Consider the following 60948-nt stretch of genomic DNA (forward strand, 5'->3'; position numbering starts at 1 on the left):
CATTAAGCTTAAGCAGTTGTTACTCCTCAAGTGGTAGATAATTGTTTTCAATAAGTCTGCTGTCATAAGCGATCAATGATAATCATCTCACATGTACTTCCTTCTCTTATATGGCCATTGCTCTTAAGGTGTTCATATCTGGATGAGCATGGTATGCAACAAACCATATTCTTCTACTTTCTCTTTCTCTCTCTCCTGTTTCTTATTTACGTATGGCTTTTGGTGATTTTAGAAAATGAATTATCCTTCTTTCCTAATAATTGAATTTGATTTATTGGGCTTTCACAAGTCCGCATACGAATTGATACAATTTACCTAGGTAAACTACTTTATCGAAATTTCTGAAATGATGAAGAACAAGAGAAAATTAATTACTCAGCATGTAACCCCCAATGTAGATGCCATCATTTTGTCCTTCATATGGAAAGAAGACGAAGAACACAACAATAACTACAATGGTCAACCATTGAGGAACCTTGCTCATCGTAGAAGGTGTTATTTTCAGAGAAAATAATCAGGAGACCATGTACCTTCTTTTGTGACCTGGTCTGAGCCCTGATGATAAATCAAGCATCAAATCTCTGGCTTCCTCTTTTGCATATTAAAGAATGTCTTCATATGTTTTCTCCGTAATTCGAGTTGAATATCAAGTTTTGCTGTTCAACTACAGTTTTTATTCTGTACGTGGGTAGTTTTGCTTTCCTATATGTTCAAAACCGAACTCCTTACAGCCTTTTAGCATTTCAGACTTAATAACCTTATAGTAATAGAGCTTTTTAGTTCTATTTGGTTAAGCATGTGCAAATAGTGTTTCTGAATATTGCTGCTAAGTGGTTGAAAGATAGTGTTTGCCCTGGCTAATTATATTAACATGAAATTAAAAGGGCCTTATCAATGGTTGTTTGACTCCCAGAAACTCAAATGCATGTATGCAAGTCAATCTCACCCTCATCCCTTTTTGCACACTACTGTACAAACCAAGTTGGTATAGACTTATAGGATAAAATCATTTGCTTTGATCATTAATGCAGTAATCATTAAGTTGTAGCTAGATGTTGTATCTTGCTTATTTCGTCCAGTTGCTAGCTCACGTTCCCTTAAGAGAGTGGATATGGATTGGCAGGTTCTTTCCTTTTTTGTCCTCGGTATGCCGAATTGATGGCTCTCTTTGGCAGGCTGAGTTTCCGCTGCCAATTTTATGTGCATGTGAACTATAGTTTGTTCAATCTGTTGGGCAAGGTTGTATTGGTGGTAGTGTCAATGAATGGTCATCTGTGGAGTTTATATTACCAGTGGATTCTGGTGTCTCTAATTCGTCTGCAACAGACAAACTGCTTTTGAACTTCTTTAGTTACTATCTATGTAATTTTCTGTATACTTATGTGGATTTAGGTGGACCGTGATTGTCTTTTTTGTCATAGGTTTGTCCATACTAAAGCATACTACTACCAGTCAATTTAAATATTTTTCTTAATCTGTGGTTGTTTCAGCAAGCTGCACTTGTCCTAAATGCTTCACGGCGATTTCGTTATACATTGGACTTGAAGAAAGAAGAAGAGAGGAGGCAGTTAATTGCTAAGATTAGAACACATGCTCAAGTCATTAGGGTAAATTATCTTTCTTATTTTATTCGGTAACTAATGATCACTCATTTGATTGTTAATCAATTATCTACTTGACCAGGCCGCTGTCTTGTTCCAAGAGGCTGGCAAAGGACTACCTGGTAATTATTTTTCTGCTCTGTTATACAAAATAAATTCCTTACTGATTAAACTTCTGTGGGAACTGTAGTATATCATTTTAGTGTCGGTTCAAATTCTTATTCTATTATCTTGGTTGCAATACGATCTTTTACCTATGAACCTTGTACTAGTTGTTGACTTGTTGTGTTGTTAATCTGGGAAAATACAAGTTCTCACGATCATACTACTCTCATCATTTTCTTGACATTGGCTTATCAGTGACATTTAAATTGTTTGATTATCTGTTTTGAATTATTTGCCTGTTGACAGTTATCATAGTGACATAATCTTATATTTGGCCGTGTCTAGTTTACACTCCTCTCTACTTCTGTTCTGCAGCAGCAGCATAGACTTCAGTTCATCTTTCAGAGCCTGATTATCATTGCTGTTTTGTCCGACATTTTTTAGGTGCACTACCTTCAACTATACCTTTGAGTCCTACTCGAAGTGTTGATTTTGGCATCAGCTCAGAAGAACTAGTTGCAATATCCAAGGAGCATGATCTTTCTCTTTTGCAGCAAAATGGGGGGGCAAGTTCATTTCAATCTTTCTAAATTCATATATTGCTTGATCATCATCATCATCATCATATATATATATATATATATATATTACTTTTTCCAATGTCATCCTTATTTGCTCTTTGCGTGGCCAGGTTAAAGGATTGGCTGAAAAATTAAAATCCAATCAGGAGAATGGTGTATCTGGGGATGAGACTGACATCATAAACAGGAAGAAAGCTTTTGGCTCGAACACATATCCTCGAAAGAAAGGGAGGAGTTTTTGGGTGGGTGATTAGTTTCATTTTTTAGAATAATCGTACCTTTTCTGTTAAAGAAGTGTTGGAATTTTTTTTTATTTGTTTATTATTTTTTCCTGTAGAGGTTTGTGTGGGATGCTTGTCGAGATACTACTCTAGTAATTTTGATGATTGCTGCAACTGCTTCCTTAGTATTGGGTATAAAGACAGAGGTAAGATTCAGTGCACCTTTCTGTGTAAGTTCTAAGGCATGATTACGAGATAATTAAAGATCGTGTATCCTGTCTTGGCTGCCCATTTCTTGATTGTGACTTTTCTGTCCTTATGTTGAGTGTCGATTTGTTGTCTTGCTCTATTTGCTAGAGCAACGTACATTATTTTTTCTTTCATGTGGATCGAGTTATTCCTCGAGATCATGTCTTTGTTGGTATTGAGTTTTCTGGCAAGTAAATTAAGGGACACATTTATGTTCACCAGCTCTTATTAGTGATTGCTTTGTCAAAATTTATTGTCTTGTCTTTCTTAATTGGGAAAAATTGTAAAATTTATAAGTTTTCTTCAGTAATATATATTATAGTCATTTGTTTTGTTTGCTCTTTGAATCGATTAAGTTGTTTAAGCAATTGGGCTGGAACTCAAAATTATATTTGTAACCACTTGCTCTCATGCCTATGGTTCTTCATTGAAAAATTTGGTCACTCTCGTGAGGAATATAGAGAATAATGTATCAGTGCTTGTATAATGGTGTCCGTTCAGTTTTATTGATCCCTGTAAAAGTTTATTTTCATTTTAGGGTATAAAAGAAGGTTGGTATGATGGAGGAAGCATTGCCTTGGCGGTTTTTATAGTCATTGTTTTCACAGGTAATACGAGTATGTGATTTTAGTGGTTTGTTATACTGGTTTTTGTTGCAGTTGCAGACCTCTTCGCAGCTTTCTTGATTTGCATGATTGATGGTTTTAGTTGCAGTTGCATTTGCATATGCTCCTGGTTGGCATTTGGTGATAATGTCTTGTTTGGTGATAAATTTGTTTAAAAGTGGACACTATGGATATGGTTTAGAAGAGAACCAGGCTTTTAGTGAGAAAGAAAAGATATTTTTTTTATCCCTGGGGTTTTTCTTTGGGGGTCGGTGCGAGGATTAGGGTAGTTGGAATACCACTGAAATTTAAATCTTGATGTAAGTGTAAATAATAAAATATTCCAAAATTCATACATAAAATCAGAAGAACTAGAAGAAGTTATGTGCAAGTATTTTCAGAAAAAAAGCAATTAGGTGTGGCAACCAGGTTTTTGCTTTGGGTTGAGACTAGGTATACAATATACATGTTCTTATATGAACCTCAACACGACCTGTTTACTACTTGGGATAACCTTACACAAGTAAATGTTCATATGATTTAGGGCGTACACAAATAAACATGACTTGACCAAATGGGAATATCTATCTGAAATGGAAGGACATATTTGGAAATGAGATATGGGTTAAGTTGATGATTGATGAGTATGTTTGTGTTCTTCACAAAATACTTGAAATTACTAAATGCATCTATACCCTATTTGCTACACATTTTATTCACTTCGTGTCTGAATTTTCACCCTTAGCAGTTCCATAAAATGATGAAAGAATAAAATTTGCCCTTAGTAAGAATGTAGTGACTTGTTGATGCTTGTCAAATGAAGGCCACATTTTGAATATGCATTATATTACTTCCTGTTTTGTGATATGATTTGTATGAAATATGGTCCTATAGGGACACATTGTGGAAAAGAATAAATATGGTTTCCTTAAAGAGAGGGCAACAAGTATGGTTTTTGTTATTCATTCTTATTTTGTTAGTGTGACAGAAGCATAAATGTCTTCCGTAATGAATTCTCTTGTGTTCACGTCAGCTGGTAGTAAGAAATGAATATTTTTAAAATTTTCAGCTGTAAGTGATTACAAACAATCCCTTCAATTCCAGAACTTGAATGAAGAGAAGGAAAATATACAAATGGAGGTAGAGTAATGTCAATACAAATTTTCTGCATGTACTGCCTCCCGTACTTTATTTCTTATTCTTATGTTTTCTTGAAATATTCTCCAGGTGATAAGGGGTGGGCGCAGGACTAAGATTTCAATATTTGAAATAGTTGTTGGTGATGTCCTGCCTCTTAAAATTGGTGATCAGGTTAGCTGCTGCGGATAGTGACATTCAACATGTTCTTTTTGAGAGCTAGAATTCTATTATTTTTGGGGGGTGGTGGTGTGGGAGTTGATGTTTGTATTTGATTGAGTTATTCCCTACATATGCATATAGGTGCCAGCAGATGGACTTGTAATCTCTGGCCAGTCCCTTTCAGTTGATGAATCAAGCATGACCGGAGAAAGTAAAATTGTATGCCTAAAGAAACCTTTTTCTCTATGTTGTGTTGGTCGCAGTATTATTTACTCTTCAATATTGTCTGTGTTAGGTTCACAAAGATCCTGTACGATCACCCTTTCTTATGTCTGGATGCAAGATTGCTGATGGCTATGGGACCATGCTGGTAATTTCTCACTATTCTTTGAGCTCTTAAACAACTTTTGGAATTTCCATATCTTCAGGAAATAGAGAGAACAATGGCTTTGCTTGCTCAAGAATGTACAAATTAATCTAGTTAGTGAATGTGCTCTGTGGATATTGATAAAGCACAAAAGGATAGGAATAGGTTTACTTGTATATGCATGAACTGAAATGCTTTGTTGCTTAGTAGTAGGTAATACTAATGGTGTAGTTGGTAGTTTACATTAGGTTTTATACTGTACATATTCTATATGCTAGTTAACATCAAGTGAGTTTTACATGGATATCATGGGACTGCAATTAGAAAAGGTCAAATGAAACTTTTTTAGCTAATGAAACATGTTTGCTTGAAGTTCAAGAAAAGATGAAGTTATTTTTTTTTAACTTCTTATCTGACAACATTTCTCAACCTTGATTCTTTGCTTAGAAATTCAACTTTGTTTAGATAGAACTGTAGGAACCCATTTATGAAAGTGGTATGCGTTCTTCTATCACATCCTCCCTGAGGATGTACTATGAAGCATGAACTGCCATCTGAATTTTCATTGGGCTTTCACAGGTAACTAGTGTGGGAATAAATACTGAATGGGGATTACTTATGGCAAGCATATCAGAAGATAATGGCGAGGAAACACCTTTACAGGTTTCTTCTAAGTGGAGGCTTTGTAACGTTTTTCTGATTCTTAAGTGTCCATCTAATTCTGACATTTTAACATGGCGATGAGTTTAGGTACGATTAAATGGGGTTGCTACTTTTATTGGCATGGTTGGTCTTGGAGTAGCACTAGCTGTTCTTATCGTCCTTGTGGCCAGGTAACTTGCTTACAGTCTACAGATACAGTATCTGATGTTTCACTCTTATAATTTATTTTGGGAAGTTTAATCAATATATATTACTTTGTGATTGAGCAGATTTTTTACTGGGCATACGAAAGATCCTGATGGCACAGTCCAATTCACACCTGGGGTGACTAAAGTTGGTGATGCGATAGACGGATTCGTAAAGATATTCACTGTTGCAGTATGTATTGTTTTTGACAATATTTGATAGTATACTACTGGTTGTACATCTTGTATTGCTGACTAATCAAGTTAAAACTCTAGGTGACTATTGTAGTTGTTGCGGTACCAGAAGGTCTTCCATTAGCTGTCACTCTCACGTAAGCTTATTTGTAAAATATTATTCTTCATTAGCACCTGTGCTTGTCATTATAGAAATAGTAGTTTTGATCTCTGCCTCTGCCCATTAGGTGCTTGCTGGAATGTAAAACCGTGTTGAGATAATAAGGAATGAAGAATCCTTCACATTTCTTTTTATTGCTGAATCCCATATCTTTAATGAAAAAGGATGATTTTTCTATATCAGATAACGTCCCTTGTTATATATTTTTGACCTGCTTGATTCTACACTCTGTACATCATTTATGAACCTTCCATTTCAGTTGATGGAATTCAAACTCTAAACCACTGGTTTGGTTATGTGTCTTATGCACTTACTGCTACTGTTTACATCGCAACTGGTGTATAACCACATACTTTTTTCTTTAAATAACCTTCTTTAAAATGTAACTGCATTTCAGGCTTGCATATTCAATGAGGAAAATGATGGCTGATAAAGCATTGGTATGCATTCGTGCTAGCAACATTCCCATCTCTAAGTTATTTTCTCAATATCTTCTGTGAGTTTATTAACATTTAAACTGCAGGTGAGGAGGCTTTCAGCCTGTGAAACGATGGGTTCTGCAACTACCATTTGCAGTGATAAAACTGGAACCCTAACTCTGAATGAGGTGCTTATCAGTTTTCTTCTTTTGCTTCTAGTTTTCTGCTCTTTCTGCATTTGGTGGCTTGCTTTGGCAGTTGGATAATGATGAAATCAAGGGTATTTAATTTCAGTTTGCAAGCAGTAATCTTTTATTATCCTTGTACAGATGACTGTGGTGGAGGTATCTGCGTGTGGAAAGAAAATTGACCCACCTGACAATAAGTCGCTTCTTCCTTCTAAAGTTATCTCTCTACTGATTGAAGGCATTGCGCAAAACACAACTGGAAGCGTATTTGTGCCTGAAGTATGTTTTAGGGGGTGTTCTTCTGATTACTTATATTTATTTACATTTAATTTCTGAATATGAATAAATGAAGTTGCTTGGATGGAATGTTACTCATAGGTTTGAATGTTAGATCCTGATATCGTAGAAATCTGTTGTCTTCTACTTGTCAAGTTTTGCTTCCCGACTCTTGAGTTCGAGTGGTCTGTAAAGTGTAAACTATTATTAGTATTATTATTATCATCAAATTAGGTTTCTGTCATGATGCATGTAAAATCTCAACATATGAAAATACTGTGTTTTATGCTATATTTCATTTCTGCTACTTCCACTTGGATTTTGGAGGAGACAATCTATGATCAGTCTTTTGATTGTTGAAATATTCCAGAAAACTTGAAGCTGGAGTTCAAACTAAAGAAGTTATCTGATCAAGTTGCTTACATCATCTTCTTAGTTATAGGCTCTTATAAGTTATAAGTTGTGATAGTTCTAGGTTTTATCGTTCTTTTCTTGTTGATATATTAAGAATGGCACTTATTTAGCTGGTTTTATTAGGGTGGTGGACCTCCGGAGCTTTCAGGATCACCAACTGAAAAGGCAATTCTGCAGTGGGGAGTAAATGTAGTGCAACAAAACCTTTTTTGGCTTTATAACAGTGTCTTGTTCTATGCAGCAACTTAATTTCCCTTGGTTGTCTTCCTGTAGCTTGGAATGGATTTTCTTTCTGTTCGATCAGATTCAGTTATTATTCATGCATTTCCATTTAACTCGGAGAAGAAGCGAGGTGGTGTTGCACTAAAAACGGTAATTCCAAAAATTTGATTTGGTGATATATTTTAGGTTGTGTTTGCCTCTTGTCTTCTCGCAATGAATTCTAGATGAACTTTCTTCAGTTGCATGGTTTTTCAGTTTTCTTTTTTCTGAATTTATATGGTGCTTTGGCAGTCGGATTCTGAAGTTCATGTGCACTGGAAAGGGGCTGCAGAAATAGTACTTGCTTGCTGCACAAGTTACTTAGATGCAGATGACCAAGTGGTACCGCTGGATGAAGATAAGGTCTGTGAAGAAAATATATTTTCTAGCTTTCTCTTTCTGGTCCCACTAAATAATTCTATTGACAGTAGCTGTTCATTTCTATGGTATTCATGAAGACTGTGACTTTTATAAGAATATAAATGTCAATACTAGGCATTTTTTAAGTATTAGGATAGTTCTAAGTTTGGTTATGGCGGTAAAGTGAGTTTTTGGTTTTTTATACAGCTGTCATCTTATAAGAAAGCAATTGAAGATATGGCTGCAAGGAGCTTGCGTTGTGTGGCCATTGCCTATAGGCCATATGACGTAAAGAGTGTTCCATCTACTGCTGAAGAACTCGAAAATTGGGAATTACCTGAGTCAGACCTAATTTTGCTGGGCATAGTTGGTATCAAGGTGCTTGTTACTAGTTCTGTCTTAAATGCTGCCTGTTAATTTTCGTGAGATTCTCTGTAATTTATAATCTATCTTTTTATGATATTAATTCACCTTACACTTTTTTGTATTTTTGGAAAATTATATGCACATTTGCATCATGAATGAAAAGCTTTCAACCAGTCAGAAACATTGTATCCAATTTTTGCAATTAGCATTCTAGAAAAATGTGCTATTTCTACTTTTTAAATACATGGTTCTTTAGATCATCTCCTGCTATTGCATTTTCAATTCTTTTGGTAGACATCAATTTTGAGGGTCCTTACAATAATGATTTCTTCGACATTTTATTGGGATTGCATATGCCAAATTTCTCATTTCGCACATCTTTTTAGTCCACATCACTTAAAAATATTTTTTGATATAGGATCCGTGCCGACCAGGTGTAAGAGATGCTGTCCAATTGTGCACTAATGCTGGTGTTAAGGTATGTACATTTATTGCCTCACTTACCTCTGGCACACTAGGAAATATGGGTGTAGACCAGCTGAAGCAGAATGGATTTCTCATCAGTAAATCAGTATAGCTAGCTTCCAAGATCACATTGGTGCATATTAGTATTTTGTCTCCTACTTGGCCGGCCATTATCTTTACGGTGTCTGTTATTTATTCTCTATCAGTTCATCCATGTTCCCATATAATTAAGGCAGACAGTTGCAAAAAGGATGATCTGAATGTTTCAAAATAGTATATCAACTCATTCTGGAACTTGTGCAGAAAATACAGGTTTCTAAATTACATTTGACATTCTTTTGATAGTGCTTGTCAGATGAGAAACTCCTAGATATTAAATTTCTTACTCTTTCGACAGATCCCCATACCTCTTCAAGGTTGGTAATGGGAGGCGTAGAATCAGTAATGGGAAACTCTTTGGACAGAAAATAGTATATATCAACTCCTAGATATTAGATTTCTGTACTCTTTCAGATCCCCACACCTCAGTAAGGTTGGTAATGGGAGGGGTAGAATCCGTAATTTCGCTAGCCTACAATCAGTGTGCATTAAGGCTCTGGGAAACCCAGTTATTTAGAGACTTTTAATAGAACAATTTGTTGTAGCCCATTAGAGTCTAGAATCCAGATACAGATCTATGGATAGACATGGCATATGAAATCATCTTGATGCAGACATGTCTGACTTGAATATGCCTTTTATCAGTCCCATGAAAAAGATGGTCACAGTATCAGTAATAAGAGGTTTTCAAATGGATGTCTAGACCGGGATTTAGTTTGTCTTCAATTATCTTGATCTAGACACTGAAATAATACTCAACCCCTGCTATGTTGAATATTTGGGTTGGTTTAGTTTTAGAATAAATCAGGATATCTTTCTAGGAATGAAAAGTCTTTTTTTGAGAAGGATGTCCGATTGGACTTCAGCCCTGTATACTTTCCTTCCTTTCTTAGTCCAAGTACACTGACAATTGTCCCTTTGTTGTATCTAACTCTCTTTTCTGTTGCAGGTGGCCTGTTATGCTCATGAAAGAAATGCTTTCCTTCTTTGTCGAATATTTGATTCGTACTTGCTGTTTTCTTGTTTGTTTTTTATTTGTTCTTTTGTTTGACCATGGAACTTCTTAGCTATGCAGTCATTTTTATTTTTCTTGGATCATCGATTTTCTAGGTGCGCATGGTCACTGGTGACAATCTTCAAACAGCTAAAGCAATTGCCTTAGAGTGTGGTATATTAGCCTCTAGTGCAGATGCAACTGAGCCTAATATTATTGAAGGAAAGGCATTCCGTATCCTTACGGAAACACAGAGATTAGAAATAGCTGATAAGATTTCGGTATGATATGATGATTGACTTGGACTCTACTAGTTCTCTTAGTGTGTTACTCTGCTAGTTGTTGATGAGTTATGATGATTTTGTGTTACCTTTTTGCACATAGGTGATGGGAAGGTCATCACCAAATGACAAACTCCTGCTTGTTCAAGCATTAAGAAAGAGGGGACATGTAGTTGCTGTTACGGGAGATGGTACCAATGATGCTCCTGCGCTACATGAGGTCTGGTGTTTTACTTGTTTGGAGTATGTGGCTTTGTCGTGTAAAGTTGACGGGGAGGGCAATGACTTATGCCTGCACGTTTCTATCCATTTTCACCCTGATACCAGAATCTCTTATTATTCAATAATGATGTTATTCTATCTTTAGTAGGACTTTGTTACTTGTGAATTAGTTGGTGCAATATGTTTTGAAGATTGTGGAAAAGAGTAGTACTATCTGAGCTCGACTTGCATTAATACTTTCCTAAAAGAAAACATTTGGGGATGTAGTGGGTTCATGGTTAGGTGTCAATTTGTTCTGCTTAAAAGGGTTGTGTTGGAGATTTCAGGTAGCTGTTTATGAAGGATGTGTCTGTGTGTTATTCTCTTGTATTGAGCTTCTCCAGCTAGTATGATTAAATTTTCAATTTGATAATGATATAGGCTGATATTGGTCTTGCAATGGGTATCCAAGGCACAGAAGTTGCAAAAGAGAGTTCAGATATCATTATATTGGATGACAATTTTGCTTCTGTTGTGAAGGTTAGTTAATTTTATTTATTTATTTGTTTAATTTTTTTACCCTTGCTGGTCTCTCTCCTGTACTGATAATCTATGAAGAGGTGTGTGAATTTTGTACTTACATTTTAATGAACGTGGTTATGGTCTTTGTCCACCTGTTTTTCAGTTTATCTTGAAAATTTTGGTGTAATTTTGAATTTCATATTTCTTTTAGTGGTGCCAGTGTCGAAAACAAGTTTTGGTAAATTCAATGGAAAAATTTATGTTCCAATTAGTCTGCTGAATATAATTTCAGATCAGCATTATCTAGAAACTTTTCTTAATATAATGCGAACGTGAATTGTAAAAATGGAATGAGCCTCTCGTAGATTTCTTCTGAGAGTTTAAGTATCTATGAGTGATGAAATCCTGGGCCTCCCCGTATTTAATAATCACCAGGTTACATGGCTTCTGGTCCAAAGGGAAGCTATTCAACTCTTTCGTCCCTGTAGCTAAGGTGTTAAAATCTATGAAAACTGCAGGTTGTCCGATGGGGAAGATCTGTTTACGCCAACATTCAGAAATTCATACAGTTTCAACTTACGGTTAATGTTGCTGCTTTGATTATCAATGTTGTGGCTGCGGTTTCTGCTGGCAATGTCCCACTGAATGCTGTGCAGGTGTGTATTTACTCTTTCAAGTCATGTATTTGCTTCAGTTGCTACAATTCTTATATAAAAATTGATTCTTTTTTTTTGGGTAACCAGCTTCTCTGGGTGAACCTTATCATGGACACGTTAGGAGCACTTGCACTAGCCACAGAGCCTCCCACTGATCATCTCATGCGTAGAGCACCTGTTGGAAGAAGGTCAGAGTTGTGCAAGTCATTAACAGTTTTGATGCTCTCATTTTCATAATTGCTACTTTTCTTCTCCTCTTGTTAAATGATTTGGCTCATTTTCTCCTCTTATATCCATCCCTTGCTCTTTCTAGTACGGATGTAATACCACATAATTGGGAGTCTAAAGAGTATATGGATTGTGAATCCTGTGTATAAGATGCTAAGCCTAGGAGCAAGGATTTAATAATGTTGTTTGGCTTCCTTTTCTTTCCTGTAGTAGTTCTTCAACCCTATATGAGTAAAACTTGTCAAAACAATTCTTTTGTATCATCAAATGTTTGTCAGTTCTATTTTTTCTGTTAAGCACTGGTTGTCCTGCTTCTATGCACTCCTTTAGGTAAGTATTCATAATGAATTTGATTCGGATTAGAAGATAGGTTTCTCTAACTTACCTGAACCATGCTTTGTATTGCTGCATTGACATATATTCTTGAAATATAGGGTTAGTATGTCCTTGGTTTTACATTCTATGTGTTTGTAATACTTTTGTGTTGTCTATTGCATATGATAATTGATTAATTGGCTGCTTTGTTATCTAGAGCAAGTGCTTGCGACTTAAATTTTTCCTTGCTCATGATACTATGTACTATTTATTTGTTAAATTATCCTATAACACAACACGAATGGTGTAGGGCTTGTGATAATTCATCTTATTTATTTATTTATTTAAAAACATTACCTGCCGTCCTAGTGGATTAATTTTCCATGAATTGTGTAACTGATTGATTATATTTTGACAAATAAATTATTGGTATTTTAGGGAACCTCTTATAACGAATATCATGTGGAGGAACTTGTTAATACAGGTATGGGGTGTTCTATGATAACCTTGTAAAATTGCATTGAACAGCTGAGATAGAATGGGCTCAATTTTTTTATTTTTTTTTTGTCACTAATTGTAGGCTTTATATCAAGTCACTGTGCTCTTAATCCTCAATTTTCGGGGAAGGGATATCCTTAATCTGCAAAATGATGACGAAGATCATGCTTTTCGAGTGAATAATACATTGATATTCAACGCATTCGTCTTCTGTCAGGTAAGAGCAATATTAAAGATAGTATTTCTCTAAATTTTGCTGCATGAGATGTGAGGTTGTATAGCTGTGCAGTGTTTGTTGGTAATATTCCTACATCTTTCTTAATGTCTGTAATTATAGGTATTCAATGAATTTAATGCTCGAAAGCCAGATGAGGTCAACGTTTTTAAAGGTGTCACTAAGAACCGTCTGTTCATGGGAATAGTTGGCCTTGAAGTGGTGCTTCAGGTATTTACAATGTGATGACTGGTGTGTTTTGTCTAGTTTCATCATCTTCAATTTCTTATATGTCTTCATTTGCTGTCTAGTTTATCATAATCTTTTTCCTGGGAAAGTTCGCCACTACTGTAAGGCTGAGCTGGAAATTGTGGCTTGTTTCCATTGCTATCGGTGTTATCAGGTTCGTAGTCTGGTTCTATGCATTTTATTAAACGCGCTTTGAATTCCAACCTTGAAATAGATTCTCTGTTGTATGGTTAGAATTGGTCATATTTATTTAAACAGCTGATAGTAATATTGCTTTGTGGTTATCACCAGCTGGCCACTTGCTGCTATTGGAAAACTAATTCCTGTCCCCGAGAAGCCCATAGGTGAATCCTTCTCAAAGAAAATCCAGAGACAAAGAAACTCTGATGATGGTAATTTTACTTACAGACCTTGCTTGCATGTTGAGATGATATTGTTGGTTAATCGTCTTCGTTTGTTGTTTTTCAGGTTAAGAGACGATGAGATAAGATTTGGTTCTGCAGTATAGTCTAACATTTGCATAGAAATGAAAAACACTAACAACAATATAGAGGCAAGGTAGAGGAGGTTGATTTCCTGTTATGATTTCTGTTTCCACATCCTAACTGGATTATTCTTTTAATGCCCGGACGCTTTCTAAAATCTTATTTGCTGACATTATTGTAAAATTAACCCCTTTGGTTTCTAGATCACGTTGTGTTTTGGCGAGAGATTTGTATATTGGATTTTATTATTTAAAAAAATATGTGCATCACCTTTCAATTTTGCACATATTGTTGATTAAAAATGAGCCTTTTCACCAATTAATGAAACAGTTAGTATATATGAATCTAAACAAACAAAGTTAAGCCGCTAGCAGTGTCCCAATTTGATTTGATATTTTTACCACAATGTACGGTATTTCACACTTTGATTGTGATAATCTTGTACTTGTATCAATCAATCATTTGTTGGTTTTGAACTATCTTCAAAAACGTAGCAACAGATGTACATTACTGAGAGAGGAAAGTTTTCAGCAGAAGCATGAATATGCAAAATGGCTCCTCTTTGCTATATAGGGAGACACATAATGCGTTGCTGTAGCTGAAGTGTTTTTGGCTGGAACAAGGATCTGTGATCTGCCTTTAGCAATTCTCTTCCCCACCACAATGCTGTAGAATCTGCCTGGGAACGATGGCACGAAGATGTCGCTCTCTGTACATATGTAAAAGTCGATGATCTTCTCGTAGTCCATGAACCTAGCCTTCTGATCAACGGCCATTATTGCATCCTGGTTGTAGCACAACATTTGATTATCTCTAGAAATGAGAACCACCTCAGAATTTACATGTTTGTTACCTTAGTGAATGTGTTGGGGAAGACATCCCTGAACTCACCAAGACCGCTGCTCCATCCAGTCTGACTCAAGTATATACTCGTCTCTCTCTCAACACCGATTTTCCTAAGAAATTCTCCGATCTCTTGAACGTTGTAGCAATGTTTGCTCGCCTGGCACAATGAATCATCAACCCTCAAGTCCACTGCAATGTAGTGGCCGCGTTTGTGGCTGAAGCTTCGCAGTGTTGCGACCATGGAGTCCACTAGTTGCTGCAAATCTGGGTGCAGTTTGAGGCTCTCAAACATTGCTATGCATTGATATGCAGCTGATGACTCGTCTAGTTTCCCCTTTGATGAGTTGAAGTGAGTAACTATCTTCAGTTTTCGTTTGCTGCGAAAAATGGGGCTGATTTTTGAAGCTATGAAATCCTCTGAAACTCCATCAGGAACGCTCACGATATGGAGCTTCATGTTTGATAATTGTGCAGCCGGATTCTTGTCGACTTGGACTACTCCTTTCAGGCTTCTCACAAACGTCTCCACATCATAAATTTCGCCAAACTGCCTGAAAATTATTATTCAAGATGTTATTCTTTTTTATTTTTTTAAATACGCAAATTAATTAAAGTTTGATATATAGATAAACAATCACAGTTTGTGTCGAGAATTGGATCCTCGGATGTCTGGAATTGCAAGTTGTGCACCTAGTTGAGTGGCCACCGCCACAGCATTTGCTACCTGAGATGTCAATGTGGTAAGATAGCTAGACGGGTCAAAATAACATTTATAATTGACCTATAGATATCAGACACTTCTTTTAATGTTGAGTTGAGATTAAATAATAACCTGTGTGGCATGATATTCTGGTGCACGACTCAATGTGAAAAAGATGTAACCATTATTGGGTTGTTTTCTCTCTTCTGCAAACAAGGGAATAAATTAAATGCATGTGACATGAGAGAGAGAGAGAGAGTTAGAAGGACTGACTGAATAGAAATGAGGGTCTGTTCCAGCATGGTTGCATGGCTTCATTGTTTGGACTCCAAAGGGCATCACTGATTCCAGTTAGTTTAGACACTTTGAGAGAGTTGTATTGCACAATTGTTCGTTCCGGATAAGGTTCCTTGAAAAACAAAATATATAATTGTCCAATTTAGTTATATACCAAAACTTGGACATTAGTAACAGTAATTAGCATCTTCTTCTAAATAATAAAACTATGGTGGAATGTTTTTTGAAGGTGGAATGTTATATGAAAAGTAATTTGATATCTTGTCATAAAATTTAGTTTATAAGATCTAGTGTCGCTTCCGAAACAATTAGAACTTGAAATTTCGGCCTACGATTTTAACCATCAACTATGTGCGTGCTGTGCTGCACAGTGTACAAATTAAATTACCCCTTCTCTTTCTCTACTTTTAGTCTACAGTGGACATACACTATGTACTACTTTTGGTTTCGTTGTTAAATAATTTACTAACTACCAAAAACCATATCTAGATTATTGTTTGTTAATTTGAAAAATGAAATTGTTGGATATTACAGAAAAAGGTTTATGGATTAATTTGAAGGAGTAGATGTTTAGTTATATCTGTAATTATTTAAAAATGCAGAAAAAAATAGAATAATAACAAATGAGACATCACATAATTATACCTCTCAAACAAGACTTCTGCGCTTTGTCAATGGTTATTGCATGAATAATATAAATTTATTCAATAACAATGATAACTCAGAGATACTTTCTACTGATCAATGGGTAGAAAAAAAAGATATATCGACTACCATGTTGCAGAAATCGATATATCCGTATGAATAAAATATTAACAGCACATAGGAAACAAATAAAATAGTACATATTTTTTCTTAAAAATCAAGAAACCATTCATTTTTCTAGGCGCGAGGTCTAGTAATTTAAATTTGTTTCAAATTAAATAAGAACATAGAAAACATAAAAGTGAATTTAAGAAGAAAAATTAATGAAATTAAGTAAAAACTTTACCAGAAAGAAGGGATCGAAATGGTCTCTTTTTATCATGTTTCCGAGCATTACAAACATGGAAAATGTAAGAAAAGCGGCCATAACTTGCCTCAAATCAACTGCCATTTTCCGAAACCCTTATATATTTTTTTCTTCCTCTAAATTTCTTGATTATCTATATATATTCTGAAAATAAACCCTCTATAAACATACACAAGAAAAAGAAGCATTTGTTAGAGAATTTGATTGCATATCGCCAAAATTAGAGAAGCGCCGACTGTGCAGAAAACAAAAAAAAAAAATGGTTTAAATTTGACAGCCAAAAGACAGCTGCATAATGCATGAGCTGATGCATTAAAATCCGTCTTTTCTTCACGTAACAATATTAAGCGGTTTTGTTGTGTTCATTGGAAGAAATTAATTTATTTTTTCGAGTATATTTCTAAATGATAATGTCGTAATTAATCATATTCAATTCTCTGAATTTACTTTGTTTTGTTGCAGACGAGAAAACTTTTGTTTCTTGCCGTTTTTAAGCGAAAGTTGCAATTCTACTAGCTGTTTTTTTCCCAATGTATATGCATGATATATTTTCTGTATATATATCTATATTTATATACACACTTTTATTGTTTCGTTTGAATTCGAACTTCAGTTTTGTATATTGATGAATGGCGTATACATTGTACGCTGAGGTAGTATCATAAATATCTTACAAGTGCATAATATTAAATACAAAAATATATCTATAAATTCAAAAGTGCATAAATACATTAATTCTAAAATATATTAATATGAGAGGGATCATATAGCACTGATCAAAACTTATTAGATATGTAGTATTCTATCACAACCATTTATCTCATAAATCTTATTGTTCAGAGAATTTTCGCTTGTTCTAAACTTATTTTATTATAATCGTAATTTAATTTGTTATGTGATTAAAAAAAAAGCATGCATATTGTTAAACAGAAATTTGTATATGGTAGAACATAAATTTATATAGGGTTATGCACAAATATGCATCCGAGCGGAGCGAGATTGCTTGCTCCAGATTTTGTTCTCTTACATATGTAGATTGATTGCTTCCTTATAGCTTCGAAAGAAAACAATGAATTAACAAGAAAGAAACCAAACGATCAATATATAAGATTAATTTGACCAGATTTTGAGTAGAAACGGGGGGATCATATTCATACGCGAGAATAAGAAAAAGAGATAATTAAATACTCCCTCCGTCCCAACTTCGGCGCCTTCGCAGCATCGGCTGACTTGGCTCCAACACACACGAGCCAGCGCGGCCTTCTCGTTCCCCGCCACCGGCGCAGCACCCAGCGCGCCACCACTCACGATTTGGAACAACAACTCCGGCGACATCAAGAATGTAGGAAAGATTAGGGAAATAGATTAAGAATTATCTAATTAAATTATAATTTGCTCTTCATGGTGGGTTATCTAATATCTTTAATTATAAATTTATCATAAAAAAATATACTAGAATAAAAAAAATCTCCTTATCCCTTATTCTTTTTCCTATAAAAGAGAATTACACTTTTCTCATTCCTCATTTTCGCTCTTAGGAGGAATAATAGAAAGGGTGAGATTTTATGTTGTAGAAATTGAAGAAAAACAATGAGGAATTTAAAGGTTGAAAAAAAAACTCTTTTTTTTTTCAGGATAAATTTACGATCAAAGAAAATAATTTTATTTTTTTAAAAATAAAACATGTGGTGTTGCACCGCATAATTTAAAAAATCCATTGCACATAATATGTGGTCCAGATGGTATTACATAATACCTAAAGATAAGGTACTATAAATACCTAAACCTATATATACTCCATTCGTCTATGATATCGTTTTCAATTTTATCATTTTGGTATGTCCATAATATCATTTTCACTTTCATTTATAGCAGTCAGGTCCACAAATTTCACTCACAATAATAATGAGACTCATACTCCACTCACAACAATATTCACTATTATCAACTATTATTATCCAACACTTTCTTAAAACTCGTGTCATCCACAAAGTATAAACAATATCGTGAATGGAGAGAATATATTATATGAACCCAAATATGCATGATTATATATATATATATATATATATAGGGGGCGGTTATTCAATAAACCACCCTTATTTTAAGAATTACGAACCAGCAAAAATGCATGAATTTTATGTATAACACGCATGAATAAACTGTATAAAGGCATGAATTGCGAAAAATAATGTTTTGCTACCTTTGGGATTCGAACTCAGGACCATGAATTTATCCAACAAGGTGATGAATCAACCGTAGATCTTGATGATCTAAGGGCTGAAAATGGTTCCTAATTTATATTTTAAGAAGCGTTCTTATTTTAGCCTTCCCCTATATATATATATATATATATATATATATATATAATAATTTGCTTTCATACACGAAAAATGTGATTTTTTTATTATTTTAATTCGTCCGTAGTAAATATGGTATTTTTATTTTGATACATTTATCAATATATTTTTAATTTAATTCACACAATATTACCAAAAATTCAGTACTCATACATACAACGGTTTTGACGCAGAAGAGTGAGCTCATCACAGAAATAAGCACTGGAACGGAACTCGGGCATGCCCGACGCTTGTCATGTGCTCTGACGCCTCATTTTTTCACAAAAAACAAAAATTTCTGTAATTTATCAAAATAAATGCAACAACCAACAAACTAATCTTGAATAATATTGCTAGGTTGCTATTACTGCCATTTATGATTTGTATTTATAAGAGTGGTGTTTGAGAAGGCAAACAAAAAAGGGACACAGAAGAAGATATTCGTTAACAAAAATGAAGTTTATTCTTACAATTATATGAAATTCTTTTGGAGAACAAAGTTGTTCAGTATAAAGAAATCATTAGTTAATAGAAGACTTCAAAACATGTATGAATTTTAAGGGGTTCATTCGTCTGAAGCATTTCCAAATATTTTTGTGACAATTTAAACGTTAGGGAGTATGAAAATTGGTGGGACAATATCTTATATATTCAATTTAATTTTACTTCCCCAAAAATATTTCCCAAGATCAATCCATTTGTCTTTAACGATAAAATTTCGTTATCGATCAAAAGGGGGAAATAAAAATTCCACAAACTACATTTGCTACATTTTTTTTATTAATAGTGCAAAAACCCTCGCCTACAAGTTAAACGCACACTAGTGGAACAGTAATATATCTTCAATTTGGTTCATTTACATCCTATACTAGAGCAAGTAAACAATATGATTTTTTTTTTTATATAAAAAAAAGTAAACAATGTGATTTTATAAATACATTAGTATCAATTTACCGTTCGTATAGATTTCACCTATTTTCACATCCTACTTTCTTCGTAGTGGTACACATGCTTTCATTTTCATTGGTTTATTTTCTGAATGCAATATTCTTTCAGAAGTCGTAAGCAATGTGATTTAAATATCTATAGTAATCGTTTAATAATCAACTAGTATTTCATATCTTGGTTTCTTGAAAAACTTTTCCCCCGAGTCTAAACTTAGTAACGAAAGAGCTTGAATAAATTTCATGTGATTTTCTGTATTAGAAATGTCAAAATAGCTGGTATTACATGCGAATGAGAGTTCCAATAGGAGATGAAAGAATTCAGACACTAATTACAAATCTTAATTCTCGACTGTATTAAACCGTCATGCCTAATAATGATTTAGGACAGCATCCAAAAATATCTACGAGATCAATATTTTTATCAACCTCTGCTAGAGTCAACAACACCAGAAGATAACTGAAGAAGGCCGTATATATGCCGGTACTAACTAGTTGAGAGAGAGCATTCCAGTCATCTTGTCCACCTCCAGAACATGACGACGATGATGATAGTTACAGTCATGCCAGCATACTTAATCCATCTGTCAAAACGGTTCCGCCTCTCAATGAGCCTCAACAGGGAGTTTGATAGCCCCAAAGTGTTGAGAACATCCAGTGCTTTCCTTTGAGCTCTCTGCATCAATGGAGAAACCATAAAAGTTTTGCATGGATACAGTAGACGAGGATGAATAAATCACTGTACTAATAACTTCGCCTTCTACAACATTGGTTACTCAAGATCTGAGTGGTTTTTCATGGTGAAAGTATCTGCCATGATTTAATAAGAATGAAGTCCACAGTGGACAAATATCTCATTTCTACTGCTGCTCTACTGAAGAGAATTCAGAGATAATAAATTTTGAATAACAGCCATGGTTACCAAAAATATCCAATTGACTGGATGTAATTAGGGCTGTAAATCAGTGGAGCCAACTTGCGAGCCACTCAACATTCAACTTACGAAAAACAAGATAAGGTTCGACTTTTAGGCTCGCAAGTCTTGGTAGTACTCTGCTTGCTAGCTTGTGAGCCAACTTGTTATCAATATCTAGAAGATCATACTAATAGTTTTTTATTCAAAATTGCAACAGGTTGAAGTCCAATCTGACGCTAATGAGCTGCTTAACTGCAACAGCTGGTACCACATGAAGTCAAAATTTTCAGCAACCAACTACTACGGTTTCTTTATTTTCACCGTAAAAAGCACAAAAACTTTCATGCAATTGCATAAGAAAAATGAAAGCCTCCCACTAATTCATGTGAAGCAGGGGTCGCTCTCATAAATTGACGCAAATCGCAATAGCAATACTTCTACACTAATCCTACAACATCATATCATTCTAGTACCGGTAAGTTGCATAAAGATTGTATCATGTCGGAATATGTGCATGTAGCCCGCATCTTCACAAACATGATTATTTCAATGAGCCTCTCCCGACTCTTGCACACAAAAATTGTATCATTAAATTTTACTTTAGATCTCCCATAAATACAAGTAACTTTATGCAAGTTCTTCACCCATATAGAGTGTTTCATACTATATTATATACATCAAAGCACCACAAATTTACAAGACAGATTCATACTTTTGCATCTAGCAGGGGCTTTGAAACGATTACCTTTAAGTGGTCCCTTTGCTCACTATACTTGGAAAGAATAGCAACTCCTGTTGCAAAGCTGTCCTCTAATAATCTAGACGATCTACGGACTGACTCCACTGCTTGAGACTCCTCATCGAAGATTCTCAAAACATGTGCATCTCCACTCTGAAACAAATGGAGCATTCAAACAGATAAGTTGCCATACCTCAAACAAACACAAAAAAGATAAGTGAGTTTTAATAGGAGACAGAGGCAATACAGCTCTCCCAAGTAATTCAGCTCTCTCTTGGGCTTCTTGTACTCGCTTCTGATGCCTTGATGTGTACTTATCCAGACTAGCTCTAAATGACTCGGCCTCCTCACTGACTTGTTCTACCTTTCTGCACAACAAACCAAAGTAAACAAATTTTATCATACCAAAAACAAGGTCTCACTGAAACTATAAATCTTATATCTGCAAAGCCATAAGAAAAACCAGCTTTGTGGAATAATTCAATAACCTAATTCCCATAACAAAATACAAAGAATCAGATCATGCTATCAGGCAGATTTAAGGGATACGATCAGCATCTTCTCTATATTCAACTTCTCGCTCCCATTTGAAAAGTACCTTCCATCATTAGCAAGAAAAGTTCCAATATAACATTCTAACATATTGGTTCTATACCCGATTCATAACTAGAAAGTTTCTCCGGCCCTTTGCAATTCACAGTGTGTTGGGATAGATACTTCTTGGTTACATTTTTCCAGTAGGTAGTGGATGATCATTTTAGTAAAAAGCTATCAAGCACAACAAATAAATTTATAAACAGGCTTTTCATCATCATGAAAGGAATATACTAACATAACAAGAATATCTATTATAAATCAAGATTTTCAATTAGGAAAACTGGGACGTAAACTAATTATTCACCACAACAAATGGAGAAAACAGATGCTACTATAACCAAACATTTAAAAATAAAAAAATCCGTTATAACAATTATAAACCTTATCTTAGTGGCAATATTCATGGATGAATAAGATAATAATGGCCAAATGTTGCTACTTCCATCTAATAAGATACTTACTCAGACCAACATGTACTGTACTTAAATGACACAACTCAAATCATCCTCCCAAAAACAATGGTGCCACACATTCTTTTTATCTGTTCCTCGAGTTACCATCTTCGTTTCATCTTAAGTTTAACTAATTTTCTAGCCTAAAACAGCCTTCCCGCTTGAGTTTAATAAAGTTTTCGTCACAAAATCATAACTAAATGATCCGAAATTAAAAATACAGGCACAGAAAAAAGGGGGATATAAATGACCATTTCTTTAGCATTGCATTTGCCAAAGATTAGCATCTTCTAAATGGCATACTTTGTTAAAGAAGTTCAATAAGATTTACAGCATAACCACACACAAATTATCCGCATGAGCAACATTCCAATATTATAACCCCCCCAAAGACGTTCGTTTATGTTACCACAAAAGATTTCCCTAATAGCAAGGCAATTAAAGCCACTCTGCCAGCCATCCAATAAAAACACCGGGATCAGATCAACAGTAAATCTCAACCTCTAAATTTCACAAAATTATAGGACTAAGGATGAAAATACCAATTCAACCAGCACTATTGCAGATCAGCAGCTTCTAATCTCCTTCCTAGAGCACTCATATCATCATAGGCATTACAAACCATCGAACAACATGTTTCAGAGAATTAATAAAATTGAAGCCTGAATCGATATACAGCATGCGATCCCTACGTAGATTCAATAAGACGAATCAGATTTGCAGATAGAGATACCTTTTCCAGAGATCGCGCTGAGGCTTGGAGGGTATAGAGCGCCAGAGGCGATCCATATCAGCGCAGAGAGACTGGATCTGGTTGATATCTCTTCGAATCAAAGTAGGTTGATCATCAGAAGACCCCGCGACGACGGCGCTCGACGATGAAAGCGAAGAGGAGGATGTTGACGTAAACTCGAGTCGCTCGAGCCTCTCCAAAGCATCTCTGATCTTCAATGACAGCCGCTTGGAGCTAGAGTAGAGCTCCGAAAGATTTCCGCCGCCGCCTTCCATTGCCGTCACCGCCCTCTCGGATATGTTTCTGCCTTTCCTTGATTAGTGCCAAAACCGATGTCCTGTCTTGTGAGACTCTTGGAATTGGAATTCAATTTCTTGTGGCCCCCACAACACCCTTTTTTTTTTCGTTTTTTTTATGAATCACAACACAAATTATAAGTTGGCCATTGTTTTTCTTTTTTGCTTTTTCTAAGATAGATTGGAGTACTTTTTTTTAGGGGTAATTGCCCCTAAATACATAAACTTTCACAAATTTCTGGAATTGCACATGATCTTTAAATTCAGCCCCACAATACATAAACTTTGATATCTTTCTGGAATTGCACATGGCACCGGAAATCCCCAACTGAAGAGATGACGTGGACGCCGGATTGTCTACGTGGACTCGCCGGACGCCACGTGGAAATGAAAATAAAAAAAACGACTTAACTGAAAATTAAAAAAATGCCAAGTCTGAAATTCCCTCTCCCATTTCTCCAAAAAAAAACGTGAATATTCCCATTCCCTCTTCTCTTTCCAGTTCAAGCCCTAATTGTCGACCATGGAGAGAAATTGAGAGCGCAGCCTTTATTTTCTTTGAGAATCAGAGACACCAAGGGAGTGCAAGCCCTAATTGCTTCCTCTGAGTGCGAGATTTCGAAACCTAGGGAGATTCAAGATCCAGATTCGCGAGCTTCACCACATTGCGAACCAGAGCGGCCGTCTGTCGCGAGCTTGAGAGAGTCGCGTCTGTGAAGATGCCCTAATTGCGTCCGTGAAGAGCCGCGTATGCCGCGAACTCGCAGGCATAATCGAACCAGAGTCGAAGCACTCGAGCAGAGCCCTAATTCGAAGAAGACACCAAATTCGCGAGCTTCTAAAATCGCGTCAAGATAGAAGGGAGTTATTTCCGTCGTCTTCTTCAAAGTCTGAATAATGTCGAACTGTTCGAGCTCAAGGGATTCAATTGGGCGTGAGAATTTGTGTGGGCATGGTATTCCAGCGATTGAGGAAACCTCACACACTCAGAAGAATCCGGAAAGGAGATTCCAGTACTGTTCTAGAAGGAAGGTAATTTCATCTATTGATTTTGTGGTTGAATTCTTACTGTAATTATTTGATAGCTCATTGTGTGATCTTAAATTGTTCTAGTGGAATGATTGTGGGTTGTGGCAATGGGTTGATCCTGAACTAAGTGCATACTACAAGTTGTGCTTCAACAATATCAGAAACGAAAGGGATAAATTGGTAGAGCAATTAAACTGCAGAGCGATGTTGGTGGAAATGAAGAATGGAGAAATTCGAGCTAAAGCTGAAGAAGTGGCTGCATTAAAGCTAAGATTTTATGAGACGAAAGCCGAGGTTGAAGATTTGAAGAAGATTAAAGAAAAACTGGAATGGAAAGTAAAGTATATGCAGTTGTTTCTATTTTTTTGTGTATTTTGTGTTTTGGTTAAGTGTGTAGTTTTGGTGTAGTTGTAGTAGAAGTGTGTACTGTTTTTGGTAAACTGGAATGAAGATTTTGCTCTATTGATGTAATGAATGTTTTGTTGGTATGAAGAATAGATTTTTTTGGTAAACTGGAATGAAGTTTCACTAGTTTGGAGTTGCTAGCAGCTGAACAGCTGCTCTATCTCTTTGAGAACCATCTTGAAGGGAACATTCCTATTGAGCTTGGGCAGCTGCAGCAGTTGAGGAGGCTTGATATCTCCATAAACAACTTAGTCAACATATACACTCAAAATTCTACATTCTTTAGTCAACATTGTTAACATATCCTTCACTTCTTCGTCAGTTTTAATCCACCTAAATGAATTACTCCTTGGAAATCTATACCATATCTTAGTCCACGAGGCATATCCTATTGACTTAACAATTTCATGAAGTTTCTCCAAATCGAAATTATGCTCTTCAAAGTCATATCTTCCTATATAATGCCCCTTCATATAGCATTCAACTCCATCAACATCAACAAAATATCCACCATGGTGTATGAAAAGAGCAAAATAATTACTGCAAATTGAAAGAAATATCAATCATTAAACATAAGAACTCAATTGAAACAGAACAATCATAGTTCGAAATTGAAAAAAATGTGTACCACTCTCTCATGGCTCCCTTCTCCTTGCTTCCTTCACCCTGCTCTCTCATGGCTCCCTTCTAATTTGAAAGCACAAGTACAAATTTCAGTTTCCTGCGAATTTCAGAAGCTCGCGAACCAACACCTCTTCTTCGAATTAGGGCTCTGCTCGAGTCCTTCGACTCTGGTTCTTCAATACCTGCCGACGCAGCTCTTAACAGACGCAATAGGGCGTCTTCGCGGACGTGAATTTGGTGATGGAGACGAATTTGGTGATGGAGCACAGAGGAGCAATTAGGGCTTGCGAATTTGGTGATGGAGACAGGGAAGACGACAGACGTTAGGAAGCACAGAGGAAGCAATTAGGGCTTGCGAGTTCGCGAATCTGGTTCTTGAATCTCCATGGTCGACAATTAGGGCTTGAACTGGAAAGAGAAGAGGGAATGGGAATATTCACGTTTTTTTTTAGAGAAATGGGAGAGGGAATTTCAGACTTGGCATTTTTTTAATTTTCAGTTAAGTCGTTTTTTTATTTTCATTTCCACGTGGCGTCCGGCGAGTCCACGTAGACAATCCGGCGTCCACGTCATCTCTTCAGTTGGGGATTTCCGGTGCCATGTGCAATTCCAGAAAGATATCAAAGTTTATGTATTGTGGGGCTGAATTTAAAGATCATGTGCAATTCCAGAAATTTGTGAAAGTTTATGTATTTAGGGGCAATTACCCCTTTTTTTTAGGTAAAACTTATTAACAGACTCAAATAGGGTAAACTACTGCGACCTTTGCTAAACTATTACGACGTATTTTATAATTACGTAAAAATATCAAAATATTATCATTTCTGAGTTAGAATAATTGTCATAAAAAAATTTATGTTAATTCAAATATTTTAGTATTTGATTTGAAACAGTGTATAACAATTTTATCAACTCTTCTCAAAAAATAATAATAATAATAATAATAATAATAATATCAACTCAATGAGTATGATAACATGAAAAAAGAGTATAATGTTCAACATTACATATAAATGGAAGTAAAAAAAATGATATTTTAAACGATCATAACTTATTCGTTTTCAAATTTATTTTCTATCATTTTCATATCTTTAATAAAAGGGCAAATAGCACCAAAATCCTTATAGTTTTGCGAAATTCGCATTTTTTCCGTGACCTTTAAATTTCTTGTTAAAATCCTTAACCGTTGCTCCGATTCTCGTTTTTCCCTTAGTGACGTTTTTCGACCATTAATTAGATGATGTGTGACCAACGTGGCACACTTATGCTGAATAGATTAATTAGAAGCTAAACGACGTCGTTTTGCGTCTAACCTAATAGCGTCAAAATCCCTGAAGTTTGGCGCGATTCTCATTTTTCCCTTGACCTTAAAATGAAGCTAAACGACGTCGTTTTGCTAAGCTTCTTGTTGAGGGTGTCTGGTTTGGTTGAGGGAACAAGGCAGCCGATTGTTGTGTGTCGTCATTTGACATAAAGGCATAATTGAGAGAGATGAGGGAGGTTGGGGTCGGCGGTGGCGGTGTCGCTGCTGCCCAGCCAAGGGTGGATGGGAGTGGACAGAGAGGGAGATTCAGAGGGTGCTTCAGTTTGAGGGAGTACAGACGAAGGACGAGGGGGCTCCTCGTCGGAGTTACAGCGGTGGCAACCTCGTACTTGTATGTCCGTGGCTGAAGTTCCAGCGGGATGACGAAGACGAAGACATGGATTGGGTGTTTTTTTGTCTCAAGAACCCTAATTTGAGGTCAAGGGAAAATTGCGAATTTAGCGAAACTTCGAGGATTTTGGCGAAACTATGTAGTTTGTGTCGCCGGAAACTTAATCCTACGTGGCTTTCCGACAACCATGTCAGCATTAGTTAAATTGTCGATCAATTTTATGGGAAAACGAGAATCGGAATTAAGTTCAAGGATTTTAACCAGAAATTTAAAGGTCAAGGGAAAAATGCGAATTCGACGAAACTTCGAGGATTTTGGTGCTATTTGCCCTTAATAAAATATTATCATGATCTTTAATTTATCATCCATATTGAACATATATAGATTATCAACTCAGTGAATATACTGGAGTATTAAATTTAATAACTATCGTACGGTAATATAGTTAAATTACAAATAAAAAGTAGAACATATTCTATTTTTAATATATCTAAATTAAATTTAAATTAGAAAATATAATAGCAAATTAAATTAAATAGTATATGATGAGATAACTGGATGTGTATATACAATTATAAATATTTCAGATAAAGTAATAAAAGAATAACATTGTATACAAAAATATTTTGCTTCTAATATACGACCAAAAATATAATCGAGTTTTTGGCTCTTTAAATGTGTTTTTATGATTAAAAGGGGTTCAAATGTGAAATTTGATATACATATTAAATATTTTAAAATTAGTTAAAATTCACAATTTTAGTAAGAAATAAAACATAAAATAAAGAAGGTAAAGAAAAAAGAAATAAAAAAAATATAATTTATAAATAATTTTTTGATTTTATTATAATTATAAAATTGCCGGTCAATTTTAAAATTGATTTGAAATTTAAAATTGTCTTTTTAATATATTATAAATTATAGATATGATCTAATATTTGTTTTTATATGAAATTAGTAATTAAAAAGTTTTAAGGTGAATTTATAATTTAAAAGAAGTATATAGATATAATTGAAAAAGTAAGTGGAAATAGAATATTTTAAAGAGTATTCTTTTAAATTTGAATTTGGTGCAAATGATTTAATGTTGAAAATGAGTGAGAGTTTGATGCAGTCAATGTATTGGGTTTTCTTGTACTTGATTCCTTTTAGAGAAGCAGCATCTCCCGATTTGTGAGTGCAGTTGAACTCCTCACTTCCGTTCCTTGTTTGAAACAAGAAATCAACCTCTACTTCTCAGACCATGAGGTATTCCCAATCATTATTTCAGTAAAAACTCTCTCTCCTCTCTCTCTCTAACGCGGTTGTTTTACTATTTGTGATTTGGAGGGCAGTCGGCAGCCGGAGGTTCTGTGGGCACAACGATCAGACAAGGTGTACTTGACCGTATCTCTGCCCGACGCCAGGGACATTTCCGTCAAATGCGAAGCCGACGGCCTCTTCACTTTCTCCGCCGTCGGGGTCAATGGCGACACCTTGTCCTTCACTCTGCAACTCTATGGCAACATTGCCCCTCAGGTATTATTACTTTCACCCTCCCAATTTTCCAGGTGAGTAATTGTTGGAACCCTAGGAAATTAGTATAATGTTATGGATGTTTTGAGTTTGTCCACTGCTTATTTATGGAGGTGGTAGAGTTGGACATTATGTGTGAACAAGTGAAATTCGATTAGCAGTATAACAAGTGTCCGTGATTTTGATTATTTTGAAATTACATGTTGAAGAAATTGATTGATGAGTGAATTAAGAAAATTGCTATTGTTTACCAAACGTTTTTCTTGGTGAGGGGTAGTTCACTGTACCCATCACCTTGTCTATGATCCCTCTTTGGTCAAGAATGTTTGGTTTGGAAGTGCATCTGTGTAAGTGTAGGGCTTCATGAAAGGTAATCCTATGGACTCAGAAAGTTGTTATTGGTTAGTCGAGATGAGATTCACATGGATAATGCATAATTAGGTTGATAGGCTATCAATTTGTTTAACCGGGAAAAATAACTGACATAAAATATTATGCATGACTAACTGGTTAATCATTCTTTATGGCATTCATCTTAAACATTGGTAAATCATAGATTAACGTTTGAAGCGAAATAGAGCAGGTCCTGAGTATAAACATTTGCATACCCATAACTCACATTGGTCTTTGGAGCATAACTGAACTACACTTGAGGTATCAGTGCATTTTAACTGAACTAATATCTGGATACCTAGTTGATCTTCCTTTGTGATATGTATTATTTACATCTATGGCTTGTATGAGATTGAACATGCATCAGTTCTTCTATCCAAGTATCTCTTTGGACATAGAATATTAGTTGCTTCGACATATTAGCCATATTTCTCCTCAGTGTAGCTTTGTAGTACCTTTACCTTTGTTTTTGTCTGTGTGTATTTCCAGATTTTTAGAGAGAGAACACATTCTCCAGTTATGAAGTAAATTTTGAAGGTTATTTCATCCACTATTCTATTTTTATGTGTGTTTTTACTTTTTAATGCAGGGATGCAAGACAAAAACTGGTCTAAGGAATATACTATGCTCTATCCTGAAAGAACAAAAGGGTTGGTGGAAAAGGCTACTGAAATCTGAAGAAAAGCCTGCTCCATACATTAAGGTTGATTGGAATAAATGGTGCGATGAAGATGATGAAGAATCTGACTGTGAGTTCGTGCTACATCGCGTTGATGTTTAGGTTTCTAAGTTTCCTTAGTATTTGAGCTTGAACAATCCCACTTATCTTTCTTGATTCTGGTTTGACAAGTTAACATTCTTTAGATCCCACCTCACATATTTTCCCAATTTTTCGCATGCTTTATTATTTGATATGTGAAGTAGAAGAACTAGTAAAATGTTAATGTTTGTACTGAAAGGGAAACTGATAATGATACTTCTCCATGTTCGACGCTGTTCTTTGTGAGGTAGAATCTTCTGTCTAAGTCTCTCACAGGGGAAGATTGTCTGTGGTCAGTTTTTCCCCCTAAAAAATTTATTGGAAAGTTTTTCTGCTTATTGTCTCTTTATGTCAACTGTCTTTTGAAATTTCTGATAAATGAGGTATGTTTATGGTTGGCAACTAATAGATACAACTAGATGATGGCATCTATTATTAATATTGCTTCCATCATCTTTTTCATCCGAACAATATTTACTCCTGTTATAGAGTAATATTATACATGAATACATTACAAGACTCTTCGAGTTATTTTATGGGTTGGTGTTTTTCGTAGCTGACACACAATTTTTGATACCTGCAGCAAATCTGGCTTCTGATGATGATACTGTGGTAGTCAACTGAAACCCTTTCATGGTCAATTTTTTAAAACCTTGTAATGAAAGAGATCATTTGTGTCTCTAACATGGGCTCTTGTTTTCCAGTATACTGGTGAAAATGAAGAGAGCAGTGACGATGAAGGAATGCTTTGTGAGTTAAATCTCCTTTGCTTGCTCACCTACTTAAATCCCAAACATTACATTCCAATGAGAATGGTTGTAAAATCCCGTGTTTGATGCATTCTTCTTATTGGCACTTCCCTTTACTTTATGATTATTGGAGTTATCATCTCATCATACCTTTAGTGAAAAATGATGCGCTAGTCTGTTGATCTATGGTGCTTCTTGCATTGCTCTAATTCAAGCATATGTCGCAAAAATTTCTAGTGTTCAATGAAACACATATTATTAAAATTCAAGCATCGTTGACACATGTGATGTGTTGCTCATGCTGTTATATATATTCAAGATTAGGATATACAGAAAGAAGGGGAAAAAAAGGTTCCAGTCTTGAGGGCTTTCTATATGCTTATTTTGTTTTTGATGGTGCAGATCTTCCTGATTTGGAGAAAGCTAGGGGCAGCATTTCCTGAAATCCACATATCGTCTTTCGTCACCAAGAATCTTTTGGAGTTATGGCGATTAGAAATTAGCAGTCGTCTCGATCTAGAGATGATGACATTATTATGTAGACTTTGATCTCGATCAAAATGTGGTGATAAATTCTCTGTCATCGAACATTTGGTACTGAAATGATGATCACTGGATTTCTGCTTTGAAATGCAAATCCAAATTGCTATGCCGTTCTCATTTTGATGCTTTCTTGAACAAATCCTATCATACAATTTGGCAGTGCTGCTGCAAAATCTGAAGCCGTAGTTCTTGTTATTTTTGGGCGATTTTTCTTAATATTTTTTTTTCCTACCAACTGCCGGCCCTACCCAATAACTTACTCTACAATGTCTACATGCACCTTCCATTACAATTTGTATAACTAACTCCAGATCTTTTATTGCAACTGGATATTACATTACACGTTTCGTCACAAGCATATGTCCTACGATTATAATGTATATAAACACTAAAGAATGAGACAGATAAAAACAGAATATATGGGCACTGCGATTAAAGAAAATGTCAGTCTTGAAACATTCTACGCAGTGCCACTATTAAAAATGGAGATGAATGGCCCAAGCTTAGTGTAGGATCCCAGGAGACAACCACTTAAACTAACAACATCATTTGATTGGGTAAGAAGATTTCTATAACTATGTTATGCTGCTTACATCGTGAGCACAGGCTGATGTGATGCCACATCATCCGTCATTTACATCTTATATTTTCTTTTCTCCATCTTTCTATTTAACACGTATTATCGACGTTCTTTAGTCGTATAAATGATGGCTCACGTGATATCTATATAAGTTAAGTACTCACTAAACATTAAAATAACATTTCTCGTGTCTCTTAATGTACGCGCATACATATATACATACAAAGTAAGTGAGTGAACGAATATAATTATCATTTTAAGATAGTAAAAATAAAAACTAACAAATAGTATAAAAAAATTAAAAGATGGCAAAATAGCCACTCTTACTAATATTGGTCCTGAATTGCTCTATAATTAGCCTTAATTCACTACTAGACTTATTCTTGGTCACAAATTGCCCTATAATTAACCTTAATTCGCAACTACCAACTTCTAAACTCGTTAATTTAGTCTTAAATTCCCCAATTAATGAAGAAAAATATATTTTTAGCCAAAATTGGATGTATATATATTAGTATCATTTTATTTTTTTTGGCTGTTCTTTATCTTTACAATATGAGAGTGACTATATATATATATATATATATATATATATATATATATATATATATATACTTTTTGCTTCATATATACTATATTAATATATTAACTATATATACAATTCAAATATTGAAGATATCTTTACACATGATTAAAATAAACTTTTAACTTAATATGAACGCCAAATGTATTGAGGTGAGTTTCAATGTATAGAAATGAGTTTCATTGAATGCATTCCTTGGTAAAATGTGTCGAGATATGAATACCGTCTAATGATCATTTACATATGGTACAATTTTCGTGTCATTTCTTAAGATTGTAAATAGTACTCCTTTATTTGTATGTTGTTTAAAAGAGTCTGGGATATCCTTGCCAGTGGTGCAAGTGAAGCTAGTTCCAGCTGCTTAATGGACATATGCTTTTATTCCATTAATTAATCGTTTTCATTCACCAACATAATTAATAACATCACCCAAAAATCTCAATTATATTTTTAGTTCTACTTTTTAGTTTTGTCCACGATTTTGTATTTCATGATACGAATGTAAATTTTTAATTTCTCAATAATAAAAATAAATCCTCACAATATCTCTGTTGGCATTTAAAACATACTAACAGAATCTCCAAGTTCAAATGAAATTGATGCAATCATGAGAATTGTGTCTTGTGTTGACACAGCAACAACATATATAAAAAATAAAACCACCAACAAAATATTACTGATATTCTATTATTCTCCTAGGAGAGTACAACAGATACGAAAACGACGTGAAATAAATAATAAAAAAAAAACAAAAATAATAGTGGTAAAAATGTTGCTCGAGGGAACTTAGCCCAAGTCGGACACGAGATAGAACAAGTCCTCATTGATTTCAACTCCACCAAGTGTCGCCCCCTTGTTTCCGCCGGCCTCCGCCCCCCCTCCCATATAAATCAACCACTCCTCCATAATGGAAGCTGAATTAAAATGGATAGGCTGATAAGCTTAGAGCCGTCGAATGTGGTGACGGTGAGGATGGAGGCGGGCCACAAATCCTCCGGCTCCATCACCCTCCGCAACGTCATGTACACCATGCCCGTGGCCTTCCGCCTCCACCCCACCAACAAGGCCCGCTACACCGTGGCGCCGCAGTCGGGGATCATCCTCCCCCTCACCACCCTCACCCTCGAGATCACCTACCACCCGCCCCCCGCCCTCCCCCACCGCTACCCCCACTGCGACGACACCTTCGTGCTGCAGAGCGTCGTGGCCCCCGGGGCCGCCGTCAAGAACCTCTCCTCCACCTACGACGCCGTTCCATCCGACTGGTTTACCAACAAGAAGAAGCAGGTGTATTCCGACAGCGGCATCAGGATCATGTTCGTGGGCTCCGCCGTTCTCACCCACCTCGTCGCCAAGGGCTTCATGGATGACATCCGAGAGGTGCTTGAGAAGAGCGACCCCCTCTGGCGCCCCGCTGATTCCCTCGACTCCGACGGCCAGCCGCTGCTGCACCTCGCCATTGCGCAGTCCCGCGCCGATCTGGTGCAGCTGCTGCTCGAGTTCAACCCCGACGTCGAGGCGCCAGGCCGGGAGGGCTCCACCCCGCTCGAGGCGGCCGCCGCTGCGGGGGAGGCGCTCATCGTGGAGCTTCTGCTGGCGCATAAGGCCAATCCGGAGCGATCGGAGGCCTCAAACTGGGGGCCGATCCATCTGGCCGCGGCCAACGGCCACGCCGACGTCGTGCGGCATCTCCTCCTCAAGGGGGCCGACGCCAACGCGCTCACCAAGGACGGCCGCGCGGCGCTCCATTTGGCGGCGGAGGAGCGGAGGAGAGACTGCGTCCGCCTCCTGCTGGCGAGCGCCGCGCGGCCCGACGTGCGTAGCGCGCGGGACGGGGAGACGCCGCTGCACGTGGCGGCGGGGCTCGGCGACGAGCAGATGGTGAAGCTGCTGCTCCACAAGGGGGCCAACAAGGATGTCCGGAGCAGGGCCGGCAAGACGGCGTACGATCTGGCGGCGGAGAGCGGCCACGCCAGGCTCTACGACGCGCTCCGCCTCGGCGACAGCCTGTGCGCGGCGGCCAGGAAGGGCGACCTCAGGATGGTCGTGCGGCTGATCGAGAGCGGCGCCGCCGTCAACGGGCGCGACCAGAACGGGTGGACGGCGCTCCACCGCGCGGCATTCAAGGGGCGCGTGGATGTGGCGAGGGCGGTGATCGAGAAGGGAATCGACGCCAACGCCAAGGACGAGGAAGGGTACACGGCCCTCCACTGCGCGGTGGAGTCGGGCCACGTGGACGTGATCGAGATGCTGGTGAAGAAGGGGGCCGACGTGGAGGCCAGGACCAACAAAGGCGTCACGGCGCTGCAGATTGCGCAGTCGCTCAACTACTCCGGGATCATAAGGTTGCTAGCGCGTGGCCCGCCGCCGCCGCCGCCGCATGTCGATGTCGTGGACGCGTTTGCTAAGGTTAGAGATATGGACAAGAAGAAGGCGGGTACTTACGGCGGGAGAGTGCGGCGGAGTAGCTTCGATCGGGCTGCGGCGGTGGCGGTGGTGTAGGAGAATATTGAATTCTTTTTGCTTCATATATTGATGATTAAAAGAGAAAGAGAAAGAGAGATTGTTGAGAGTTGCAAGTCTTGATTGTAAAATTGTATTGAGTGGTAGAATATTGTAAAGTTTGAATATGTGGGTAGACTTGTGATTCTAGGCGTATCGTATAAGGTATAATTACTTCTTCTTTGCAATTGGGGCAATAATACATGAGAAAAATGAAGATAATTAGTTAGTGTAATTTATATTGTGCTTCTTTTTCACTTTGAAGTTTTTTGAAATATACCCATGATTGATCGTTGCACAGAGACAGAAAACATTTGTTCCTCATCCTTTTGTAAAAGTTGAGGAATGCATGAAATATATACTTTTTGAGATATACAAATGCATGGTCATTGGCCGTGAATCATGTATTGGAGGACAAATTAATTCATAAGATTGAGTATATATTATGTATGCAAAATGATAAATTACCTTTTTCAACTCACAATCTTGGAGTTTAAATCAATTAATTTTAAAATGTGGCTCCCGTCACATTAAATTCCTAATGCAAATTTATCAACATACAAGTGGCTTGCTTTTCATCTATGAGGAGGGCTTTTATTTCAAAATGGATCCAAATCTCAACAGAATCATCCATGTTGTCGCTGCACTATACCTTTTGTAAAGAATAATTCCTAAATTTTGTTTTCATAGTAAGATTGTAAGACGGTGAATTCTTCAAAGGACGAATATACCAATGCTAATTATAAAACAAGTAGATAATAGTTTTAAAATCTGGGAGTGATGTGACACTCTCTTGCTCTGCTTTGGTTAGCTATTTGCTTTTATAAATTCTCTCGTTTATTGATAAAGTGCCACTATTTACACCCAATATATATAATTCTAGGATTCATAGTAATTATTACTCCAAATAGAATACAATTAGTAACAAAAAAAGTAATTGTATTTTTTCTACCATAAAGTACTTTAAAAATATATTTTCAAACTTCCAACCATATCGCTATGAACATTTTTCAAAATAAATATTATTAATATAATAAAACTAATAGTAAAACGCGGATAGTGGATACATATAATAGCTATTCGTGTTTTCTCTTTGTACTTATTCTTTAAAATAAAACTAAACATTCCACAAAAAGATATATAACTAATAATTAAACATGAATTAATGTTTCCCCTAATCTCATGCATAATGTTTGATGCATAGTGATCTTTGATGAATAAATACAAAAAAGTATGTATCTTGATGGCTGATGTTGCATTAAACAATGCAAATGATGAACAACATTTCTACCAAAAATAGAACACAAGAAAGTCTATGCTATACAATCAACAATTTAATTAAAAAAGCATTTAATTAAATTTAATCACTATCGCTGCTACCACTTCCTTCCTCCTCCTCTTCTTCTTCTCCTCCTCCGCCCTCCCCTCCGATTATTAAAGCAATTACGGTTTCAAGAACGAGGCCGAAGGCTCCGGCCGCGCAAGCCTTGGCCTTCTTCTTTTTCTTCTTCTTCTTCTTCTTTTTCTTTTTCTTCTCTATTTCTGCAAGGATATTCTTGTCCTTCACATCCTCACCTCCATGGAATTCACCTTTGTGCTTCTCTTCTTTTTCCTGTGACATTTTTCTCTACACACACAAAATGGAACACATGCATTTTACAAAACACAAGTTTTTATAGGCACGGAAGGGAATGGTTGTCAAAAGTTCTAAATATAGGTCAAATTTTACGCATTATTAGGATTTCTTTTCAATTATATCAATATTGGCCCTTCATTATTAGGGAAGTAATGTGTTATATGTATCTTTATGTTTTTTATGCATTTTTTCATTCTCATTTTTTTTTTACTTTTCGTCTGTGGCGCATTTATACACGTGACACACGTCCATGCAATATAGGCTATACAGTCAAGGTGATTGATTTTTAGTTTCGATTTTTTTTCCCCATTTCATTTGTCATATATATATAGGAGTATACCATGCTTATCGATGCTTTTGTGTAGTAATCCATTTTCTTTCGTTTTGCTCATATATTTTTAGTTTTATTTGTGTTCTTCTAATTTAGTTTAATTAATTTAATTATTGTAAATTAAAATTGATTATTTCATGATTAGCAATGACTGCAGGAACTTGTAACAAATGCATGTTTTTGGTTAAGTATCACGTAAATTTAAAGCTATTTAGTTAAGAACTTATGAAGATATGTTGGCATGTAATGAACGAAGACTTTTTTTTCCCAATATTATAGTCCAATTTCTAAATTTTAAATATTTTTAAAAAGTATTAAAATAATCTCACTACAAGAAAATAGTTTTTAACCGAGGAATTTCCGAGTAAAATTAGTCTCTCGGTAATTACCGAGTGATTTTCGAGATATTAGCGAGGAATAACGCATCCCCAAATTACCGAGCAATGTACCGAGTATTTACCGAGTATTATCTTTAGCGAGAGAAACTTTCCCTCGGTAATACTTAACTGTTAGTTTTATTTATCCACATATATCGACTTCTTTCTCATATTCTCTCCTAAAATTTAAACCCTAGCTCGCTCCCCTCGATTTCACCGCCCACCACCCGCCGCCCGTCACTACTCCGCCACCACCTTTCTTCGCCGCTTCCCTGGAACAACTCAGAGATTAGAGAAAACTTCAAGGTAATTCAAGAGATTGGGAAGTATCAGATTTTCTTAGAGATCTCTGATTGTGAAGTAGTATCGCTCTGTTCCATCCAAAAAATTATATTTGTTGTGTAGGATTTGATTATATCAGTGTGCACTGATTGATACTTTTATGTGTTTTGATCATTCGATTCTATTCGATTACCTGATAGACTTCGAAAGATAGCCAATGATCCTTCAAAGGTAATGATTTAACAAGTTCTTAGTATTACTAGCACTAGATGCTAATTTATTTCCTTTAATTGCCTAATGCGAATAATTTTCCTAATTTATTTTTGTTAGCATCAAGCTTTTTATGTATTCAGAGTATTGTTTTTGGATTTAAGGTTTCATCCATGACATCATATGATTTCCATTTATGCTTTCCAGAACAAATTAAAACAAATTTGAAATCTACCTTATAAATTGTGTTGAATAATTATGATTGAGTTCATTACCTTTGTATTGTCTTGTACATGTAAGTTCCTATCTACACTTTTCTGGTTTTATTGAATTGTATTTAAGGTTTCTTCCATGATATGATAAGATTTTCATTTAAGTTCCTATCTATAGTTTGTAATTTATATTCAGTTTAAATTTGTTTGTTCTCAACTTTTGTTTGTTTGTGCAATATTGCAGGTAGCTCGAGAAATTGAGACAAAATCAACCTTTCAAAATGATTTCCTGAATCAGCTGGTATGTCATGAACTATTCAGCATTTTGAACTAATCTTGGAGAAAAAGAATTGACTTCTATGACTTATGATCACATTGAGACTTTATTTTGGTATATTTTCATAAGATATTTTGGCTGCAAAACTCATTAATATCTATTGTTCTAAGGCAGTAAATGATCTACAACTTCATGTGACCGTAAATTAAGTTCTACAGCTTCCTGTGGTGAGTGTGACTTGATGACTGCAATGGTCATTGTTATATGTATGACCTTTACTAATTCCAATTACTAACAGTTAAAATCTTGAAAATTTGTACTTTTAACTTGTGAAGTTAGATATATAGAATGCCTCTGAAAACTATCATGGATTTGTGCTCATGGCCTTTCATGAGAAACCTTATAAGGATCTAATAGAGCTATGTTTTTTTTCACTTATGCAGCGAATGACATTGATTAAAGCTCAAGCAGGGGTGAAAAACAACATGAGGAGATTCAACAAGAGCACAATTTGAAAAGGATCAGGCCATGTAATGCATGATATTCTTTTTGCATTGCTTCTATTTTTTCTGGTCTATTTTTGAATGATGTACTATCTTGTAAAAGTTTGCATTTGATGCCATCATGAGTTGGCTATCATAACTGATTTACCAGTGTACATGAAGTTTCTTGTAGAGGAATGAATTGTAATTAAAATATTAGCATCTTTGGCCAATAACAAACTATCAAGATATATACTTTGTGGGTCCTAAACTTATTTCTCTAACAATTGCGACCCAGATAACAATAAAAGGAAAAAAAAATGAATTAAATGATAATTGTAAACATCCATTTATATGATTACCGAGGGATTACCGAGGCTAATTTCCCTCGGTAAAATTACAACACCAGTCTACTGAAAACCCGACGCACGTTTACCGAGGAACAATTCTCTCGGCCATCTCTCGGAACACATTACCGAGTGGAAGATTCCCTCGGTAAAAAATTACCGACATTGAAAATTACGACGGCCACTTTTACTCGGCAATATCTCGGCAACAGATTTTACCGAGGGAAATCAGCTAATTACCGACGGAAATTTCCGTCGGTAAAAAATTATTTTTTTGTGGTGTCTTATTCAATTTTTTTGAAGATAATATGTGAAACATTAATGATAAAATTGAAAATTTTCATATAAATTAAACTTTCTAAATAACATTAAATATATTCTTTAATGTGTGAAAAATGCAAGTGAATAAAATGGGGCTATAAATAAAATAAAATAATCCAAACATAATTTAGTACTTAGTACTTTAATTTAGTTATGGTATCCATAGTGAATGTAGTCAGACGTGCCCAACTTTAAAAGGGCTGGTTTTATTTGGGTTTCATAATGGGCAAAGCCCAGTTCATACACGCTGAATATCAGAATATGTGTATGTTGTGTAACTTGTGTTCGTTTTGACAGCTCGGTCATGTCACGATCAATAAATACCAACAAATTTTATATTGGGGGTAATGGTTATTTTTTTCCCATTCTCGAAGATAGAAAAATAAAAAATATCCATTATAAAAAATAATTATAAAAATTACTCATTTTGAGTTTAAAAGAATAAAAAATATTTAATAAGTAAATATCCGATATCTGCACGCGGATTGTTTATTTAATTATATATTAGACATCTTCGATAATTCTAAAAAAAAAAATCCGACCAATTGTGATTCCTACATTAAATTCATGATAAAGTGACGTGCTAAGCTTCATGTAAGTAGATATAATTTTAAGTTTAGGATGGTTGAAGTTGATACGTGCCTAACAATAACATTTAAAATGTTTCGAGTTAGTGGTAAGGTGATGGGTTGGTAAGCTTCTCATGACAACAAGCTCTGTTAGTGGTTGCTGACGTTGTCGTCCAACCAAAACATAAAAATAGAAATTTTGAAATTAAGGGAAAAGGAAGTTGGTGGCAAAGAATCAAGGTTCTAACATGAGATGAGATCCTCCAAAAAAAACAAACGAGATTCTAACATGAGAATATATTTCTTCAACCACCATTTTGGTTGTGGTAGTATTGATTATTAGACATGTCAAAACACGACACATTAGACTATATATATATATTTGATCCAGTTACAACTTAATATACTAATAATGTTATGATAATGCCATTCAATATAAACTTAGATAACCAGGGGCTTAGCCCACTGGCCACCGGGTCCTCACTTAAGAGAAGTGACTCGGGTTCGATCTTCTTGGAGTGGAAGGGATTTTGATTTTTTGTTCACATTTTGGTAAAAACAAATAAGCAATGCTTTTTTTTTTTCACGCAAATATGCAACGTTAGATCCATGCCTAACGTATTTATAGAACAGTAACAAAAATAAAATAAAAAGTAGTAGTAAGAGATAGCAGCGAAGACCAATTAATGAAAGAGAATCGGCGTTGCTTTTTAGTGGTGCACAACTTCTCCACTCGCCTTTGTACACATGGGATCGATCGTCTATTCAATTTCTATGCGATTTTTTGTCTATCTTTTTTCCATTTGCTTTCATATTTGGAGTTATAGATCTTTAATTTCTACAAAATTCCATATGTTACTTATATCTATATAGCATGTTGTGTTGTGATAATATTAACAGTTTAGATTTAAACTCTGGAGACTCGAGAACCAATCGTTAAATCATGTATCGCACAACATCTATTATACAAAAAAAAAAGGCATCAAAAAAAAAAAGGCATCAATAAAGTATTTTAACTAGTCCCACGTAAAGCAACACCTTAAATTCCATTAAAAAAAATCGTTTGGGATATTATTTTCTTTTATGTTGCATAATACATTTCACATTTCACTCTAGTTACATATCTATGGTTTGATGTTCAGATTATTTCATATTATTTGAAGTGATATTTTTCTTTTAAGACATGTATATTAAAATTTTTCTGTTATTCTTTATTTTTTTAGGGGAAGATGTGTTATATTCTTTAATCATCTGTCAAAACACACTCCCTGAGCCAAGCAAGAAACCCCGATGTCCAACAAACAGGCGTCGGACAATCACGAGCAAATTGGGCAAGGCAAAGTCCTATTAGCTGTACGATATACATGATTCACACTAATCAAACAATTCTCCCTAGCTACCTTAAGAATATTGCATAAATCAGCAGGAAGGAAGTGGTGCTCCTCTCCATCTTTCGCCATAACCCACGTAGCTAGCAAAGAGCTAGTATAGATCTCGATTAAATTCCTATTATATATATATATATATATATATAAAAAGCCTTCAAGAACTTAATTATATTTGGAACAAGAATTAACTTTCTTTAATCATTAAGGGTGTGTTTGCTTTGATGGAAAAATGAGAGAAAAAATACATTTTCACTCATTTTTCACCATTTTCATACGTTTACTATGATGAAAAATTTTCTCCGGGTAGCCCATTTTCACTCATTTTTTCTTCAATGTTGGATAATAAGTACTATTATGCTAAGGTAGGAATGTGAAAATATTTTCTAATATTTTATTATTTTTCATCTTTAGTAAATATATGATTAAAAAAAAGAAAGAAAGAATAACTTTTTCTCATCTATTCTTATTCATTATTTTCCAACGAAAACTTTTTACTCCATCCGTCCCAGCTTTTAGTATCCAACTTTCATTTTTTGGTCGTCCCACATTTTAGTATCCATTTTTATTTTTGGTAAAAGTAGGTGGGGCTCTTACTCCACTTTAATTATTTTAACTCTCACATAAAATGTGAGACCCTTATTCCACTCACAACACATCAATTACTTTATTAAAACCCGTGTCGTTCTCAACTGGATACCAAAAGCCGGGACGGAGGGAGTACAACAAAAAAAAAACGCACCGTAAATGTATTTTATAAGAAATTAAAAGCTGTATAATGATTGGATAGTAATCATACAAATATTAATTAAAAAGATAAAAATACTCCAATTAGGGTAAAACAATATTTCCTGCTTAAGAGAGTGATCCCCAATTAGATAGATTTAGGGTAATAGGGGCAGCGATGGGAATTGAAGTAATGGTGGGAAGAATACAGAAGTGGGCCACGTAGACGAAAACCAATACCCACCAACTACACCACCAACTTACACCATCATTTTTTTTACTTTGTCGAATTTAACCCAGCGGATCTATCCGGCGCGTGTCGACGACGCTCTCCACTCCCCCTTGACGAGGATTCGGTCCAAGTGAAAGGGGTAATTTGGTCATTTGCCTCTCATATTTTGCCTAATTGGCTATGACTCATGACTGTGTGATGTACGCGTGCAGCGCGTGTTAGGATTTATGGTGTTTGATTAATACAAATGGTAAATATCATGCTCCAAACTATTAACTTCGCCTAAAAAATACTTTCGCATCCATTTTTTGATTTCCGAAATTGTGATGTGACTCATAGGATGTCAACGTGTAATTTATATATATACTAGCATTTGCACTCGTGCAATGCACAAAAATATTTTTATATTTTATTATATACTTATAAAATTGATTATTATATAAAAATTATAAATATAATTAAAAATACTTTGATTTAAGATAAATATATTTTAGGTTAATATAAAAATAATAAATAATAATTCATATTAATAAAAAATAATATTGTGAATAAAGAAAACCATATATGTTAAAAAATAATTGAAAAAAATAGATTTATTTAAAAAAAAGAGGAGAGAGAATTTTCTTAAGTTTTAATCTTTAAATAAATATATTTTTTGTATTTTAAACCCAATATTTACATGACATATATCAAATTAAAGCTCGTCATGATCTTTAATTAGTAGAATTTCACAATTTTAAAAAAGAAATAAAATAGAAAAATAAGAAGTTAAAGAAAAAGAAAAAAAAGATGTATAACTTATATATAACCTTCAATTTTATTCTAACTACAAAATTGTCATTCAATTTTGAAATTGATTTGAAATCAATTTCAAATTGAAAACTCCCTTTTTAATATAGTATAGATATATATTTTTAAATAATATAGTACAAAATGATGTCATTTCGTATCATATTAATTAAAAAATAAAATCCACACTAGAATTCAAAACTCTCTTATCATTCGTGATTTTTTCTTATTCTTTTAATTTTTAAAGAATCCTAATTGAAGAGAATTTTCAAAATTCTTTTATCGGTAAAAAGTATCTCAGCATGATCTTTTGCCAATTATACGATTTGGGGTGATAGTCGAAGGCCGATAACACCGACTACGGACGAGAATCAGAGAGACGGAGTATTACCGCTGCAAAACCGAAGCCAGTGATTCTCTAATCAAAATGCAGCTAGATGTAAATGGAATGAAAGTTCTTGGGACGGGAGCTACACTTAAACTTTTAAAATTGAATAAAAACTAAAGCAAGTTTGGGGCCTAAAATAGAAACTAAAGCAATAAATTTAAAATCAAAGCAATTTGAAGTTAAAAGATTGTTGGGTCCCGGATGATCACTGAACTGGTGTAGGGGAGGGAGGAGGGGGGGAAGAATACACCAGTTGGCTATTTTAAAAAAATAAATAACTTTTTTTTTTTTGATCGGGTAAAGTCATGTTACATGTTAGTAATTAGTTCCCCATCCACTCCAAGAACCACCTTATCTCTCCATTCACCAAAATCCACCCTTATATCTCCAATCTCCAATTCGCTCCCAAGAGGGATCGAACCCGGGTCACTTCACTTCATTGACTGAAGTTAGTATTGTTGACGTGATCAGTGAAAATCAAGATCAGTTGAAAGAAGGTGTAGACTGATATTGATATTATTTCAGTGGATAACTTCAGTATGAAGAACAAGTCGACAAACTGATAGTTCGGTTAAGGCTTCAGTCTAATCAGTTGTAATTAAGAGTGAGTGTTATAAATTTTACCGACTACCCAAAGGTTTGTCAGTTAGACTGGTAAGTGGTAACACTTGTTGCGCGGAAACGATTTTAAAGAAATAGCTTTTAGTGAATCGCTAAATTTTATATTCAACACTTAATATTAAAAATACCTACACGCAGGAGTATAAATTATACGCACACTACACACTACTTTGACTTTGCATGAACACAACACTAATTTCTCTATACTACTTGCAGTATAGTTTTTTTTTTTTTTTTTTTTTTTTCACATGACATCTCTTTATAAACCTTAAGATGCCCAATACATTTGATTCAAACTGGCAAAATGCAGACTTCAAACATACGATTCAATTGAATGTCCCACTAACCGACCAAAACACCAATTAACTCCTAATTAAAAAAGCTTAATATAAGAAATAAAAACACACAAAAACAATTTTCCAACACATACCCCATGGGATTTTTTAGTCGTCCCATGTGAGGGTCACGTGTCTTAGATCCGGAAAGCCTTTTATATTTTTAGCTAAAGTTTTTATCTAATTATTTGTTTATCTAGTTATTCCGTCGAAGATATTTAAAAATTATTTTAAATGAATTAGTTTATAAAATAAGTTGAACTCATAATTAATATTTTAAATAATTAATTTTTTTACTAATAAGAATATGAGGCATTACTAATGAGACGTTTTAATATAATAATTGGAACATTACTAAAAAAGACGGAGGGAGTAGTATATAACATTGAGTCCTACATAAGATTTAATAAATAATTGGTGAATATGTATTTAATAAATAAATGATTTTATTATATAAAAATTAGTGATTGTGGTTTAATTGAATGTGGATCGTTGATGATTTTTTTAGTAAATATGTATTTGTAGTGTTCAAATATAAGAAAGGTGTAAGATCATATTCTATAACAAAGTATAATATATTCTTTATAAATGTTAAATGTTGGTCTCAAGCAAGTGCGTATTGGTGTATGGGGGGAAAATACACCAATTGCAAACTTTTTGTTGCTTTACAGAGCATGTGTTCTAAATAGGGTTCAACTGATAATGATTTAGTTGAATTGATAACTGGTTTGTGCAAAACGTGATCGTTAAGAAGCTCAGCTACGCAAAATCTTTGAAGTTATAGTTTCAATTTAACTCAAATTCAGTTTGAATTCATTAATTGACTCGAGTTAGGTTATGAAGTATGCTGAAAAATAATTTTGTTGTAAGAATTGCGCTTGTGATATATGTATCATCTATTTGCAGTAAGATAAGCAATATAAACAAGATTAGATGTAAATGCAGAAAGTTGAAAATTAAAACAAAGTTTATGGATTTTAACTAATTAATCATTAAAGATCGATGAAATTAAATGATAGCGAGTGGCATAGCGGCGATCATGATCTTGCTCCTGTGATTCCGGTGGTATCATTTAAACGGGGGTCCACCGTAAGTCAAGTGCCACCGACCACCGACAAAATCTGTGTTCGTTTTTGCAATGTATCTGCTTTTGCTCTTTTCTCCTTTCATAAACAAATTTCTTTGACACCTCACTTAAGTTGTAATTAGATGCAACCATAAAAAGAATATCTACGGGAGTTGGATATTTTAATTTTGAGTTCGAGAGTTTGAAGGGTTAATATTTTATATTTTGATGATTCAATGTGGTGATGGATAATGATTCACATAAAATGTAATAATATGATCATTTTTGAAAGAATAAAAAACAATAATTTGTGAGGGTCCCATACCCCCTTGCTGGCTGCGAGGTTTTAAGTGAAATATTAATATGGAGATATTGTAAGAATTTAGAAGGTGGATGGTGTGAGTGTCGGTTCATAAATTGCCTTCATATTTTTACATAATAAGACGACGTCTATTTTTCACACGCTTTGAGACTTGATTTTTCAAATTCAATCCTTTTCCATAAAATGTTAGAGCTTTCGTAATAGAGAGCTCAAATGAGTGCTTAAAAATGATCTTCATCATTTTTGCAACCACTCTTCATAGTGAGAAAACCTCCTACTTGATACTCTAATTTTTTTTAGATTTATGTTTAATGTTCTTTTTCATTACAATTAAAATGGAAATCCTGCATTGATTTAAATTTAAAATTCATTGAAATTTCAAATTGCATAACAATAAAAGGGGAAATCTTACATTGATTGAAATTTAAGGAAAATTCTAACATAATTCAAATTAAAAAAACATAAAAAAACCTAAAAATTTAAAGATGCGTTTGATTTCCTCAATCTTCTTCAAGTGAAATGCCAATTCGTCAACATTCATATGGGATGTCTCCTTACCCATGAATAGGGATGTCAATCGGGCCAACCCATTCGGTTTCGGGTTATTTTCGGTTCGGGCTAGTTGGTTTTTTTATTTTTCGGGCTAAATTTTTTCGACCCTAACCCTAACCCACTCGGTTTCGGGCTAACCCGTTCGGGCCCACAAATTTATGATTTTTTATATGTATAATTTTTTTATATGGATAATCATATTATTGTAATAAAAATATGTCGTGCTTTTTAAATCAAAACATTTCGCCTTATTTTAGATACAAAAATTAGTGTCATTTTAATATAAATTTACATAATATCTCATTTTAACTTTGTTTCCGATAAAAGTTGTATATAGATATAACATAAATTACTATCTTTCTTTGACTTTTATATCATAAATATTTATTATTAATCGTTAGAAAAAATCAAAACATATTATACAAGCATCAAAATGTTATTATCAACCTAAAAAGTAAAGTATTAAAGTTTAAAAATCAATTATTAAGAAAGTGTTCGGTTAATCGGGCCAACCCACTCGATTTTCGGGCCAACCCTATCGGGCTCGGGCTATTTTCGGTTCGGGCCATTCGGGCTAAGTTTTTTTCGGGCTAAAAATATTCAGCCCTAACCCACCTTTTTTATCGGTCTATTCGGGTCGACCCGTCGGTTTCGGGCTTTTTTGACATCCCTACCCATGAAGATACTATCTGCGAGGTCACGTTGAGTTTGAGAGAAAACTCCCATGACCTTGACCATATTTTCCATGGCCTCCACCGCGCGTTTTTGCCACGACGACGATTCCACCTTCTTGCCTAATCCCTTGTCCCTCTTCGCCGCTTTTTGGCCTTGGGGCCGTGTAGAGGTGCTTGGCTCGCTCTCGGTGGTTGTGTAGCCTCCACATGAGGCCTTTGAACCCTTTGAGGAGTGGCCATCACCGCCAATTTATTGGTACTTCGGCAATTCACGCAACACCCTCCAAGCATATGGGTACTGAACGATTTTTCATGCTCGACAATGTACACCTTCTCGGCTTGAGCAATGATTTGGTCATCGCTCATGCTGGAGCCCCAATTCTTGCGGTATTTGTCATATGTTGTCTCCCATGACTTGACGTCCTTTTGAACCTATTGAAAATGCGACTTCACTTGCTTGCATGGAATGGTGTTGGGTGGTCTTTGGATGTTGTACTTTTTGACGATGCCGCTCCAATACGTAACTCCACTTTGGTCGGCTCCTTTGACGGAGTTGCATGTCGCATCCGTGTATAGTTGTCAAATGAGTGTCCTCTCGTCCGGGGTGTATCCACCTCGTTGTTTGGTGGATATCGGCGCCGATATCTCCTCCACTTCGGAGTCCACCACTGTCGTCGCCGCCTCATCGAAATTAGCATTCAATTAAGTTGATGCCTTCAAGACCTGTGCAAGGCGCCGAGAAAGATTCTTGCGAGAAAGGCAAGAATCCTTCACTCGATGAATTTTTGTATAAGAATAAATTTATATGACAAAGCAAGGGAGTCGGATTTATTTTCGGGTGTCAAAATGGGTAACGATCAAGTCAAAATCTCTCACCTCCAATTTGTCGATGACACTCTTATGTTCGGAGAAGCCTCTTAAGACAATATCAAGAGCGTTAAAGGGATTGTTCGGAGCTTCGAAGTAGTGTCTGGCCTGAAAATTATTTTTCGGAAGAGTACTTTGATGGGAATTAACACATCAGAGGCTAATTTAGAGGAGTATGCAAAGATTCTGAATTGCAAAGTGTGCTCATTTCCATTCAAGTATCATGGCTTGCCAATTGGTGCAAATCTGAGAATGAAAGTCATGTGGTCATCTGTTGTGGACATTATCCGAAGAAGATTGAATCGATGGGAAAACAGACACATTTCTTTTGACGGAAGAATAGTTTTACTGAAGGCCGTGTTATCAAATATACCTACCTATTACCTTTCTCTCTTTCGTGCGCCTGCTAGTGTCATCCACTAAATAATTAAGCTTCAGAGAGACTTTTTGTGGGGGTAAAAGAATGGGAGAAAATAAAAAATTTGCATGGGTTGCTTGGGAGAATGTCTGCAAATTAAAAATTAATGGGAGATCAGGATTTAGAAAAGTTGATTGGTTCAATAAGACTCTTTTAGGGAAATTGATTGGAGAATAAATATTGAAAACGAAACATTATGGTGTACGGTTCTTCGCTCAAAGTATGAGACAAGGAGAAGATATGAGGTTTAGTCTAAGGTTTGTTGTGCACCCATAAGCACAAGCCCATAGTGTTTGTCAGTTTGATCAGCTGGCCGTGGACGTAGGAACTTGTTCCGAACTACGTAAAAATCTTTGTTTTCTTTATCCGCTTTCAGTTATTCTTTATTTGCGCTAAAATTCTTTTGAACTGGACCTGCTTAACTGAAATGATAAACTAAGGATTTTACTTAGTGACAAATTCCCTAAAGGCTATTTGAACTAAGTTTATTTTCAACTGCTAGTGTTATTAGTCTAACTGATAAATCTTCGGATAATCAATAAGATTCATAACACTCATCTGATTACAAAATCTAGACTGAAGCCTTACTTGGATATCAGTTAAAGCTCTGAGCTTAACTGAAATCAACTTTACTGAAATTACTTCAGTATCAGTCTTCAACCACCTTTACAACTGAAGTTTCCTTAACTGTTCACATCAATCAACCTTTTAAGTATCAGTTGATACTCTTCAGTTATTTGTAAAAGTTTATTTTTGAAAAATAGCCTACATGTGTATTCTCCCCCCTCCCTTCCACACCTGTTCAGTGACCCTCCGGGACCTAACATGAGGCAATTAAAAGTTGGGGCGCGCAAAAATTGGATAACAAAAAGAGGGCCAGCTTGATGGAAGGACATATGCAAATATGTCCTTTCAAATAATTGGTTTAGAGATATCATTATAAATGATGTTGGGAGTGGAGAGAAGACTAGATTCTGGCAAAACAAATAGGTAGGATAAAGAAGCTTGGCAGATAGCTTCAATAGATTGTTTCACGTGTCAACGAATAGAGATATTAGTATTATCAACAAAGTAGTGTGGCTGGAAATAATTGTGTTTAGGTGTGGAGGTGGAGGAGGAATTTATTCGAGTGGGCAAAAAATATTCTTTTATTTGTTTGCTCACTCTCATTAACAGATTCAAGCATAACCTTTTTAAAGATGATGGTTGGAGATGGATGTCAGATTCAAATGGAACCTACTCGTGAAATTATGGATACAAAGAGATTGAAAAGAGAGTTGTTCGGGAAAACTTGGTCCATGGGGTTTTGAAGCACCATTTGGTGTAAGTTTGCTCCATGTAAATGCTCAAGAGTTTTGTTGAAAGCTTCTCTTGAATAAGATTCCGACTAAGCAAAATCTCTTGAAAATATGTGTTCAATTGGATGATGACAAATGCCCCTTTTACTTGACTGATTGTGAAACTATTAATCATTTATTTTTCTTTTGTCTGTTTGCCCATAGAATCTGGGCCAGTTGTTATAATTGGTTTGGGCTCGCGTATGTTGGTCATGCCAATCCAAACTCTCATTTTGAGCAATCCTAGCTCGCATGTGATTCTTCACTGTTTGAATTTTCATTGTCTTTGCAATCTATTTTATTTCATTTGGATATTTTAGTTATAAAATCAACTATCAATTTCATAGTCTAGATAGAAGATTAAATATGAGGATTATAGTAAGTCGTAGTACTTTCAATTTATATAAAATATGACCTTATTTGCTAATAATATATACAATTGCACTCGAAAACTTGCATATTTTTAGTTATAAAACTATCAATTTCATTTCAGTGTTATCTAGACTATGAAATTGATACTATAAAACTTGCATACCATATGTTGTATAGTAGCATTGAAATGAAGGTGAATTTGTTTTATCATTTGAGAGGCCTCAATATCAAGATTTTTCAAACTCTATAAACTTTAGTCCATTATGAAATTTGTCTTGAATTTCAAGTTTGCCCAAATCAAAACTCTATTAATATATATTAATGTAATTAATATTAAGTTAATAATGATGTTTTTTGATATAATTATTAATAATGATATTGATGATGTTTCGCCAGGAAATTTTCGAGATATTTATTTATTAATCTTTATTTACCATGAGACATGTGTACATTAGATAATCTCAATGTTCTTAAATTTTACAACGGATATGACAGTAATAATTAAATTTCATTGTATCCCCGGCAGTAAAGAAACTATACATGTGGACATGTTTAAATAAACTTAAATAGTCTTGTATGCTGGTACTAGTTGCCTTAAAGAATATGTCAAAAATTACATTACCAAATTTTTCTTTTTCTCTTGTCAAATATTATTTCATGGTGTATTATACAATTTTCAATTCAAAATTTGATGAATTAAACTAACCAATAGAGGAATGCAAAAAAAAAAAAAAAAAAACAAAAAAAAAAAAACAAAAACAAATATTAGACACGCAATACGAGATAATTCTCAAACCAATCATATTTTAAGATAATCCTTGTGCTTTGGAAATACTTCTTTTAAACTTGTAATGTTTATTTTCTTAAATATATTTGTTTCATTTTATTACTCTATCTATCTCTTAAAAATATATACTATTTTTTATTATTTTTGGTTGTCTCACAAAAATACATTTTTTTTAGCAATACGTATATTTTTTTTGAACACCAACTTCATCACAATTCCTTTATTTTTATTTATAAATTTGATAAAATAAACTTATTTTTCAATTACAATATATTTTTATCTAACATTTCTTTAAAACTCGTGCAACCCACGTTATCTCATATTTTAAGAGATGGTGGAAGTAATATCCAACATCACATCGCGTGTTATGTGACATTCGAAAAAAAATTGTAAATTAAATTGTCAGCGTATAACAAATTCAACTACAAATCACTATTACACGAATCAATGAAATTCACACCCTATGCTTAGAGAGAGAGGATATTATTCCACTCTTCTTACAGAATTATATACATCAAACTTACCTAATTTTTGAATAATTATCATCAAGAGAAATCGCGACATATAAAGAAACGTCAAAAGTAAGACACTTGGACTAATTAGCTCATAAATTTTTCATAAATGAACTAAAAATACGGAAATGACAAATGGACACCGAGTGTCCAGGACACTCGGTTAAAAAACCGGTTTGTTTACATTTTTTAAAGTGGGCCGGTTTTTGTTAATTAGTGTTTTTACTTTTGTATCCTTATATTTTTTATAGTTAATATAAATCCGAAATTAGTTTGTTTTCATTTAGTTTGATTCCTTTTTTTTCGTTTAGTTTGTTTCCTTTTTTTCTTTCATTTTGTTTCCTTTTTTCCGTTTATTTTGTTTTCTTATTTTTATGTTTTTATTTCAGAAGCTTTTCTTAATTATATAAATCAAATTCGAATTTTATTTCTGGAATTCTTTTGATTATTTGTTTCTTGTTAAAATAATCTTATATTTGTTTCCAGTTTTTTTTTCAAAATTAATATTATTTATTTTTATTCGAAAATTATTTTTTATTTATTTGTTTACTCTAATTTTATGAAGATCCTAAAAATAATCCTATTTTTGTTCCGCATTTTTTTCTGTAATTTTGTATTTTTATATTCTAAAATTTTGGTTTTTTCTTTTCCGAAGATTTATTATTTTGGTTTATCGGAAATTATGTTATTTTATTTCTTTCCACTAATTTGGATATTCTTCTAAAAATAATCCTAGATTTATTTCCATTAATTTAGATATTCTCAATAATATGTGATTAATATTGCCACCTTGTCCGGTAGTGGCAACCGCATTAGTGAAGGATTAGAAATAAAAATAAAATGAATCATATGACGGGACATCGAATCGAAAAACGCGATATAATATAATGTAGTACTATAATATAGTATTAAAGTCGAAATAATAAACTCAACGTTCATCAAGTTTAATAACATAATTGAATTAAATTAGTGAATGTGAAAACAAAAATAAAGCATACTCAGTCCTACATATATAGAGATTTTGGTCGTTATCTATATAACATATATTTGAAAACAATAAATTGTAATATAGTATTAAATGCAATATAATAATAAGAAATGATTAAACTCAATGAAATAAAGTTGAATTAATGAATTGAAATAAATTAGTGAAGTTGGAAAAAATAATATTAAAAAATGAATCATACGATGGTATTTTGCTCGGAGAACCATATAGCATGTACTTGAAGAGAATGTATTATAATATAGAATAAACACGATATAATAATAATAGAAAAATGAACTACTATAGCGTTAATAATGAAGTCGAATAACTATACTCAATGAACTAAGGTTGAATTAATTAATTGAATTAAAATAGTGAATTTATTAAAATATATGAATTATGATGAGATATCGATCGAAAAACTAAAATAACATATACTTTACATAATGTGATATAATAATAAGAAAATGAAGTACTATAGTGTCAGTAATGAGAAAAAATAAAATAAAATGAATCATACGCATGGATTTTGCTCGTAAAACTATATTACATATACTTTATTAAAAACGATATAACAATAAGAGAATTAATAAAACAATATAGTGTGAGTAATGAGAAAAAATAAAATAAAATGAATCGTACGCATGTGCATTGCTTGTAAAACTATATAACATATACTTTATTTGAATATATTGTAATCTTGTATTGTAATCGATATGATAATAACAAAATGAACCACAATTGGGTGAGTAACGAAGTCAAATTAATTACACTCAATGAAATAAAGTTTAATTGATTAGTTGAAATTTAATTAGTGAATTTTAAAAAAAGATGAATCATATGATGCGATTTTGCTCGGAAAAGTATATAACAGAGTACTTTATTAAAAACGATGTAAAAATAAGAGAATGAAATAATATAGTGTGAGTAATGAGAAAAAATAAAATAAAATGAATCGTAAGCATGAGATTTTGTTTGTAAACTCAATAAGAAAATGAACTAATATAGTTTGAAGTTGAATTAATTAATTGAAATAAACTCAATAATAATAATAAGAAATGATTAAACTCAATGAAATAAAATTGAATTAATGAATTGAAATAAATTAGTGAAGTTGAAAAATAAGTATTAAAAATGAATCATACGATGGTATTTTGCTCGGAGAATCATATATATTATAAATATATTATAAATGAAGGAATATATATGTGGGCAATATAAATGTTTAAAATTTGAAAATAACATTTTCGTACGATTGGAAATCGCTCGCGAAACTATTTAACATATATTTGGATGAGAAACAATGTATTATACGATGACATTTTGCAATGTATTGAAAATAATTTGTGAATTTGAAAAAAAAAAATTACCAAAAAAATATGAATCATATGATTGGATTGATTCGATCGCAAAACTATTTAATGAATACTTTGTTTGAATGTATTATAATAAATTATTAAATATAGTATAATTATAACAAAATGAATATAGTATTGTGTGAGTAACGAAGTCGGAAATAATTATAGTCATTGAAATAAAGTAGAATTAATTATTTGAAATTAATTACTGAATTTGTAAAAGGGTTAAGTATCAAATACCCCCTATCGATGGCGTCCCTATCGCGCTCAGGACCCCATAGTCAGGACGAGCGTTGTTTGCCATCTCAACGTGGCAAAATCGAAGCAATTTCCCCCTGCGTTTTAACACCGTTAAGTCACCGTTCAATTTTTTTTTTTTAATTTTTAATTAAGATGGGCTCTCTCTCTCTCTCTCTCTCTCTCTCTCTCTCTCTCTCTCTCCATCGAGCATCATTTTCCGACGAGAGAACACTGCCCCTCCGCCGTCGTCAGCATCTCCCCTCCCCACCGCAAATTCAGCAAATCTCTCTGACCCGAGCTCCGCCACCACGCCAAGAAGAGAGAAGCGGCGCTAGAGGCACCATCGATTTGTGAGCAGGCCCCAAAGCTCGACGGCGGCGGCTGTGCCGTCGTTCTAGTATTTTAGTTTCGTCTTTCCAAATCATCTTCGATTTTTTTTTAATATTGGAAAAAGTATATAAAAATGAAAACAAATCAAGGATTATTTCCTCCAATAATCTTTTTCTTGTATTTCGGTTTTTTAGTAAAAAAATCATCTTCGAAATGTTTTTTTTTAAATATTGGAAAAAATATATATAAATGAAAATAAATCTAAGATTATTTTGAAGGGAATCTCTAAATTAGTAGAAACAAATAAAATTAACATAAAATTCGCAAAATAAAAAATAATAATAAAAAAATAAAATAAATGTGGAAATAAATCTAGGATTATTTTAGGAGAATCTCTAAATTAGTGGAATCAAATCTAGGATTATTTTTTGGAGAATGAAAATCTATAAATTAGTGGAAACAAATCTAGGATTATTTTACGAGAATCTCTAACTTAGTGGAAACAAATCTAGGATTATTTTCAAATGAATATCCAAATTAGTGGAAATAAATAAAAATAATATAATTTTCGAAAAAAATAAAAAAAATAAATCTTTGGACAAAACTAACATAATTTTCAAATATAAAAATACAAAATTTCTGAAAAAAAAAATATTTTTTCGAAACAATAAAAAAATAATACGTGGAAACAAAACTAGGATTATTTTTAGGAGAATCATAAAATTAGTGGAAACAAATAAATAAAACTTAATTTACAAAAAAATAAATAATTTAATCATCAATAAAAATAAATAATATTAATTTTGAAAAAAAATAGCTGGAAACAAATATAGGATTATTTTAACAAGAAACCCCAAATTATTGGTAACAAATCAATAATAATATTTTGAAACAAATAATCAAAAGAATTCCGAATAAAAAAACATATAAAATTCAAATTATAAGATTTATATCATTTTCGAAAATAAAAAACCAAAAAACTATAAATAAAGAAACCGAACAACAAAAATTCCGGAAATGATAAAACATGAAAGACAAAGCAATAAAATAGTGGAGGAGGTGGGATAAATTAGTAAACATAAAAGACAAAAATTCCGGAAATGATAAGATATAAGGGATAAATTAGTAAATAACCAATTCACTCAAAAACCGGCCCACAAAAACTCCGGTTTTAAGTGAGTGTTCAGGACACTAGGTGTCCATTTATCATTGCCCCTAAAAATAATCCACACGGAAAATATAAATTTGCTTGTGAAAGAAATATCTTCACATTAGCCTTTGGGGGTTGGTAAGCGCACCAACCATCGCGTGCGCACACGCTCCCTAAATTGCGCGTACCTCGCCACCCCCCGTCAAATTGTCACTGAAATCAGCGTAAGATATAAAAGCAGAAGTAAATAAATGGGAAATTACGCTACTGCCTACGACTTAACAGATTTTCACTTTCCGAGATCTACCCCGGCACCCCCACCCACCCCAACTCTATCATTTCCCTCTATAAATAAGCGCACTCATCCATCTCCTAGACTCGCGTCTTGCCCTTCTCTCTCTATCTACACCTCATTCTCTCTCTACCGGAAACCGGTGTCGTTTGCCCCTTCGTTCCTAAGGGTACGTTGTTCAGTCAGTCGTACTGTCGTACCGTTGGTTTTTGCTCTCAGTTTGCATAAATCTCGGTTTATTAGGATCCGTGTGTTTGCTTGTTCGCGTGACTGTTCAGTGCTAATTTAATCCTCTAATTAATCACCTATAGTTATGGGGAATTGCTAAGAATTAAGGTTTTGGAACTGAACTTAATGAAGTTTGTGACTAGTTCAACTGGATCTGTCGGTAACTGTCTGTTTCTGGTGCAGTTGCTTGATCTGGTGAAGTTTGCTACTATTTCATAACCGTTTGACAAATTTCGTTGTGAAATCTTCAAAAGTGTTATGCTGTTTGTGATCCTGAGATTGTGAAATGAGCTGACATGGCATTTCCTGCTTATAATGTGTGGTTGGCAGCAATTTGGCTTAATAATGTGGCGATAAGCTTCGAGTAGTTGATATAGGGGGTGGAAATGTTAGATCTGAATTCCGGATTTTTTCTCTGATTAGATCTGAGATGATGGCGCTGTTTAGTATCTTCACTGCAGTGAAATCTGTCCGCATTGTGTCACACTTTCGTTTTACGAACATGTATTGTGTTACTGTCGTTAGATCTGAGATTATTTGTATTTTGAAGTTACGGATCTGAGTCTTGGTTAGAGTTATTCCATATGAACTTGATCTTCTTTCGTTTGATTAGATCATAATATATTATAATGAATAAAGATAGACAAATGAGTTATGTGGCAAGTCATTATTGAGAACTTATCGGATCAATGGGATCTCATTTATGTTATACTGTTTGCAATGTATGAAGTGGATCTTTGATTTTCGAACTACATACATGCTAAATATGGTGCCCCTTTTCCTCTTGCTCGGTTCTTGATATTTGTGCATGTTGATTAGTTGCTTTATGTGGTTTGATTAACTGAATGTTTTATATTGCCAGAAAAATGGCTTCCCACATCGTTGGATATCCCCGTATGGGCCCTAAGAGAGAGCTGAAGTTCGCTCTGGAATCTTTCTGGGATGGCAAGAGCAGCGCTGAGGATTTGGAAAAGGTGGCAGCTGATCTCAGAGCATCCATCTGGAAGCAGATGTCTGATGCTGGGATCAAGTACATTCCGAGCAACACATTCTCATACTATGATCAGGTGCTCGACACCACCGCGATGCTCGGTGCTGTTCCCCCGAGATACAACTGGACTGGTGGCGAGATTGGTTTCTCCACTTACTTCTCTATGGCTAGAGGAAATGCCTCTCTTCCTGCTATGGAGATGACCAAGTGGTTCGACACCAACTAGTAAGTGACAGATCGATTTAAAAAAAGAAAAACCAATAACTTATTTTTCTTGCACTTTTTCTGATGTTTATTTATGTAATAATATGTGTTTGTCTGTGCAGCCACTTCATTGTCCCTGAATTGGGCCCTGATGTGAAATTTTGCTATGGTTCTCACAAAGCTGTTAATGAATACAAAGAGGCTAAAGCTGTAAGAGCTCCATTATCACCTGCATCTCCAATTTAAAGTATTACAGTAATATTTGACTATATCTATTTGATAGAAACCAAACTCATGTGTTAATCGTCCCAATGATATGAGTTCTAAGTATAGATTCATAGTAAATATCACTTTGAATTTAAATTTTTAATGTTTGTAATCATCTGTTACGCTCTGTTTGAATTGAATCTGTAAATAGAAGAGTCAGTACTATACCAAATGATGTGAGCCAATTTTCTCTACCATGTTGCATTTTATGTAAAGATCCAATCCTAAACGTCTCTTTGCTTTCTATAAGTTTATAATAGTTTACTTTTGTCACCTGATGAGTTTCATGCTCTCTCATGCAGCTTGGTGTTGATACTGTCCCAGTACTCGTTGGACCTGTTTCATACCTTTTGCTTTCCAAACCAGCCAAGGGAGTTGAGAAAACTTTCCCACTTCTTTCTCTTCTTGACAAAATTCTTCCAATCTACAAGTAAGAAAAATGAGAATCTATAGTTTCAGTAACCAGATATATCACCATTTATATTACGATTGCCCCTGTTATTTAATGTACATAATCCTGGCAGGGAAGTGATTGCTGAGCTGAAGGCAGCAGGTGCTTCATGGATCCAGTTTGATGAGCCTACCTTGGTTATGGATCTTGAGTCTCACCAGCTAGAAGCATTCACCAAGGCTTATGGAGAGCTGGAATCAACCTTATCCGGCGTTAGCACTATCATTGAAACTTATTTTGCTGATGTACCTGCTGCTGCATACAAGACCCTCACCTCCTTGAGCGGGATTTCTGGCTTTGGTTTTGATTTGGTTCGTGGAGCCCAGACCCTTGATTTGATCAAGGGTGGTTTCCCTGCTGGAAAATACCTCTTTGCTGGAGTTGTTGATGGAAGGAACATCTGGGCTAATGATCTGGCTGCATCTCTCTCTGAGCTGAGTGCTCTTGAAGGCATAGTCGGAAAGGGTATATTTGCTAACCCCTGTTTGTTGCTAGATTCAAGTCCATTTTTATGGTGTCTCATTTTTCTTTTTTCTGGCAGACAAGCTTGTTGTGTCCACATCCTGCTCGCTTCTCCACACTGCTGTTGATTTGTGCAATGAGACCAAGCTGGACCAGGAAATCAAATCATGGCTCGCATTTGCAGCTCAGAAAATTGTTGAAGTGAATGCACTTGCAAAGGCATTGTGTGGCCAAAAGGATGAGGTATATATGTCACGCCTAACCATCCTTTGAATTTGTATCAAGAAGGCCTTTTTACAGTTCAAATCAAATTGTGTCAATCTTGATATAATTAGCTTCAAAATCTGTTGTATAAATCTTGGGCTTGTTATTATAACTGGTGTGGTATTGTTGCTCATTTACTTATTTGGATGTTGCCAGGCCTTCTTCTCTGCCAATGCTGCTGCTCAAGCCTCTAGGAAATCCTCTCCTAGGGTGAACAATGAAGGTGTACAAAAGGCTGTAAGTAACTGAATTTTTGTGTGAATTTGAGTTTTATGTGTCTTGCTGCTGAACTGTTTTGAGCTGACTGTCCCATCTTTGCTTTGTTCATCTAGGCTGCTGCTTTAAGAGGTTCTGAGCATCGCCGTGCAACAAATGTTAGTGCCAGACTTGATGCTCAACAGAAGAAGCTTAACCTTCCAATCCTCCCAACCACCACTATTGGTTCCTTCCCGCAGACAGTGGAACTCAGAAGAGTGCGCCGTGAATACAAGGCCAAGAAGTGGGTTTTGTTTGCTTAAATTTGCCTTTGCAATCTTAAAATGTATTGAAATCCATTTCTAAAAGGTTCAAATTTTGGTTGTAGGATCTCTGAGGAGGAGTACGTTAAAGCTATCAAGGAGGAGATCAGCAAGGTTGTCAAGCTTCAGGAGGAGCTTGACATTGATGTTCTTGTTCATGGAGAGCCAGAGGTGTGCCAATTTAAATGTCATTCTGTAAAAGGAATCGTGCTTAACATATTGGTTAATGATTATTTAGTTAAGACATTGCTACTGAAGTGTTTGCTTTTTAACATTACCTTGTATCTTTTGGTTGTCTAATCGCCAGAGAAACGATATGGTTGAGTACTTTGGAGAGCAGCTGTCTGGTTTTGCCTTCACAGCAAATGGCTGGGTGCAATCATATGGATCTCGATGTGTGAAGCCACCAATCATCTATGGTGATGTCAGTCGCCCCAACCCAATGACTGTTTTCTGGTCCACTGCTGCCCAGAGCATGACCAAGCGCCCGATGAAGGGAATGCTTACTGGCCCTGTTACCATTCTCAATTGGTCTTTCGTGAGAAACGACCAGCCTAGGTAATGTTTCTAATGAGAAAGGTGTTTTGTTCTCTCTTTTGGTTCTTTCTGTTATACTGAAACTACCTTTTGTTTTGGTTCTCAGATTCGAAACCTGTTATCAGATTGCTTTGGCCATTAAGGATGAAGTCGAGGATCTTGAGAAGGCCGGTATCACCGTGATCCAAATTGACGAGGCTGCATTGAGAGAAGGGTTGCCTCTCCGCAAATCCGAGCATGCTTTCTACTTGGACTGGGCTGTGCACTCCTTCAGAATCACCAACGTTGGAGTCCAAGACACCACCCAGGTGTGTCTCGTCACTCATCCTTTACACAACGTTTCCTTCAATGGTTGTGCACATTTCACTAATTTGTTTGTTATTTTGATGGACAGATCCACACCCACATGTGCTACTCAAACTTCAACGACATCATCCACTCCATCATCAACATGGACGCCGATGTGATTACAATTGAGAACTCGCGTTCGGATGAGAAGCTGCTGTCAGTGTTCCGCGAGGGAGTCAAGTACGGAGCTGGAATTGGGCCGGGTGTATACGACATCCACTCCCCGAGAATCCCGTCGACGGAGGAGATTGCAGACAGGATCAACAAGATGCTTGCTGTCCTTGAGACCAACATCTTGTGGGTGAACCCTGACTGCGGTCTCAAGACCCGCAAATACGGAGAGGTGAAGCCTGCCCTTGAGAACATGGTTGCTGCTGCCAAGCTCCTCCGAACCAACCTTGCCAGTGCCAAATAAGCTTTTTCCAATTCCCGCAGATTTTAAGAAAAATATTTCCTGATCAATTTAATAACTGTGGTTTCTAAAAAAGGGAGAAAAGAAAATTGATTGATTATGTGTAGGGTGCCCGCGGGGCGTTTTGTTTTTGGGGTTTCTTATTATTTCTTATATGCTTGTTTGAAATATTATTTGTCCTTTTTTTTTTCCTTCGAATATTTGGAAGAGTACGATCACCTTGTGAGAGGAACCTCCAAATTTATATGTATCATGTGGTTCTTTGGAAATCTAAAGGAATTATTGTTTCCTGATTGTGCGTCATATAGTATTTTGTTACTTTGTTTCGGCTTTTCGTCTTGAACAAGCACATATTTTCCCCACAATTCAGATTAAAATCAGCTATCTTATTTCCATTTACTTGGAAGGATTCGATTAGTTGAATATTTCCAATTCGTACATGAATGAATATTTTAAAGGTTGGTTCATTAATAAATTACAATTACAATCTATCGTTTTGAATTATGACAGTGGCCGTGATTTGTTTCAAGGAACCTCTTTTATCCTTGTGAAA

The 60948-nt window shown here is 35.0% G+C and overlaps 6 protein-coding genes and 1 long non-coding RNA gene across 11 annotated transcripts in view; 5 read left to right on the forward strand and 2 right to left on the reverse strand.

The window, feature by feature from the left end:
- LOC131020417 (calcium-transporting ATPase 8, plasma membrane-type) overlaps positions 1-14024 on the forward strand; it is a 15261-nt gene extending 1237 nt beyond the window's left edge. For both annotated transcript variants that reach the window (XM_057949195.1, XM_057949196.1), the window contains exons 3-35: positions 1491-1607; positions 1684-1723; positions 2151-2272; positions 2398-2529; positions 2625-2714; positions 3296-3365; positions 4432-4502; positions 4590-4673; positions 4803-4880; positions 4957-5031; positions 5608-5691; positions 5779-5861; positions 5961-6069; positions 6153-6208; positions 6629-6671; positions 6755-6838; positions 6980-7117; positions 7652-7717; positions 7802-7900; positions 8042-8152; positions 8357-8527; positions 8934-8993; positions 10190-10354; positions 10458-10574; positions 10997-11095; positions 11596-11733; positions 11821-11921; positions 12715-12760; positions 12857-12991; positions 13112-13219; positions 13300-13391; positions 13529-13629; positions 13706-14024. In XM_057949195.1, the coding sequence (XP_057805178.1) occupies positions 1491-1607; positions 1684-1723; positions 2151-2272; positions 2398-2529; positions 2625-2714; positions 3296-3365; positions 4432-4502; positions 4590-4673; positions 4803-4880; positions 4957-5031; positions 5608-5691; positions 5779-5861; positions 5961-6069; positions 6153-6208; positions 6629-6671; positions 6755-6838; positions 6980-7117; positions 7652-7717; positions 7802-7900; positions 8042-8152; positions 8357-8527; positions 8934-8993; positions 10190-10354; positions 10458-10574; positions 10997-11095; positions 11596-11733; positions 11821-11921; positions 12715-12760; positions 12857-12991; positions 13112-13219; positions 13300-13391; positions 13529-13629; positions 13706-13710 (3090 nt within the window). In that variant the 3' untranslated portion in view covers positions 13711-14024. The remainder of the gene's footprint in view (positions 1-1490; positions 1608-1683; positions 1724-2150; positions 2273-2397; positions 2530-2624; positions 2715-3295; positions 3366-4431; positions 4503-4589; positions 4674-4802; positions 4881-4956; positions 5032-5607; positions 5692-5778; positions 5862-5960; positions 6070-6152; positions 6209-6628; positions 6672-6754; positions 6839-6979; positions 7118-7651; positions 7718-7801; positions 7901-8041; positions 8153-8356; positions 8528-8933; positions 8994-10189; positions 10355-10457; positions 10575-10996; positions 11096-11595; positions 11734-11820; positions 11922-12714; positions 12761-12856; positions 12992-13111; positions 13220-13299; positions 13392-13528; positions 13630-13705) is intronic.
- Positions 14025-14104: 80 nt separating this feature from the next.
- On the reverse strand, positions 14105-16242 carry LOC131020418 (protein MANNAN SYNTHESIS-RELATED 2-like). 2 transcript variants are annotated; one of them, XM_057949197.1, is made up of 6 exons: positions 16211-16242; positions 15542-15677; positions 15401-15474; positions 15207-15292; positions 14576-15119; positions 14105-14507 (listed from the first exon to the last, which is right to left on the reverse strand). In XM_057949197.1, exons 2-6 carry the CDS (start codon positions 15576-15578, stop codon positions 14250-14252), a joined length of 999 nt encoding a protein of 332 aa, XP_057805180.1. In that variant the 5' UTR covers positions 15579-15677; positions 16211-16242; the 3' UTR covers positions 14105-14249. The 2 variants fall into 2 exon arrangements, with proteins under 2 accessions (XP_057805180.1, XP_057805181.1); XM_057949198.1 differs by lacking the exon at positions 16211-16242 and having other exon boundaries at positions 15542-16189.
- Positions 16243-20090: 3848 nt separating this feature from the next.
- Positions 20091-23777, reverse strand: LOC131020419 (membrin-11-like). Its single transcript, XM_057949199.1, has 4 exons — positions 23298-23777; positions 21763-21883; positions 21522-21668; positions 20091-20536 (listed from the first exon to the last, which is right to left on the reverse strand). The coding sequence occupies exons 1-4, from the start codon at positions 23570-23572 to the stop codon at positions 20375-20377; spliced, it is 705 nt and encodes a 234-aa protein (XP_057805182.1). The 5' UTR covers positions 23573-23777; the 3' UTR covers positions 20091-20374.
- A 4566-nt stretch (positions 23778-28343) lies between these two features.
- LOC131020420 (co-chaperone protein p23-2) lies at positions 28344-31383 on the forward strand. Of its 3 annotated transcripts, none has more exons than XM_057949201.1 (6): positions 28344-28554; positions 28641-28824; positions 29804-29963; positions 30558-30586; positions 30679-30724; positions 31126-31383. In XM_057949201.1, the coding sequence occupies exons 1-6, from the start codon at positions 28550-28552 to the stop codon at positions 31164-31166; spliced, it is 465 nt and encodes a 154-aa protein (XP_057805184.1). In that variant the 5' UTR covers positions 28344-28549; the 3' UTR covers positions 31167-31383. The 3 variants fall into 3 exon arrangements, with proteins under 3 accessions (XP_057805184.1, XP_057805185.1, XP_057805183.1); XM_057949202.1 differs by having other exon boundaries at positions 28391-28554; positions 30558-30583; XM_057949200.1 differs by having other exon boundaries at positions 28391-28554; positions 30679-31383.
- Positions 31384-33024: 1641 nt separating this feature from the next.
- Positions 33025-35157, forward strand: LOC131020421 (protein VAPYRIN-like). The gene has a single exon (XM_057949203.1). It carries the CDS (start codon positions 33354-33356, stop codon positions 34929-34931), a length of 1578 nt encoding a protein of 525 aa, XP_057805186.1. The 5' UTR covers positions 33025-33353; the 3' UTR covers positions 34932-35157.
- Positions 35158-37221: 2064 nt separating this feature from the next.
- Positions 37222-38957, forward strand: LOC131020423 (uncharacterized). The gene is made up of 3 exons (XR_009100687.1): positions 37222-37581; positions 38224-38280; positions 38700-38957. It is a non-coding gene; the product is annotated as an uncharacterized LOC131020423 (long non-coding RNA).
- A 16730-nt stretch (positions 38958-55687) lies between these two features.
- LOC131020424 (5-methyltetrahydropteroyltriglutamate--homocysteine methyltransferase) lies at positions 55688-60685 on the forward strand. The gene is made up of 12 exons (XM_057949204.1): positions 55688-55882; positions 56804-57157; positions 57259-57346; positions 57706-57833; positions 57928-58319; positions 58396-58559; positions 58737-58817; positions 58913-59079; positions 59164-59269; positions 59406-59656; positions 59742-59943; positions 60030-60685. The coding sequence occupies exons 2-12, from the start codon at positions 56808-56810 to the stop codon at positions 60396-60398; spliced, it is 2298 nt and encodes a 765-aa protein (XP_057805187.1). The 5' UTR covers positions 55688-55882; positions 56804-56807; the 3' UTR covers positions 60399-60685.
- The last annotated feature ends 263 nt before the right edge of the window (positions 60686-60948 follow it).

Source organism: Salvia miltiorrhiza, chromosome 4 (genome assembly GCF_028751815.1).
Source record: "Salvia miltiorrhiza cultivar Shanhuang (shh) chromosome 4, IMPLAD_Smil_shh, whole genome shotgun sequence".
Classification (NCBI taxonomy): Eukaryota; Viridiplantae; Streptophyta; class Magnoliopsida; order Lamiales; family Lamiaceae; genus Salvia; species Salvia miltiorrhiza.

Coding starts and splice junctions, on each gene's coding strand:
- LOC131020424 (XM_057949204.1), top strand. CDS start 56,808: ATGGCTTCCCACATCGTTGGATATCCCCGTATGGGCCCTAAGAGAGAG. Junction 58,560..58,736: donor TGTGTGGCCAAAAGGATGAG/GTATATATGTCA, acceptor GGATGTTGCCAG/GCCTTCTTCTCTGCCAATGC. Junction 58,818..58,912: donor ATGAAGGTGTACAAAAGGCT/GTAAGTAACTGA, acceptor TTGTTCATCTAG/GCTGCTGCTTTAAGAGGTTC.
- LOC131020420 (XM_057949200.1), top strand. Junction 29,964..30,557: donor AGATGATGAAGAATCTGACT/GTGAGTTCGTGC, acceptor TGATACCTGCAG/CAAATCTGGCTTCTGATGAT. Junction 30,587..30,678: donor CTTCTGATGATGATACTGTG/GTAGTCAACTGA, acceptor CTTGTTTTCCAG/TATACTGGTGAAAATGAAGA.
- LOC131020418 (XM_057949197.1), bottom strand. CDS start 15,578: ATGCAACCATGCTGGAACAGACCCTCATTTCTATTCA. Junction 15,475..15,541: donor CAGACCCTCATTTCTATTCA/GTCAGTCCTTCT, acceptor CCTTGTTTGCAG/AAGAGAGAAAACAACCCAAT. Junction 15,120..15,206: donor TCCAATTCTCGACACAAACT/GTGATTGTTTAT, acceptor AATAATTTTCAG/GCAGTTTGGCGAAATTTATG.
- LOC131020419 (XM_057949199.1), bottom strand. CDS start 23,572: ATGGAAGGCGGCGGCGGAAATCTTTCGGAGCTCTACTCTAGCTCCAAG. Junction 21,884..23,297: donor CAGCGCGATCTCTGGAAAAG/GTATCTCTATCT, acceptor TTTGTTGTGCAG/AAAGGTAGAACAAGTCAGTG. Junction 20,537..21,521: donor AGCAAAGGGACCACTTAAAG/GTAATCGTTTCA, acceptor CCATTGATGCAG/AGAGCTCAAAGGAAAGCACT.
- LOC131020421 (XM_057949203.1), top strand. CDS start 33,354: ATGGATAGGCTGATAAGCTTAGAGCCGTCGAATGTGGTGACGGTGAGG.